Source organism: Canis lupus, chromosome 17 (genome assembly GCF_003254725.2).
Source record: "Canis lupus dingo isolate Sandy chromosome 17, ASM325472v2, whole genome shotgun sequence".
Taxonomy (NCBI): domain Eukaryota; kingdom Metazoa; phylum Chordata; class Mammalia; order Carnivora; family Canidae; genus Canis; species Canis lupus.
In genome coordinates, this window is record NC_064259.1 from 8,654,122 (window position 1) to 8,726,210 (window position 72,089).

Genomic DNA, 72,089 nt, shown 5'->3' on the forward strand with positions numbered 1-72,089 from the left:
TGGCTCAGATGACTGTACAGGTGAGGCTGGAAGAAGATGTCACTTGCACGGTTGGGTGATAGGCTTCAGGGCTCTGAGCTTTGGGTTGGGACCAAGCCAGATGCCAGGTCTGGGAAGGGAATGGACTTCCAGGAGCAATGAGGGTGGGGGACAAACCTGGGAGGTAGGTCTCAGGATCTGGGAAACCTCTGGAAGGGAGAGCTGGACTCAGCACATTTTTAGGTTACCTTTGGAGGACCAAAGAGTGTATGGAAGTGGGGCACAGAGGAGAACCAACACTGTCTCCCTCCAGGAGGATTCCAGCTCTGGGGTGGGCAAAAGGAGTCAGCCTTAGTCAGAATATCAGGAAATATAGACTTCTAGAAAGGCTTTTAATGAAACAATTGTTTTATGTTGTTCTCCTTAAAAATCGTAAGCACAAGTATTTTACAACCACGTATAAGAATGTGTTGCTGTGATGACAAGTAAAGGAGTCTGCAGTCAAAGGGTCAAGGTTCCCGGCACTGCTGTCTGGGTGAACTCAGGTCTCAGCTTTCTCATCTGCTTATTCAGAAGATCATTACTTTGTCAGGTCCCTATGAACATCACACGAGAGAGAGAGAAAGTGACTTTGCACGCACTGTACTGTCTGAGGTTAACTGTCATTACATTTGAAAATATACTTTGCCTCCCGAGAGATGAATAATGCATTTTTAACCTCTACCCACTGCTTTCCCTTTTAAAGTTCTTGGGTAGGTACTACCATCTGCCTCTCTCTCATTTCAGTGATTATAAGATAACCTGAGAAGCTAAAAGGCCTACCATTTCCCTAAATCAGACTTTTCTTGGTAATGCTTTGCCCTGTGAGCTGGGCATTTTAAATAGTCTTCCAGACATTGCTTTGCTTTTCTGTAGTGGTCCCTTTGAGGTAAGCCCATTTCTGGCTGTATTTGTCCTTCCTTTCCAGAGGCTCAGGGAGAGCGAGCAGCAACAGGTCCTGGGTACCATCCCGCGTGCTGTCTCATACACACTGACTAAATTGGCCAGAGGCTGACAGAAGAAGTGAGTGATACAAAGCTCAAGAACACAGTTTACCCTGATGGGAACCTCGCCATGCTGAGACTTGGTCCTTTGTCGCAGGAGCTCTCTTCCTCTCTGCTGTGGAGCCCCTGGCCTCAATGCTGGCAGCACTGCTCTCTCTGACCATTGTCTCCACCAAGCCCATTTCGGTGACACCCTGACTAGTAAAAAAGTGTTAGTCAAACATGTGTCTACACTGTGGCCTGAGCAGGACAGTGGTGGGAGGCTTAATGCTTTTACATTTGGGGCCACTGTTTGAAAATGAGTATGCATGTGTTTGCTAGGGCTCCTGAGACAGAGTACCTCAGGCCGGGTGCCTTAAGCAAGAGTTTACTTCCTCACAGTTCTGGAGGCTGGAAGTTAGAGATCAAGATGTCAGCAAGGTTGGTTTCTTCTGAGTCCTCTTTGCTTGGCTTGCAGACAGCCACCTTCCCTTCACATGGTCTTCCATGGATGTGTGTGTATGTGTGTGTCTGTGTCCCAATCTCTTCTTATCAATCCTGCTGGATTAGGGCCTACTCTAGTGACCTCATTTTAACTTACTTACATCTTTAAAGAGTTTGTTTCCAAATGCAGATCCATTCTGAGGCACTGGGGGGTGAATTCTGGTGAGGGGCATAATTCAGTTTATAGCAGAATACTAAGTTATGATTACAAATGAGGTTCCAGGCTCTGGAAGTGAGGGGCCCTGACACTTCAGCTTTCTTAGCTTCATGGTACATTTGCTTCTGAGTTGGCAGCTTCCCTGTAGCTATTACTGTGCTGGCAGCAGCAGAGAGGAAGGAGACAACCCTGCTCTGAGGAGGCTGGTGGAGGGGTGAGGGCAGCTGGTTCCCAAATGAATTACGTGTGGGGTTTGGGGTATTTGAGAGTGAGGAAGAGGTGCTGAGCTACTGCAAGACTGCCATGAGCAGACCTGGGGACACCCAAAGAGCATGAGTGGAAGATGATCGAGAAGGTAGGTTGATTTCCTGTGAGAATAAACCGATCCAAAACAATATGACCCAACAGCAGCAGCAACAGTAGTACACAGTAGTACACCGGTGAGTTTGACACTAGAGTATCCACCATGGGATATGTTTCTTCTTGATGGGCTGCACCACTGCCTTCCTATTCACAACATCATCTGAACCTTACAGCACGGTCATGTTCCACAGAAAATGCACACTCTCATGTCCACATCCCACTCATCCTCTGTGGTGGGCACTGGTGTTCACCTGTACCACCGAGGAAGCCCAGGGTCTGCAGGTGAAGATGACTTCTAGGAGATCCACAGTGAGCGAGAACCGGATCTTGTCCTCCAGCCAAGCATTTTTACTACATTTCTCTTTGTGTGCCAGAGGCAACATCTTTAAAAAATAAATATTCATGCCAACGGGACGCTCATGACAAGGCAGCAAACACTGGTGCCTTCGGGCCAGGATCCTGGCTATGGGATGGACCTCGAGGAGGAGAACGCACAGCCGAGAAGGGGACGGGAATGTCAGAGATCTGACCGGCCAGATGGAAGCTTTGGAAGCATCCTCCTAATTTGACATTTGCTCTGCGTAATGTCACACAGTACAGGAGGGTGTGGCCTTGTCAGATAATTCGAAACTTGTAGCAAACTGGGTGGGTCTGGCCTGGGAAGCCAACCAAGAGAAGACTAAGGGAAGCCAAAGTGGGGTAATAGGGTATGATTTCCTTCATGCCTGCTTGATTCATGTTCACTATACTTTGCAGTAATTACTCTAATTAGTGGTTTTGAGTACGATGAAAGAAAATAATTATAAGTATTTATAGCTGGTCAGTGGGTTACAGATTGGACAACGAAGGAAAGTAGACAATGAAGCATAGTTTAGCTGCATTTACTCCACGTTATAATTAAAATTCACTGCATTCTTCGTTACATTTATTTGGCAATAGTAGGGTGTGTAACATGAATTCGGGAGCCACATGAGAGCAGTTTTGAAGGCAGGGTCACTGGAGTGACTGGTCTGTGTCCCAGCATCTATGACAGGAGCCATACAGTAGGAGCTTCACAGACGTGGGTTGGTTGAGGGAATGATTGAATTCACATAAAGATCTGCCAAATTAAAAAATAAATAAATAAAAATAAAAAAGATTCACCATATTGCATCAAGAAAGAATGAGTGCCTTCTCCCCATATGTGAAGCCTACCTCTAAGCCTACCTCTAAGGCTCTAAGGCTCTGAGAACAAAACTAAATCCTGGAAATATATTATGCACTTGGCCTGAGGGCAACCTGGTCATTTCTCCTTCACGAGGCCTTGTAAAGACAGACTTCCAGGTGATGTACAGAAGTGGAATCATTTCCGGGGCATGCCCTGCCTGCTACCACCTCTTCTTCACGCCTTAACATTTATATGATTATACTTCCTCTCCAGCAAAATGGGATTAAAACTACCTACTTGATCACTCTGTCAGGATTAAATGTATGCACGCTGTCCAGCACTGGGCCAGAACATAGTAGACGCTTAGTAAACATCCTGTGGCCCTCTGCAGCATGCCTGCCCCATCCTTTTCTGCTCGTGCCAGGGCCCTGACAGCTTCCCCTTGTTCTCCACTCACCCACTCTGCCCTAACCCTTCCTGGTCTCTCCAACATGCGATCAGATCTTAATTCTTCACAATCTTGGAACGCTGTCTCATGCTTGGTACACTTGACCTGTCTCTAAGCTCTCTTGTGAGAGGCCAGTGATCACACCATCTCCTTCTCTTTCCTGTTTCTTTTTCACCCAAGTCTTAGAGGAGAAACACAATTAGTTAGATACGATTGGACCATTCTGATTCGGACACTTACTAGCCGTGTGGCTTTGAATCGCTTACTTCACCTCTTGAGCCACAGTTTTCTTGTCTGCAGAAAAACAGAGATGATGCTGTCTACCTTGTAGGTTATAGTGATTAAAAGGAGTGTTTTTTCAGTGCCTGGTATAGATTTTAGAACACAGGAGAGGCTCCACAAATAGTACACAGATGATGGAGATAATGATAGTGATGGTGACATATTGATAGTAGTAATAATCGATGTGTATTGAGCTCCTAGTCTATTCAGACACTTGCAAATGATGTTTCTTATCCACTGTCTTAACTGGGATGAATTCAGCTTTAAAGAATTCTGAACTTTGTGTAATAATCTTATGAGAAAGATGAGGGACTATGATAAAACCAAATCATATCTGAGCACTAACTGCACAGCCAGTGTGCCGGCTGTTTTACCAATGCATAAAAGTCAATCATTAAAGCTATAAAACCAGTGATAATAAATTATTCACTCAAGACTGCAGAACTAGAAAGGAGTGCAGAGCAGGATTTTAGTTCAGGTTTTCCTGACCTCAAAGTTTAAGTTCTTTCATTATCAGGCATGGCAACAAGGAGTGACTTTAGGAGAACAGGGTAGGCTTTGGTGACTGCTCTGAAGTGCAGGGTTAACAGCCCACTTGCTGTGTCTGAGGGCTTGAGGGATGTGGTCGACTTGGACTTGATTCAGGCTACCCTCAGTCTTTGGTGGACCTGGGGAATGGGGGCAGATCCTAGGAAGTTGAATTGATAACACAGGAATGTAAAAAGCTTGGGGTTCTAGGGATTTTATGCCTTGGTCCCCTTCAGGGCTTTGTAGATAAACCAGGCCTTGGACCAAACTTAACTCAAAAGAACAGGACACACAGGAAAGTACTGGAGGAAAATATATGGCCCATGGCTTGAGGTAAAGGATAAATGCCAGAGCTCTCTTTCTTAGTGAAATCCAGCTGCCAGGATGCCTGGGTGGCTCAGTGGATGAGTGTCTGCCTTTGGCTCAGGGTGTGATCCTGAGGTCCCAGGATCGAGTCCCACTTGGGGCTCCCTGCATGGAGCCTACTTCTCCCTCTGCCTATGTCTCTGCTTCTCTCTCTCTCTCTCTCTCTCTGTGTGTGTGTGTCTTGTGAATAAAAATATAAAATCTTAAAAAAAAAAAAAAAAAAAGAAAGCCAGCTGTCTTCTTCAGGATCTTCTTAGGAACTGATCAATCAGGCTTCCAGGGCATTGTCCTCAGACCTGAAGGTTATAGGGTGGGAGGTCACATAATTAGCACAGAAACTCTGGAAGGTAGTAGCATTGCTTAGTTCTTGGTTAACAGAAAAGACATCTGAGGACCACAGGGTGATATAATTTTCCTAAGGCTATACAGCTCATAAGTGCTGGAGTGGGGTTTGAACGAATGTTCTTTGCTTTTTTTGCTTTTGGTGTATGCCCTATTCTGAGATGGGAGAGAGAATTCCAGGAGACAGTATATGGGAAACCCAGGGAGCTGTAGGGAGGATGGTCACGATGTTTATTTGACACAATCAGGTGAGTGGATTGTTGGGTGGAAAGCTGAAAGGGAGGGCACCAAGCCTGATGTTGCTTAGGAACATCTCTAAGTGCTCTGAAACTGGAGGTTTATCTAGTCCTTTATGGTAAAACATGGGGCGTCTGGCCTTTCGTGTCTCCTCATTGAAAGTAATGGAGTTTAGGGAAAGGTTGGTCTTTGGGACCAGGGAAAATTGGTTCCAAACTCAAGTCCTTCATCTAGAATGGATATAATCAAGTCTACCTGGTAGTATCATTAAGTGGGTTGGGATCACTGTAAAGAAATTACCTTGCTCTTCTTGGTACCCATGAGATGGGAGGTGCCATTTCTACTGTCATGACCCTCTTAGGGTTCAGCGATCTGGAAGGTTGCTTTCAGCGAGGACTTTACAAGGAAAGAGAGATGGAGAGGAAAGAGGAGAGACAGAGAAGTAGAATAAAAAGGAGACAAGAGGAATTTGCTTTCTCTTCTCATTTGCATGCACGAAAAGATGAGCACCCCCAAGGGTTTCCACTGATCCCAGCTTGGCCTCCCTGCCTACCTGGCCTGTGGAGAGATTATCGGAGTGAGTTCAATGTCACAAAATGAGCTCCTTTTCCTTTGGACTGTTACAAAAGCTGTATGGGTGTGCTCTGCATGCACAAAGCGTGTTTTCAACTGAGATCTTCAATCAGCATCTCATACAAATTGAGAAGCAGCCGTCAGCCTCCTGCCAAGCTTGCAGTCCCTGGCGTTGAGTGACTTCAAGAGCTTGAGGGGACTCGTTGGAAAATGTTACTCCAGTGCTGGCTTGACACACAGCAGCTATGGCTCCAGGTTCACCTGGGGCACGGGGATCCATTAGGGTTGGTGGATCCACTTTCTCCAGGGAGAGAATTTCCCAGGACTCATCATCTACATACTTCACAGCTGGGGCTAGAGACTATGAGGATCATAATCTGCTGAGGAGTGAGTGGCCAAAAGCCTCCTCCACCTAGTATTCATTCAGGCATTTAGGGACATTTATTAAGCACCTGCTGGGTCCCAGGTCCTGAGCCAAGTAGTGAAGGTGTAAATACAGTGTTAATATAATTAGTACTGGTATAGTTGCTACTTATCGAGGCCGCAGCCAGGCCACGAGAATATAAAGTGAGAGGCAGCAACATCATGATAATGTGCAGTGTTTTGGCTCTATTTTAGGCTGGGTACTCATACTTCTGCTCCTGTGTTTACACCTTGTATAACAAAGATAGGATGACCTCCCAGTCCAAACTGATACATTTAAAAATTTTTTTTTAAATTTAAATTTTTATTTAAATTCAGTTAATGAACATAAAATGTATTATTAGTTTCAGAGATAGAGTTTAGTGATTCATCAGTTGCATATAACACCAGGGCTCATTGCATCAAGTGCCCTCCCTACTGCCCATGAACAGATACATTTTCTATCTCTTAAACATTTCATTGCTTTTTCATTTCCCCAAGAAAGAAAATCCTTAAAATTAAATATTTATTTCAAATGATAAGTATTCCTCAAGTGCCATGAATTTACTAGCATTTCTCTTCTGGGACGTCTCTTAGCTAAGAGAGATTTGAGCAATAGTCGGGGCTTCTCATGCCAATCTTGGTGTTGGCCATGCGTCCGTGAGGCAGAGGCAGATGGTTTTCCGGTCAGGTGTAACTGAAATGTATTTTCTCAACAAAGTCTGGCAGACAATCCCATCTCCACAAATGCATATCACATCTCATAAAGAAACCATGCATATTGCATGAGCCTCCAAATGTAGAAACAGATACTCATAAAATACAAGTCTCAAAATAAAACCGAAACATTTCAAAACAACAGCAGTTGCAAGGCCATTAATTTATTTATTTAATTTTTTTCCCATCAAGATCAAGGGGGAAAAAAAAAAAAAGAAACAATTCCCACAGTCCCTAAGCAGAACCTGAAAATCCCAGCAGCCATGGTGAGAGCTTGAGATGAGCCTTGAATGTAGGTGTGGACTGGCAAGAGACTGGCAGCTTCAGATAAGCAATTTCACTGAGCAAAAGTTCTTCTCTTGATCTGGAAGTCGGCAGAGGTGAGAGCAAAATCAAAAAGCAGTTTTTCAGAACAGACTTAGAAGATCTCATTTCTGAAGGATTTGAGGCCTCAGAACCTGGACAGTGTCTGGTCTAGTCCTTTTCACTCTTGCTTGTGTGGTGGTCCCAAGAGGTGCCGTGCAGTGCCCAAGACCGAGGGCTCTGTGGGCATCAGCTGGGGACCTTCCCCAGGTAACTAGTTTGGCTCTAATTCTACTTCTGTCTCACTTTGGAACAAAATTAGTATCTGTATGAGAGGGATGTGTTAGGGATAACCTTTAATACGCTCTAATTTATGAAAAAAGTGACATTTTAAAACTTGGTATTTTATTATTAGTGCCGTGGACATCTGCTGATTTCAGGTTTCTAGAATCCCTTTCTTCTTATGGTAATGACTGCATCTTTTCTTTTGGGAAATTGACCTTTCTTTCTTATTTCCTTGAGGTTCTGGGACTTCCTGTTGCTTTGCTGGTAGGTAGTTGGAATTAAAGGCAAAGATTGATTTGAGAAACATGTTGTAGAAAAAGTCAGCGGGACTTGTTAACCGCTTGGTTGTGAGGGGTGAGGTCAGGGCAAGGAGTGTGGAAGGACTCCCAGGTTTCTGCTTTGGGTGACTAGTGGAGCCAGAGAAATAGGGCGAGAAGCTAGTCATTGTGGGGACACTGAGTCTGAGGGGTCTGTGGACCACTCAGGGGAGCAGGTGCAGGCAGCTGAGCTTCTCTCCAGCACTGCACACCTTGCAGCCTGGTTTTGTTCAGGCCACCCTCTCACTCGGGCTCACCTTGTGAAGGCTCCCTTAATGCCCCAGAGAACATCAATTGCTTCTCTTTTTCATGTCCTCTGCATCCTACACAGATTTAGGCAGAGCTTCTAGAAGACTGTACTCATTGATTGGTTGGCTTACCTTTTTCTTCCCTTAGACCCTGTGGCTCACTGAGAGCAAGAATGGTGTGTGACTTACCTCTGAGATGCCAGCACCCAGTGCAGGATGTCTAGGGATAGTGGAGGTTCTGGGGGGAAGGCCTACTAATGTCATGCCTGAAAATTTTCCTGGGCAAGAGTGACACCAATGGCTTTCCTCTCACTACACAGTCACTTTGAGGGGGTTTCCCAGCTGTGGGCTGGGTCTGCATAAAGCCACCCTCACAGTCCCTTCTAAACCTCACTTATGCCAGCGGCTGATTCTGCAGTCCGTGGTCACCTCCTGGCTTCTATTCTAGAAGGCCCTGACACCTTGGCTTTCTGATCACAGGGCTGCAACCAGTGAAGTCAATATGTACAAGAACCCCGGTGGGGCCTGTGTCCCCCACCTTGGCCTCCCTGGTCCACTGGTGTCAGCAAAGGCCACATTTCAGCTAGCTTTGCTTGGGTACACAGAGGCCAGGAAAAAAAAATCTATCATATGGACATAAGGGCACACACACATGCGCGTGCACACACCCTTATATCCACTTCAGCAACCGACAAACATCAACTGTAGAAGAAAAGTAGGATCATTCCCTTCCTGTTTCCAGGTAAATGTGGTGTTTGACATTAGGACTGCCATCAGATTATTATTTTTTTCTCTTGTTGTGCTGTTTTGGGTGAGCGGGATGAGATGGGGAGAGGAGAGGGCTACACAAACGCTGCAAACCCTTTTTCTGTAGCACTGGGATAAAACAAACCCAGCAATCTTGTGGGTTGATAACACACCTGGCCACTGATCTTAACCGGCCCTCAGTTCTGAGTGTCACCCCTCCCAAGATGCATCTGCTCCCTCACAGGGATGTTTGGTGAATTGAAGAACTTTTGGATTGACACCAGTACAGCAACAATTAACAACTCTTTCCGCCTGCTTCAAAGCCCGCTACTTGGAAATAGCAATTAAAAGCTGTGGATACCTGTTAATACAGAATTTGCAGCCAGACAAATTACCCCTCGGGGCATTTGCTAGTTTGGATTGCATTCTAGGCCTTTCTTTCCTCAGAATCCAAACCAATAGCATGAGGGGGGGCGGGTAAAAGGTGGGGAAACAAGTTGTTTCTCATCTTGCCACAGTTTCTGTTCCACGTTCCTGTAACCTGCAAATACCTCCAGTGACAGCCTCTTACTCTTCTCCTGGGAAAACATTTAGTTTTGCTGCTGCTGCTGGTGGTTCTGGGATTGGTGCTTTGAGGGGACTGCCTGGCCCCAGAAATGCTGGAAGTCTGTCTGCATCTGCAGCCCAGAGCCCACCTCCCGCTACACACGCATCCTGCCTCTGCTACAGACATGTCGGTGCAGATGTGAATTCTCTCTGCAAATAAACTGAAGATTATTTCAAGAGTCAGTCTAATGAGTAGTGAATATGAGCTGATTACTGTATTTGCAAAGAGCCTTATTTTTTTCCCCTACGTGGTGCGAGAGAGAAGGCTTGTGTTTCTTCATGGGCTTATAAATATAAGTAATCAATGTGTTTATGTAAATATTTAATGGTGTCCACACTCATGTTTCTGAATCAATGCACGGTCATAATTGCTTTTGTGTGATCTGATAGACGCAAACATAAACAGGACCCGCAATATCTTAGAAGGCCTCCTGGTGGAGTTTAGAAAAATGGGGTGATCGAACAAACATGTATACCATGTGAAAAAGTCCTGAGGGGGGATTATGATGGAAGGAGTTACGCTTGGATACAATCAACTGTATATTTTTCTTTATTTGTAATGATTTCTGTGTGATTTAGATTTTTATTTATTTTTTAATTTTTTTTTGTGATTTAGATTTTTTAAAAAAATTGTGGTAAGAGCACTTAACATGAGATTCACCCTCTTAAGTTTTTAAGTGCACAATAGAGTATTATTACATTTCTAGAACTTATTCATCTTGCGTAAGTGTTACTGAAACTTTATACCCATTGAACGGCAACTTCCTGTTTTCTCCTCCCAGCGACAGAGGTTCTCAAATCTACTTTTGATCTTCTTGACTTTCTTTTTTTTTTTTTTTTTTTTTTTTTAATTTTATTTATTTATGATAGTCACATAGAGAGAGAGAGAGAGGCAGAGACACAGGCAGAGGGAGAAGCAGGCTCCATGCACCGGGAGCCCGATGTGGGATTCGATCCCGGGTCTCCAGGATCGCGCCCTGGGCCAAAGGCAGGCGCCAAACCGCTGCGCCACCCAGGGATCCCTCTTCTTGACTTTCTGATCCCACCAGGCACTAAATTATTTCCTTACACTTCCCAATTGTTCACAGAACAGACACTTCTTGATTTCTGGCTGGGAGCGTGGTTCAAAGTGGGGAGTCACTGACAGACACCTGGCTTTAGCTTTTGATGGTCTTGGGTTCAAATCAGAGGTTCTCTGTTTGTCAGTTGTTTGACTTTGGGCAGCAACTACTCTGAGATTCAGCTTCTTTATCAATACAATAGGAAAAAAAATTACCTGGCAGGGCTATTGTGAAGATTCAATGCTACATCCATTTTATAGCACCTAAAAGTTTCTGGCATATAGTAGGTGCTCAATGAATGGTCATTTCTTCCTAACGCACTTTCTCTATATGGAAGCCTGTCCTAGGCCAGCTATGGAAGAGAACCAGAAGAGCATTCTCTGAGATATTTCTGGCTTAAGTAGTTGGCAAAGCCAAGTAGTTTATGGAAATAAGAGGAGGGAACGCCGTGATATTTTTGGCATCTATGCCCAGTGTTTTTTAACACCTGGGCCAATTAATATTCCTTCAACCTGAAGTGCTTTTTCTGGCCTGTCCTTTCAAGTAGTCCATGTCCTGACCTAAGCTTTTCTTTAGGACTTTCCCCAGCCAGAGTTATGTATGAGCTCGTGCTCCTTTGAACTTGTATGCATCCCTCTCAGAACATCATGTCTGTCCTTGTACTCTTTTATAGCTGTTGTAGCTTTGGGTTATAGTCTCTGCTAAAGTTTACTGAGAGCAAAGCTACCTCTTCTTCATCATTGTGTATTGGGCACCAAGGGGACCTGGTACCATATACAAGACAAGCTGTATATGGTAAGTTGTGTGTGGTTAAGGCGAAGGTGTGAGTTTGGGGGTTGGAAAACCTGGGATCTGATTCCAGCTTTATTGTTTATTGGATGATGTCGGGTAAGTCCCACAGGCTTTCTTAGACTATGTTTCTCATTTATGAAATGGTTTTATATAGCACAATAATCCCATTGGTCTTCATTTTCTATAAATATTGCCACCCCATTCAAAAGGGGTGCAATACAAACAAGATGAATGAAATGGTTTCTGCTCTACCTTCATTGTGGGACTGATGGATAGCCATGGGAGATCACAGTTGCAGAAGTATTTAATGAACAATAAATGCAGTACACATGCTATTTAGGGGCATTAGGAGCTCATTAAATATTTCCTGAATCAATACTTAACGTAAATAAAAGATGCCTTCCCCCTCTGTCTTCTATGAGCCTGGGAAGGAGGATGGTGGCTTGATAACACACTTGAGGGAAAGAGAGAAGCATCTCTCACTGGAAGGAGACAGTTAAGGGAAGGAAGCAGTGCCTAACACTAAATAAATATGTTTTGGATATGGTTGGTAGAGTAAACATTATAGTAGTTAGGAAGTTATCTCCTAATACCAGAAAATGTTGAGGGATCAAAGGGAGCCAATGCAAGCATTGATTAGGCACTTTATCTGGCTCCAACATTTTCTATTGTGTTTCCATGGATCATCATTGTCATCGTAGTTGTCATCATCATCATCATCATCATTATGTTGTAAAGTACTTTACACCTATTGATTTGTTAATGTCTTCACGTGTTTATTTATTGATCTGATTAGTTAGTTTAATGTCTCTCTCTTCTTGCTAGATGACAAACTCTATGAGGCAGTTAATCTTGACTGTTTTGCTCACCCCTATATCCACAGTGTTTGGCACAGAGTAGGCGCTCCCTAGATTCTTGCCGAATGGATAAATGATGGATTTCGTTGTCTTCCTTAGGCAAGGAAGATATTCAAGAAACCTCTTTTTTTAGCCCAGAATTATTTTATTTTTTTTCCTGCACATGAGATGTGGTTGAAAGGGCAGGATGGGTTGCAGAGAAGGAGGTATGTGTTAATTCTCGTCACCTTCCTGCTATTATTTACTGCATCAAATTTCTGGTTTCCTACCTATTCCCATCTTGAATTATCTTGTTTATTTATTTGCTTATTTGTCATTTGTCCCTTCCAGTTAAAGCTGAGTAGAGACCTAAATCTATACTGCTTGGCGTTGGATTCTGGGGCCTCAATGACTAATTGTATGGTCCTGAATAACTTGCTTAACCCCTCAAAGCCTTCTCTTTCTCAGCTATAAAATGGGGATAATTCAGTATCTGTCTCCCACAGTTGTTTAATCTGTTAATACACATAGGGCACTTAGAATAGCATTAGGCACATAGTAAATGCTCAATGAAGTGCTGTTACTGTTAGAATATAAGTTACAAGAAGGCAGGGGCATATGTCTCTGATTTATTATGTTGTCTTCAGTGCCTGGTATTGATTAGTTGCTGAACATTGATGAAGAAGTGAGTACATCAAACAGCTAATCATAATATAGACATTTATCTTAATATCCTAGACATGAGGAATTTTATTGAATAGACATTTTTAGGGAGCTTCTAATTATATACCAGGCAGTGTAGGAGAAATCTGTCCATTTCTTTAACTAATGATTATTGATCGTGTGCTTTGTGCTAGGTGCTATTCTAGGTGCTCTGGTACAGTAGAGATGAGTCAGACACAGGCCTTGTCCCATGGAGCCCTCAGTGTGCAGAGCCACGGTACCAGAAGGCAAAGCTGGATTTCTGTCCCCAGGTGGCTTCTAGCTGAGCCTGGAGGGGATCAGGCCAGAATGCCGTTATACTTAGTGAAACTATACCAATGATTATGGACCCCAAATGGCTGGTTTTGGAGCAGTCAGGGACTGGAACTTATTGACCCAAGATGCTCAAAGTGTGGTGCCTGGAATCTCAGGCCTGACCCCAGACCTACTAAATCAGAAACTGATTTTAACAATATTGTCAATATGCATGCCTATTAAAGTTACTGACTATTCGGGAAAGGCATGAAGCTGATCTGGCAGGTCAAACACATGCATACGTCATTTTTGGGGACTACATAGGAAATCCTATAGATTGAACTAAGTGGAAGTTGATCTTGGTCAACTATGGAGCTGCAACAGACCTCATATTCTTATCTGCTTCTTTAAGGTGGGAGGATAGACTCAGCATAGTATCCTCTAGGTCCCTGAGTTTCCCTAGTCTAGCACAGTACTAATGCAAAATAGGCAACTGAATGATGCTTACTGAAATAATCTGAATAGGTATCTGAAATCAGGTACTCATACTATGAGCATGTCTGCATTACTATCTAGATGCATGCATCTCAAGTTTGCATCCATGACCTCAAAATCCCAAGGATTTACAGATTCTGATGAGAAATAGTGATTTGGACCAGTCTAGGATAGTGGCCCTTTGTTAATCCCCCGACAAGTATTTATTGAACCCTCCCTCATGCCAGGTTCTGATTGGGCTACAGGGATAAAAGTATGGGAAAAAGCCAACCCCTGTCTCGAAGAGCCCATGGCATGTGACACTGGCAGTCACAGTATGCTTGGCTGGGTGGGGGGAGGGGCAGGCTATGGAAGCACAGACTTGAGTGCACAGGGTTGAGATATAGCCTCCAGTGAAGTCCACCCAGGAAGCCTTAAGCGTAGACAATTCAGCCAATCCTCAGCAATGGTGGAATGCCACTCTGAATCAGTAAAAAGGAACTAATTGCAGGATTTTTAAAAGGTATATAATAATTTTGAACTCCCAGCTTTAGTGATCGTGCATGCTTTAAAAAGCAGATGAGTCATCTTAATTCAACAGGGACCAGAGTTCTTTAAACTATTTTTCTCAAATTGTTTTATAGTTTTAGCCTCTATTTCTTTTAATTCTATTCACATTTTTCATTGGCTGAATACATCCTTTCTTCAAAATCGTGAAAAGACATTTTTGGCTTGAAGATGATTATAAATTCAGAATTTATAGAATCCAAATTATTTATATTTTACCTGATGAGTAAGATTTGAGCCATCAGCCCTCAGAGAAGCCTTCCTTGAAGACCTCTCCCTCGTCATTAGTTGGATATCTTCTAAAAATATACTGTCATTGTATTCCTCATAAAGGGTTGTAATTATCTAGTTATCTGTTTTGTTACCCACTACTCTGAGCTCAGTGACTATACATTGAATTGAAATGAACCACATTCTCAGGTGTATTCATTTCCGAGGGCTGGTGTAACCAAGTACCATATGCTGGGTGGCTCAGAACAGTGTAATTTTATTGTCTCATTTCTGGAGGCCAGAAGTCCAAAGTCAAGGTGTTGGCAGGGCCATGGTCCCTCTAAGACTATGGATAGAATCCTTCCTTGCTTCTTTTTTTTTTTTTTTTAAGATTTTATTTATTTATTCATGAGAGACACAGAGAGAGAGATAGAAAGGCAGAGGGAGCAGCAGGCTCCATACAGGGAGCCTAATGTGGGACTCGATCCTGTGTCTCCAGGATCATGCCCTGGGCTGAAGGCAGTGCTAAACTGCTGAGCCACCCGGGCTACCCTCTTCCCTGCCTCTTTATAGCCTCTGACAATTTGCCAGCAATCTTTGGTGTTCTTTGGCTTATGGATGCATCACTCTAGCCATTTGCCTTGACACAGTTTTCTCCCTGTGTCTTCACATCGTCTTCCTTTTGTGCATGTCTATCCCTAAGTCCAAATTTCTTTTTATTGTAAGAACATCTGTCATTTGGACTAGGGTCCACCCTTAATGACCTCATCTTAACCTGGCCAAATCTGCAAAGACTCTATTTCCAAATAAGGTTACTGAGGTTCTGAGGTACTAAGGGTGAGGACTTCAACATATTTTAGGGGGCACAACTCAACTCATAACACCAGGCTAGGGAGCCAGATTGTTTATGGGATTAACAAGATGGTTGGCATTGCAGAAGGCTGCAATGGACATGGGCAGGGCTGGGCTCTTTACTCTAGAAGGGGAAGCTATGGAAGATAGTCTTTTACCAAGACTTGATCTCACTTTCCAATGTTCTCTTGAAAATATTCTGCCTCTAATCCTGCCAGAACATTGCTTTATAACTTCCAAGTCCAGCGTGCTAAATAGGACTATGACATCTGCCCAAAGGCTAGAGTCTGTTCCTGCCTTCCAGGTTCCACTCTCTGACTTCAAGTACTGGTCCTGCCTCCTTAGTGATCTGGATCCACTCAAACCAAGTCTGGGTTCACCTTGCTCCATGGGCCCCTTATAGCAGTAGATATAACTATATGGTTTCCTTTAGTTGAGAACCTCAGAGACCCCTCTCCTGAGGTACATCATCTCTGACTCTCATGACAGTTACACGGGGGTGCTGCACTGGGGTAGGGTGGACATTACCTCCTTGGAGTAAGGGAAATAATGGAAGCCCAGAGGGTTTGTATTGACTTCATGAGGCCATGCAACTAATATGTGGTGAACTAAGGGTTGGACTCTGGTGTGTCTGACTCCACAGTCTTTACGTTCCATCTCCTTTACTCCCCCTCTTCCCCAGCCAAAGGACCAGAGGACAGCCCTAGGAAAGTTTTCATACCTATTACCTTCTTTGAATCTTCTGTCCTCTCTTTCCTCAAGCCAGAAAGCAGGAGTGCACAAAACAGACAACCAGGTCATCGAACATTCTCCTCTGTTCATAACAACTCTCTGGGCTTTATGCCATCTGCTGCCTGCATAGGGCTCTGGAATGCTCATGTTCTCCATAGTTTGGCTTCAAGACTATGGGGAATCCATCATATTTCAAAGTAAGTGGAAGATTGACCTTCCAACCCCTGCCCCCAAGACTTAGCACTCCACCGCCTCCTATGACATCCCTGTCACAAACCGTGTTCTTACAGTTTCCAATGTTGAGCAACTAAAGAGAAACCAGAGCAGTGAGCTTTACAGACATGTGTTCTGACAGAGACTTCACTAGTGGCCAAGGTCCAAAGTCACTTTGGTGTTTCTAGTTCTTATCTTTTCTCTATGACTCCTCACCATAGACGCACAGAGGCATGTGGGCTGGGAGGGCATCTACCACGCTGGCTGTTTTTGTCAGCCAAGCCACAGAAGGGAACCACATGGCCCCAAGGTCAGCCTTGGCCAACCACAGGGGCCAGCTCTCAGGAGGGACCGTGGGGACAGCAGGATTTGGGTTTCCGCTTTCTCACAGGAAGACTCAGTTGACTGCCTCAGCACCACAGGAGCTGTGCTGCACAGGGGTGACTCAGCTTCCTTTGTGCACCACGCGGCCTTGCTGCAAAGAGGAGCCCTGACAATGCCTGTGGGCTGCCACTTTACTTCCTGTTCCAGAAAACCTCCAGAAATTATTCAAGTCTCTGTTTGTCTGAAGACTTATTGAATGAATAAACAGGTTTGCAGGCCAAATTTCTACAACATTTGACACTTTATAAGAGCATTCTTCACTCAGTGGTTTACCCAATGCGTGCATCAGTTCTGAGATTGTAGGGAGGCCATTGTCTTTGCTGTTACACAGATTAGGACAATGACATTCAGCCCAAGGCCACGTGGCTTGTTGATGGAGGGATTCTAGGATACTCATTCAGGACATTAGTACACTTTCTTGCATGGTCATGTGCTCACCACATATTACAAAAGTGTTTACAAAAGTGTTTGCTGATTGAGTGCCTGATTACAATTGTCATCCACTGTGAGGTGGATCATAAAGGCTCTGAGTGAGCTACGGTGGTAGTGGAGAGGACATAGGCTTTGGAGAGATAGTTCCGTTCAAGTTCCACTGAGACTCTTCTTAGCTGTGAGATTTTAGGTAAGGAGCAAGTTCTCTGAGCTTGAGTGTCTTCCAAATAAGGAAGATAATAATGCTGATTTTCAGGGCAGTTATAAAATTTAAATAAGATTAAGGTCAAGAGATAACATATTGCTTGCTACATTGAAGGAGTGCAATAGTTCAAGGCTCTTTTCAGAAACTCTTCAGAGTAAATCAATCAATCAATCAATCAATCAATATTGCAGATATTTTCTTTACACATGGAGCAAGGCCTTTGCTTGGTATCTTTGAAAAACTAGAGACATAAGTAGACACAGTAAATAAAGTATGGTCCTGGCTCACTTAGTCACTATCATCAAGAAATGAGCTATGACACATTTGTGAATTTCCTAGTTCAGCACCCCACATTCTGAGCACCAAGATTTTTTTTATCATTCTTTTTTGTTTTAGATTAAAAAATTATTTAATCATAAGAGACACAAAGAGAGAGGCAGAGACACAGGCAGAGGGAGAAGCAGGCTTCCTGAGGGGAGCCTGATGGGGGATTCGATCTCAGGACCCCAGGATCATGACCTGAACCAAAGGCAGATGCTCAACCACTGAGCTACCCAGGTGCCTCCATCATTTCTTTTGACCTAGTGCAGAGAGATAGCATTTCTAGCCTTTTTAACAGAATAGAGTAATCCTCTGCATCATGTATTCTCTGTATATGCATTTCTTACCCATCACTGACCATCTGACCTTCATTGCCCCTTGCTCTTGCTTACCTGTGAGAGGCCACAGACACACTCATCAAAGGGAGGACGTGCCATTGGTTCTAAAATTCTAGAGTAAGAAATAATAAATTTTGAGAAAATGCATAAGCAGTTAGGATACTCTTTCTTAAAAAAATACTCTGTCTTTATTCCACCAATTAGATGTTTCTTTCTTTGAAGTTGAATATATGTTCAGGAGAAGTTGACTCTATTGGTGTTCAAATCTCAGATTTCAAGTTCCATGGAGCTAGGAACTCTGTTATAGTCATCACCATAATACCCAGGGCTGGCTCACATTAGATTCTTGATGAGTGGGCTTTGAATGAGCAAGATCTGTGCATTCATTCATTCATTTAACAAAGATATATCATGAATATGGTATAGGCAGAGGAATTGTCTAGATGGATATGATGGCAGACTGCTTTAAGGAACCTGAGTTCAGGCATGTTACCTAAACAGAACCATGGAAGGATGCTGGGTCAGGGTCCGAGGCATCAGGTAGAGGGGAAATGTAGGGTACATTGTGCTTGAAGGGGACAACTGCAAATGAATTGAGTAAATCTCACTGGGTGTGGAATGTGTGACAAGTTAGATGGGCCTGCTACTTTGAACAGCCAAAGACAACTGAAGGAGTAAGTGGACCATGGAGAGGCTGGCAAGGTATTCTGGGAGAGAGGGCTGCTGGCAGGTGTGAGTGGTTCTGGGAAATCCAGACAGATCATTCAAGACAAATACAGTCTCACACTCCCATGTAGGATGGGGGCTGATGTGATTAGTTATCTGCAGAGGACCAGGGAATATTGTGACCCTATCTGCCAGTGGGGATTTTCAATGTTGATGCAGGCTTTACAGGACTGAACAGGACGAGTGTAAGCACTTCCAGGGAGGAGATGTTTACTTTGTGGTTTAATGACCTTTTTGAGGGCCTCCTTCACTCTTGTTTCTGATAAAGAGGATTTATATAAATCAAAATTATTGTATTTCTTCTTCTCAGAATTACACCATGAAGGGAGTTGGGAGAATGTGTTTGAGGTCATGCCCATGCCTTACACGGTGGTTTACTCTTCCTTCATCTAGTATGTTTTATTGAACACCAATCCTTTGTGGGGCTTGTGCTGAGCCCGGGAGTCCAAAGGTTGGTAAAGTCTGTCCTGGCATTTTTAGACACCATCAATCTAGTGCTGAATACAGAAGGGGAGAAAAATAGAAGAGGGCAGGAGAGGAAGTGTTTCTTTATGCTATTAGCAGTCAGAGAAACTTCACAGATGTGCTAGTTTTTTTTTTTTTTTTAAAGATTTTATTTATTTATTTGTGAGAGACACACAGAGAGAGGCAGAGACATAGGCAGAGGGAGAAGCAGGCTCCATGCACCAGGAGCCCGATGTGGGATTCAATCCCGGGTCTCCAGGATCGCGCCCTAGGCCAAAGGCAGGCGCTAAACCGCTGCGCCACCCAGGGATCCCTTAAAGGATGAATAGGAGTTTTCTAGTTGAGAAGGAGAAAGTAGCACTCTAGGTATTGGCAATGGCATGCATAATTGCACAAGGGTAGGCAAATGCCTTTGTTTGGGGAAATAATGAATAGATTAAAGCTACAGTAGCTTGCCAGATACAATATGGGAGACCCAGTAGATTTGAATTTCAGATAGATATTGAACATTTTTTAGCATCAGCATGTCCCACATATTGGATGAGACATATTTCTACTGAAAGCATTATTTGTTGTTTATCCAGAACTCAAATTTAACTGGGTATTTGTATTTTTATTTGCTAAATCTGGTGACCATAGACTAGAATACAAAGCAGGTAGACCATATCATTCAGGTCTTTGAAATTCACGCCAGAAAAATTTCCACACCGATGTTTGTGGGGTGGTCTTGAAAAGTCTTTTGACTAAGAAGTGATATAATTAGATTTCTGTTTCAGAAATATTACTCTGGCTCCATGGAGGATGATTTAGAAAGGGGGCAAGGACATTAATTTGAAAAAAGAGTAAAAAAGGGCCCTGAACTAGGACAGTAACTAAGAGATTTTCCAGCAACACACTCCAGAGGTATTTTGGAGTTAGAAGCAGGAGAACATACTGAGTGAATAGAAGGAGTAAGTACTTGTGTTGACAATTCTTTCTAATTAGGGACACAACGTATTTTCCTTGAAAGCTTATGACCTTTTGAGTGTTCACTCCCCCATAGACTTGGGAGAGGGGATTCTCTGGAGCCTGGAAATCCTTGCCTTTAACCACATGGGTCAGCTCTTTACTTCTTTAAAACATATACTCTGGCTAACCTCTGAGCCAATCACATCTTGATTAAGAGGCCAAGTCCATGCTGGGTACAGGTGGAAACACTTAGTGCCATAACTTTACAAGGGTCTATAAAAAGAGAATGTCTTCCATACTTTCTTAGGAGAGATTTATTTTTCTAAAGAAAGTGTGTATTTTGGAAGGGAGGGATGTTGTTTATTTCTGAGATTAAATATACCTCCAATGTTATAGAATATATTTGGGTTCTTCAGACTTGCAGAGAATTCACAGAATCGTATTAGAAGAAATGCCTTGGTCCCTCTCCTCCTGTTATAGCTGGAGAGTTGGGGCCTGGGAGAAGAGATAGGGCCTGTGCAGGATGGCAGATCTGAGGCTGGGGTAGAGGATTCATGACTCCAGCTAAAGTGTAAAATGGGATTTGCACAATTCCTAGGCTTTCTCTAAACACTGAATGTTTGGAAATATAGAGCCATTCTTTTTCTTTATAACTACCAAATTATAAAGAATTTCTCTCAGAGATTTTAAAATATGAATGTATTAATCCAAGTTGTTTTTAAGGGATTTCATGAAACTGTGTCATTTAAGAAAAACCACATCTTTATTCCTATTGACAGTCCTTTTGAAATAGATTGGCACAGCCTAATTCCTGAAGGTTTTTGGAGTTTTTGGAATTTGGAAAAAAGAATAGTTTACATAAATAGGAAATAATAGTTATTTGTTGAACGCGCTTTCTGTTGCCCGATTCTGACATTTTGGCAAAGGCAAGCTTTCCTTTCAACTTTCAGAGCCAAATTGCATTTAAAAAGAATAAAGTGAAAAGTACTGTATTTACATCTCAAGGATGAAATGTCTTTCCTTCTCAGACATCTTAGGAATGCTGCCTGGGACCACCGCACAGCCTGCCTGTGGTTCATTAATTCCTAGGAGATCTTCACTGCTAGAACATACCAATGCAACTCCCCATTCGAGTTTGAGGGATTTGCACCCAATAAAGAACGTCAAAATCCTCCCTCCTCTCCTAGGCAACGAGAAACTACAACCAAATGAATATTGAGCTATGAGTTACCTACTCCCCATTTTCAATCTTCAAGGACAATTTGATTTTATTTATAATATCCTGGTTCACTGAATACCCTTTCTTTTATATCTTCTAGGCAATGCCTTTAGGCCCTTCCTGGGACAGGGAGGTGGGGAGAGGTATGGAGCAGATGTTCTGGAGTGAGAGGACTGCTGGGGCTGCGTTCTTCACTGGCTTCCCTCCTAATCTGTCCTTCCCTCCACCTCTTCCTAACATGGCCCTGGGCCTTTCATGGGGATTTGCCACATTCGTTCCTCACTGTTAATGGAGATGAAGTGTTGTAAAGCCATAAATGCTAATCACCAAGTGAGGCATAAGAGAACAAGGACCCTCAGATGGCTCTTGGGGATGGTATAGAACATATCCTAAATAGGCCCGACCATGATCCACAGGTGTCTGCCAACCTCACCACACACATCTGCCTTGCCAGCTCCCTGTACTGTATGTACCCTATTATTTATTCAGCAGTACATCTGGAATATCTTCATGCACCAGACAGTGTTCAGGGCATCGGGGCATGGCCATGAACAGGCAGGCCTGCATCAGCCACGTTATTTCTCACACTTGGTCCTGTTAACTAACAGCCAGAGGCCCCAAGTTCCTGATATTGATGTGAATTCTAGGACAATTTTAAAAAATTTCCTTTTCCATTTGATGATAATCTAAAAATTAGCATAAAATATGATCCGGATTCATTGAAAGGTTGCCTTACAACAGTCTTGTGGCAGGATCTTGGTGTCTGGGTTTATGCTTGAGTCACTGAGGACATCAGAGCGGTGATTGTTAAAATGACAGTTAACCTTTCAGTGCACTGACTCTCTAGTTGGGGGCCGGTAGCCACATCCTTGAGTGCTTTCTTTCACATGCTTTTGTTTTTTATTTTTTTAAGATTTAATTTATTTATTCATGAGAGAGAGAGAGAGAGAGAGAGAGAGGCAGAGACACAGGCAGAGGGAGAAGCCTGCTCCATGCAGGGAGCCCGATATGGGACTCAATCCCGGGTCTTCAGGATCGCACCCTGGGCCGAAGGCAGGCGCCAAACCACTGAGCCACCCAGGGCTCCCCATTTTTAAAAAATATTTATTTATTTATTTGAGAGAGAAGGAGAGTGAGTGGAGGGAGGGGTCGAGGGAAGGGGAAAATCTCAAGCAGACTCCCTGCTGAGCATGGGGCCTCACATGGGGCAAGATCTTACAACCCTGAGATCATGACCTGAGCTGAAACCAGGAGTTGGATGCCCACCCTGCTGAGCCACTCAGGTGCCCCTCACATGTGTTTTACATATTTCTCAAATTTAAGAAGCACTCTCAAATTTATGAAACAGAGTGCTGTTTCCTGAAGCCTCCACACTATTCCCAAACTCTGATCACACTAGTTTTTTGGGAGGCAGGAAAATGCCCCCCCCCAAAGATGTCCACACCTTAAGACTTGTGAATATGTTACATCACATGTATACAGGTGAAATTAAAAGAGATTGTTCTGCATTTTCTGGGCAGCTCAATGAAATCCTATAGGCCCTTCAAAGTGGAAAAGGTGCATTCATCCCAAAGAATTAAAAACAGATATTCCAACAAATACGGATACATGTGAGTTCACACCTGCACTATTCATAATACTCAAAAGGTGGTGAAGACCAGCATCCATTAATGGGGTGCATGAACAAAGCACAGTATAAATACACAATGACATATTCGGTCACTGAATGGAATGAAGAAGTACTGACAAATGCTGCAGTGTGGCATTTTATTTCATTAGAACTTATTCCTATGAGGAGAGCAGAATTGACTTTGGTCACTGTGGCTGAAAGCATTTTCTCTGCTACCATGACCCCAATAAATGTAGAGGTTCTCTGCCCTTACTTCTACATCTGGCTTTGCAAGCAGGGCCTGCTAGGAAACTATCTTGGGGTTGAAGGTGAGAAGGGGTTTTGAAGGAGAGAATGACTGGCTGTCAGTGGCTCCAGGTGACCAAGTGTCTGGATCCGTGGGCAGGGTTTCTGGAAGAATGGTATTAAATGGTTTCCAAGTTTCACTTTGGGAACCTCTACACTTTCCTTACAAACCAAGAAGAAAGGACTAAAACATGTTGTAAGTTATTTTGTTCTAAAACTTCCTTTCTTTATATTTTCCTAACCTCTGTAAAAATAAAATAACGTTGACACGACAGTCATTTGTGAAAATATAAGCCAGTGAAACAGAATTTATAAACAGTAAGAGAAGTAAATGTTTGGATTATCTTGTTTCAATTAAGATGCCGTGCCTTTGGCCTTTCAAGAATAAGGGGACTCTGTTCTGTTCTGTATTTGAATGTACTGTGCCCTGAGATGAACTTCTGAACAAGCAGAAAATGGAAAGGAGGGGTAGAGAGTTGTAGTAGAACAAGCATAGGTTTCAAATCAGAGAAGTCCTGAATTCAGACCCTAACTCTGTGCTCACTAGCTGTGTGATGTTGGGTAACTTATTTAACCTCTCTGAGCTTCAGTTTCCTTATCAATAACATGAATATAGTTATACCACTAATTTGTTTTTAGGGATGATTAAATGGGATAATTTATGTAGCTTTGCCTGGCAAAGGAGTCCCTCAGTAAATACTTATTGAATGAATGAATGATAACTTTTGGCATATTACTATTTCTGACTTGTCCGTGGCTCACTCCTTAAGTCTACTGTACCTTTGAGATTGTATAATCACCTAGAGAGTGTCATTCCATTGTGGCCTCCTGGGCCTCATTTTTCAAGCCATCATTTTGAACTTCTTTAATTATACTGGCCCTTATCACAGGAATTGAGAGTAACCTGTCTCCTCTTCCTCCTTCTTTCCCTCATTCATCTGAAATGGATATTAAAATTCTATTATATGCAAGCTGGTGCAGCCCCTCTGGAAAGCAGTATGGAGTTTCCTTAAAAAGTTAAAAATAGAGCTGCCCTATGACCGAGCAATTACACTGCTTGGTATTTATCCAAAGAATACAAACATAGTGATTCAAAGGGGCACCTACACCCCATTGTTTATAGCAGCAATGTCCATAATAGAGGCCAGATGTCCATTGACAGATGAATGCAAAAAGAAGGTGTGTGTGTGTGTGTGTGTATATATATATGTATATATATATATATATATATATATATATATATATATATATATATATAATGGAGTATTACTCAGCTATCAAAAAGAATGAAACCTTGCCATTTGCAACAATGTGGATGGGTATTATGCAAAGCAAAATAAGTCATTCAGGGAAGATAAATACCATATGATTTCACTCACATGTGGAATTTAAGAAACAAAACAGATGGACATAGGGGAAGGGAAGGAAAAATAGAATAAGAGGATAATAGAGAGGGAGGCAAACCATAAGAGAGGGTGAACTCTAGGAAACAAACTGAGGGTCACCGGAGGGGAGGTGGGTGAGGGGATGGGGTAAGTGGGTGATAGGCATTATAGGAGGGCACGTGATGGAATGAGCACTGGATGTTACATGCAACTGGTGAATCACTAAACTCTACCCTGAAACTCTGAAATTATACAGCCTATGTTAATTCAATTGAATTTAAATTAAAAAAAAAATTCTATTATATTCTGAGTACTGGGTTAGAAGTAAAGGTTGTGATGTCACAAAGACTTGGTCTTGGCCCCTTGGAAGTTCACAATCATGTAAGAGACAGAAAACAGAGATCCAGGAGTTTTGTCTGGGTTGGGGAGGTGGGAGAGGAAGTATGCTCTCCCTGAAGTGATGTGTTATCGTGAAGACTGGAGGAGTAAGTAGAGAATTGAGTGGCGCCACTCCAAAGAACATAGGCCAGTGGCTGGAGCATGGTGCCAAGGGGCACAAGGAGGTGATAACGCAGGGATCAGGAAGACCAAACAATCACAGGCCTCTTACACCTGCTCCAGAGATTCAGAATTACTTCTGCTGGCAATGGGGAGGGGAGAAGGGTGCAAAACTGGCAACAGGCCAGTGTGATAATGTTGGGGGGGGGGGAAGATTTGCAGAGGGGGTGGTACCAGGTACATGGGTCAAGAACCTATTTTAAAATCCAGCTGAGCAACAGAGGGTGCAGGGGGACAGGAAGAAATGGGATTCAGGAGATGGTTGGGAACAGCTTCCACAAGGAGCGATGGAGGGGGTGTGCTGGGGAAGGGAGGCCGGGAGCAGTCCCAGGGCAGAACGGGACAGAAGGGGTAGCAGAGCCTCTCCTCACTCCCTTCAGAGCTATGGCTTCTCTTGGGGTAGTCATGACTGTCTCATCCCACGAATGACCTGGGAGATGGCTCCTCTTACAACTGAGCATTCCAGGTCCTCTGTAAACTCTTGATGAGTGAATAGATGCTGGATGTAGAATTCTGACAGAAACCAAAATGGCGCTGTCAGGCATTGGGAGCCAGTCTTATTGCTCATGGGCACTGAGTTGTATCCCTTGTCCCTCTGGGTCAGCCTGAGCATCTCCACCCTGGAACCTCTAGGCCCTGGCCATGAGCTAGGAGGAGGTAAACGTGGCCAGGTAGCTTTCTGTCTCCCTCCCACCAACGCTTCTGGTCTGCAGCAGCCTTGGTCTGCGTTCTGGTTATTTCGGTGTGGAATCCTGGCTGCCCAAGTACTGCATCAAGTCAGCAGGCTGGCCAGGACCCCAAGCCTGTTTCCACTGGAAATTTCAAGTCTTCCTTGCATAGTAGGATGATCCAAAGCTCCTTTCCTAGGCAGACCCAGGCCCAGCTGTGATGGTCTGTGGCCCCTTTGTGTCTGAGTAGATGGGAGGGCGCATCACGATTCCAAGTCCAAGTTGGGTTCTTTTGTTTTCACAACGCATGCACACACCATCACCAACTGAATGATTACTCTCTAATTGGCAGTTTGAAATTCATATATTCCAGTCCCTCATCCGCAACATCACACAGTGCCTGTCATAGAAGAAGCACAGTTTTCCAGCCTTGTGAAATCTGGGCTGGAATTCTAGCTCTGTCCCATATTATTAGTGGTGAGGCCTTGTATAGATCTCTTAAAGTCTCTATGCCTCAGTAAGGGCCTCAACAGCACAGGGTAACATGAGTGTTGCACAGACAACATGTTATGTGCCCTTTGTTGTGTTTGACTCGGTCCACACTCATGAGCAAAGGGGTATGTTAGGAATTTCTATTGCTGAGTATTATTAGTATCATGTGGATGTACACCATGAAATAATGTTTGTTTATCCATTCAAGAGCTGATGGGCATTTCAATCGTTTCCAACTTTTGGATGCTGTGAATAAAGTTCCTGTACACAGGTGTTGGCACCCAGGTTTTTGTGTGACTATATGTTTTCATTTCTCTTGGGAAAATGCATAGTTGTGGGACTGGTAGGCCTTATGACAAGTCTGTGTCTAAGTTTTTAAGAAACTGCCAAACTAGTTTTCAGAACGGCTATTTTAATGATCCATTGTCTTAAAAGCTAAACATTTACTTTGAGACAAGGCTAGATTTATATGTAGTTGAAAGAAATACTACAGAGCCTCCTTGAGAGACCATGTATCCTTGATGCCATTTTCCCCGGTGGTGCTAACATCTCACAAAACTGTAACACAATGTTATAACCAGGATTTTGATCTTACTATAGTCAAGATGCAGGCCATTCCCCTCCAATCCCAAGATTTCTTATAAGGTCTTTTTCCAGACCCTTTCTTTCCTCCCACCCCACCCCTTCCTTAATTTCTAGCAACTAGCAATGAGTTAACCAGTTGATATTTCAAGAATGTTAGATAAATGGAATCATACTCTATGCAACCTTGAGGGATTGGATTTTTTTTTTTCCCACTCACCGTGATTCTCTGGAGATTCACCCAGTTGGTTGGGTATATCAGTAGCTTCTTCCATTTTATATCTGAGTAGTATTCTGTGGCACGAGTGTGCCACACTGTTTACCCATTTGCCAGTTGAAGGACATCTGAGTTGTTTCCAGTTTCAGGCTACTATAATCAAGTTACTATAAACATTCGTGTACAGGCTTTTGTGTGAAAAAAAAAAAAAAAACTCTGGGATGCAATTGCTGGGTCATATGGTAGTTGCATATTTAGTTTTATAGGAAGCTGCAAATCGTTCTCCAGCCTGGCTGAATATATTCCCACCAGTTGAATGATTCATTTTCTTCACATCCCCACCAGCATTTATCTCTTCAGTTTCTTATAGAGATTTACTCCCCTTCGAAGGGCTCAATACTATGCCCCTGAATTTGTCATTTCTACAATTTGAAACTATTATGTCTGTTATCCTTCCCAATGTGTAGCTCACTATCCCTTAGGTAAAGTGTTGTCAGAAGTCAAAATGAATAAGGATAAAAGCTTGTGTTTCCTGTATACTGGTGTAGTTGATACCTAGAGCTATATATATATGGCACTCTACTTCTCTTTTCACTTTGGCTGCTGGGATGCTCAGTACCAAGTGTTATGATAATCTTCAGTGCCTCTCATTAGCTTCCTTTCATTCCTCATTGTGTCATCTTATTATGCTTGCTGTAAATAATCTATTTGTATAAGTCAGCTTGGGCATCCTTTCTCCATGCTCCCATAGATACTTGACTTACTTTACCATTGTGTTCATAAAAATGAATTATGATCATGCTCATGGATCTGTCTCATTCATTATATAAAGAGCTCCTTCAGAATAATGCCCCCTTCATTGTCCTATTTCCTCAAAGATGTCTTATATGTATTTATTTATTCACTCATCATGTATTTCAAATAACCTGCATGAATTTTGTATAGGTTTTGCTTCAAGGAGTCATAGTCTAGAATGGAACATTAAGCTATGAATTTGAATAACTATAAAAGCAGGCAAAATGCAATGAGTAATTTAAAAGAATTATGATGCTTGGGGAGTTCAAGGATGGGAGAGATTGTGTCTACAGAAGAGATATAAAGGCTTACTTTAGTATTCTTTAGTTTTATGACTTTAAAAAAATGAATATCTTTAGCTTCAGCTACTTAAATCTTTTCAGGAATTAGATGGAGTTTTGTTATCTTCTGTGACCAATAAGGAAGGTGCCATAGGGAGAGAAGCCTGTGGGTTATGTGGGGAAGGTGGAAGATGGGGCTACTGTTAGCAATGGTAGCAGTGAGGAGCTACCCAGGAGGGAAGGCAGCTAGGAAAAAGGAAAATCATTGCCTGTCTCAAGACAAACCAACTCATGTCTAGTACTGAGAGGACTATGATTATGAAAATAATGAAGGCACATCTTATCCATCTGAGACTACTCTAAAGGACCCACCATTCTTAGAAATCCCAAAAGTGGGAATAGGGAGGAGTTAATGGCTCTGGGGCATCACAATTGGAGTGTGGAGAACTGCCTGTTCTGGGGTCCTGAGACAGAAGGACACCTAGACTGGTGGGCTGCCTGACTGCAAAGTCTCTGCTCTGTCACAGAGGCTTCTCAAGTACAGTGAAGGCAACAATTGATGACCTCAGAGAAGCCCAGGGAACCCTGAAATCCACACATCTAGTGTCTGATGCCTGATCCAATAATTGTCATTGTTATTTTTTATGGCTAAACCCCTAAACCAAACAAATGCAGACATGAAAGAAGGGGCTTCTATGGAGCAAAGGCAGCCCAGGGCTCTAGCGGAAACAAAGTCCTTCTCATGATAAAGCTGTTGATCCACCATGGCTGTTTCCTTGTGGAATCATTTGGGTCAGTAACTTCTAAGCAAATTGACCCCTGTTGGCCAGGTTGCTTCCATACTGGGGACACTTGAGGGCACACTGTCCAGTGTTCACTGCATTATGACAACAGAGAAGTTCCTCTCTGAACTGTCATCTAGTTGTGCCTCTCTGGAGCACTTTAATCTTTTTGATTCTCCAATCATATTTCCCTTTTTGCATTGACTGCTAGAAATTCAGAGTTGAATTTGTGACCCAGATCTTGTATACTTTTGGACATAAATTTAATGAGCAAAGACCACTCAAGTTTTGCCTTTATTTTTGCCTTAATTTCACTTCTGCCTTCCTTTTTAACCTGTTGTAGGCTATTTTTCTTAAGACCTTTAAATCCCAATTTAAAAGATAAGGATATTGAGGCACAGAAGAGTTAAGTAACTTTCCCTAAGTCTCACAGCTGGCAAGAGACAGAGTCAGGATTTGAACCTAGAAAGACTAGTCTGTCTTAAAGAAATTTGTGTAGTTACCTACACATTAGCATAATAAAATCCCACAAAGCACAGAAATATAATACAGATTTGGATTCAGTCACCCCATGGTTGTGACCTTGTGTAAATTCCTTGACATCATTTGAAAATGGAGTCGATAGCATCTATTTCCCAGGTTGATCTGAGGATTAAATTTGATTATGTGGGTAAATTACGTAAAACAGTTGCAGTGCCATTGACACCGCTGGTCAAGTGATGGCAAACAGACATCTGGACAAAGGAAACATGGGTCTAGTCCCACCTCCGTTTCCTGTCAATAAGTTGGGGTGCTGACATTTTCATAAGTTCACATAGATCAGAGACGTGAAAAAGCTTTGCAAGTGACAAATGGCTGACCAATGTCAACAGTCATCAGTCTAAAGATGTTGGACCTATAGACCTCCAAAATGTTTCCCAAGCTGATTACAGGGGGAAGTACTTCTGCTAATTTTCCTCCTTTTTTTTTTTTTTTTTTTTCAAACTGAGAGTATAAGTTGCTACAGGTAAAATGGAATCGTTCTTGTCGTTGTTGGAATTCAACTTGGCCAAGATTCTACGCAGGATCCTTTATTTAAATCTTACTTTGATGAGAGGGTTTCTTTTCCTTTGAATGTCTTGCAGGCATCTCAGACTCAACAGCTGCACCTGAGCTCATTTTATCTGATTCTTCTCTGGAGTTTCCTCTCAATCAGTGGCATCATCTTCTACCATGTTGACCAGTGAGAAATCAAGAGTCATCCTTGGATTCAGCCTCTGCCTTACCTCTGTTCCTGGGTGTGTGCACACATCAGATCTGCTGAATTGGCCCTGTGCCTTTTCCTGCATGCCTTCCTATTTATCCAACCCCTCTCTCCATCAACCCAGTGCCCCACTCAGGAACTGGCTTCTCAAGCATGACTTCTAGTCTTGAAAAAATGGTTACTGTGGTCATGAACATCACCATCACCATCACCATGTCCAGCATTTATCAAACATGTGTGCCAGCACATTTATATATGTGTATATGTGTATATATATGAGTGTGTGAATATATATGTATATATGTACATATACTTAACTTACAAGACACATAACCCTTACTATGTGCCAAATACAACACTAAGGACATCATACACACCGATCCATTTGATTCTTACAATAAACCAAAGATGTGGTGGTATTCTTACCTTTGTTTCACAAATGACAAAACTGAGGAAGAAAGGGTAAGTAATTGGCTCAGGGTTACACAGATAGAAAATCACGGCCTTCAAACTCAAACCTAAGAAGTCTGGCTCCAGAGGCCCTCATACATAGTGAATAGTCATAATAATGGCTATTATTCTAAGTGGAGCATTTTACCTGGCTTTAGAGAAAATATAACGACTCTGGGAGGGAGGTATTATTATTCACATTTTACAGATAGGGATGCAGGCTTATGAACCATAAAGAAAGAGCCCCGTTCACATGACCAGGAGGTGAAAGCAGAGACAAGCCACCGGCTGGCTGCGTCTGGCAGCGTGGGAGTGGTGATGCCAGAGTGGGCTGTGGGTACAAGGTGCTGTTCTGCTTTGGTTACCAGATTTGGCCTCTGTATATTTTCATCTGAAAAACAAAACCAAAAAACAAGCTTACAGAATTCTAGGATGTCAGAGATGAAAGGGACCTATGGGGCCTCTTGTTGAGGACGTTTTCATACAGATGAAATGTCCTAAATCCACGGGGTTTAAGAAACTCTCCCAGACTCCCATATTCAGGAAATATGAGGGTCAGTTCTGATCCCCATGTCTTCCAAAATTAAACCCAAGAGGCACAATGGGTTTTTCTCTTTTTTTATGGCAAATTCCAAAGACATGAAAGAATAAGGAGATGTAATATATAATACAGGATAGCAGCAATCAGCAATCACTCTCCTCCATGTCTCTCTCCCCTCCTTTCTTTCTCTGTTTCTCTCTCTCCTCTCTTCATCTGTTTAGCCCAGAAATTCCTATAATCAGTTACAGATTCTCACATCACCTCTGCATTCTTATCAGGTTTTTGCAGTTAGGAGATAAAGACCCACGGTATCTTCAAATCAAGCAGGCAGTTGAAATGATGAATCTTTCCTTCCTAATTTCAGCTGAAACCACAAGGTGGGCCCCCCGTCGTAACCAGTGATGGGAAAGGGGAAGACCGGTTGCGGGGGGGGGGGGGGGGGGGCGTGGATGGCAGCGTTGCAGAGATGATGCGAGCATGTGAGTCTCTCACTCGGCCTCTGCGGCTCACCCAGGCCCGCCCCCCTGACCCACTTTCTCTGGCCACCAAAAGGAAGAGAGATGTTACACAGAGATGTTATAATGCGGGACCCGATAGCATCTAGCCTGTTCCCACCAGATAAGCATTCCCAAAGCTGCCTCATGTCTGTCAGTCAGTCACCATCGAGGAGGCCAAGGTGCTGCCACAATGAATTGAAACAATAGGCTACTATTAGCTGCAGAATGTCTGTGCTCCGTCTGTCCCCTGCATAGTTCAGGGTTTCTTGGTCTGGGTTGAAAGGCTGACATTCATGGTAATGAATAGGACATTTTTAATCACTGGTCTCTACCCCACAGCATTCTACCCAGGGACAATTGAGGAGGGCTAGAAGAATATAATAAGGGAACCCAAGACTTCATTCTCACAAACTAAGAATGCCGTTGGTGGTTATAGAAAAAACAATCTGACGTGTGCTTTTATTAATCCTCTGCCCATGCATCTGGGATGAGCACACAGATGCTCAAATTCAAGCCAGACTGCTCTGGTTCCCTTTGGAAAATGCTGGATCCCATCTTCAGAAATAACAGAGCACTAGTTTCTTTGTTTATTTTCCAGAGTAAAATACTAATTCATGCAAATGAATCACTGAACTAGGCCTGTTAGACAACTTCCCATTTTCTTAATGATTCCCATTTTCTGGAGACCCAAGAGCACGTTTTCTAAAGATGTTAATCATCCAGATTTTTCCACATGTATTTTATGCTAAATCTATACCACTTGTAATTCCCATAATGATTCTTATTCTTTCTTGCTTCTTTGTCTTTGAAACTCGATTTCCTTCTTTACCTGATCAATTCTTACCAATCTTTTAAGATTCACCATAAATATACATATTTTAAACCTGTCAAATTCAAGATTATTTCTGAAATGGGAAAATTTATATTCTCATGGGAGTTGGCAAGGTTTCCATTCTTTGATGAAATAAGAAGCCAGAACTTAATTTTTTAATTTGCTGTATAGCATACATGCAATAAACTACATAGAAAGCAATTATCTTAAGTAGAGCTTGATAAAATTTTATATACATCTGTGTAACCACCATACAGAGTAAATGGAGAGCACTCTAATGACCTATCTTTTCTGCCCCTTTATTATCAATTCTCCACCCCTGACAAAACTACATTTTGACTTTTATCACTGCCAGTTAAATGTTCCTACTCTTGAATTTCATATAAATGCAGCATGCACTTTTTTATGTCTGACTTCTTTTGCTTGAGGTAATGTTTTTTAGATTTATCTATGTATGTGTGATCAGTGGTTGGTTATTTTTTATTGTTATGTAGGGGTCTTTTATTTGATTATTACTATAATTTATGTTTGCAGTCTTCTATTGATAATTGTTTGAGTTGTTTCCAGCGTTTGGCAATTGTGAATAAACTCATTCATATTTTTGGTGGACAAATAAATTCCTTTCTCTTGGGGATGAAATGAGAAGTGAGATCGATGATTTATAGGATAGGCCTATGTTTACATAAACTAAAGTAGATAAAACCAAATATTCCCAATATTTGAGATTCCTAGTTGTACTACATTTTCACCAAGACTTAGTATTAAGCTTAGTATTTTTTGGTTCATTTTAGTTTATTTTCTTGGATGACTATTTGTGTCTTTCCATTTGCCTACTAGAAATCTGAGCGTCCAATTTTGTAAAATGCCTGTTCAAATTTCTTGCCTTTTTTAAAAATAGAATTAGTTGACTTTTTCTTATTGGAAGACTCATTGAACAAACATTGCACAGAAGAAGTTATGTAGGCCATGAGAAGATGGCCTTTTCTCTAATCAACCCCCAAAACAAAACAAAGGTCTGTCTTGAATAGGTCCTTCTAACAGATTGCCATTGGTCTTGTCCTGTGTTTACTAGTTTTACTGCTAAAATCCTTTCTGAGCTAGATTGACAGCTGGAGAATCAGTGGGTATGAACAAGTCCCAACTCAATTCCTGGCTTCTAGAAGACTTTCACTTGTCACTTTTCTGCTCCACCAAGTTGCAACTTCCTCTTAATCCTACTAATGGTTTTCCTGGTATTTAGAATGGTTACAAATCGTGATATGAATTGTCATTTTTAAGGATGCAGCATTCTGCTTTTCTCAAGTCCTACTTAGAGAGGTTCCTTGTACAATCAGGCAAAGAAAATCCTATCATTTTAACAGGAGACACCAGGATTCCCTTGTTTGGAAGAAATATTTTAACAAGTAGTTGGTGTAGGAGGGGTTGTATGTTGACAAGAGCTAAAATTTAAGGAGGTTTGCATGAGATCATGGAAGGAATTGCTTGGCTCCAAGACTGAGGAAGAAGAGGGGAAGCAAGGTGAGGCTGCTGAGCCCTTTGGGAATATTTCCAAAGCACTTTACGATGATAATACCCACTATCGCATTTAAAAATGCTGATGTGGTAGATGGTATTACTGATCATCTATGTTTGGTGCCACTTCCTGTGGGAGGATTTTACATCCCCACACTCTCAGAACTCAGGCGTGACCATGTGACTTGCTTTGGTCAATAAATCGTGAGTGAAATTGATGTGCGTCATTTTCCAAGCAAAAGCTTTAAGAGTCAATGAGTGATTCCCTCTTCAGTGAAGATTGGCTGTGTTCCAGGTAGCAAATGCTCTGTCAGCCTCTATCCACAAGAAAGAAATGGGAACAGAGCCAGGGCCAGCGGTGATGAACATGTAGGGTGAATAGACAATAAAACCGCATTATTAGAAGCCACTAAGATTTGGGGTCATTTGTTAATTTAGTCTTACCTGATTGAATCAGCTTGGTTCTGTTTTATAAATTCTCCTTTATTCTCTGTGCCTCCAACCGTGCAAATCTCTAGCAAATTATGCTCTGTTTATAAGTACGTTGCATGAATAATTTTTGTTGTTGAATCAAGACAGGAGATACATTTTGCATCTGGGTTGATGCATTGCCGAGGTAACGGATGGTGAGCCGGAAAAAAAAGGATATTTTAGAGAAGGTTAGCACCCCTGAAATGCACCAAAATGATAGCAGATACTTTAATATTCTCGGGTCATGGAGGGAGAGGTTGAGTCAATTCTAACCAGATATTAAAAAAGCTAAGGACTCCCACCTGACATCTGGGTAAATGTTGATAGAGCTAACTTTAAGACAACATGTGCCAGTGCTATTCCACATAATTTTCATCTGTAATTATTTTTCATGATCTAGACTCAGTTTAGGAGGTTAAAGCTGGTGAGAGCTTTCGTTGAAAGAAGTGCTTGCCACCTGACAGGTCAAGAAGAGAGATGACTGTATATGGTTTGGATAAACCTGGGGTCTCTGAATCAATAGGTGTTGCTGGGGATTCATGGAATGGCCTCAAACCTTTTAGATCATTACATTTTCATTTTGAGATGTGGAGGTTTACTGTTTATTGAATGAACTCTGGCAATTTTTTCCCCGAAAATTAATTTTAGGAGGAAAATTGCAGCCATCTTATGGCACTCAGCTATCCATTAGGCTGAGTCCCCAGTGAGCCCTGAATTCTCACCTTTTCCTTTGTCTTTGCTGGAATTTTTGTAGGGGTGGGAGTGGAAAGAGTGTATGAGAAGCTGCTACTGAGTATCATTTGAGCCGGGTTTCTGCAGAAAGGAAATCTTCTGTACTAGCACACTATGGGGGAAGTGACGGATGATCTTTTCTTCTCTGTTAAGAGCCCATGTTCCTGAATCTCAATGCCCAAGCAAGCTCCCTTAGGAGGACTGGGCTCCCACATCAAGTGGATCTTTTTCTTCTGCTTAGTGGAATGCAGCAATACAGAAGAGACTATAGTGATACTTCCTCTCTCGACACAATCTGGCTCTTCATTTATTTAAGGTGCAGAGTTTATGCCATTCTGAGGGAGCACAGTGGTGATATGACAGTGACCTCTCAGCTGCAGCTGATGGTGGCCATCTAGGCTGCCTCCCTTGCCCCAGGAGCTTCTTCTCTCTACCAGAGTCAGTGTGTCTTTGCAGTATTCACTGGTGCCAGCAGAGTACCTGGAGTGTCACTTGCAGAAGGTGACACAGGTGCCTTGGCATCTCTAATGACTTCTGTTTATATTTCTCTTCCTGGTTCCTCTAAGCTCCAGACTTAGAGATCCCACTGCTGACTTGGATCTGCTCTTTGAAGTCTAATTGGCATTCAACCTGACTTTTCCAAAATGGAGCTTGACTCCTACTGCCCTCCTCCACTGTAATCTGGAATCTGATTGTGTTCTGGTCTTTCCATTCTCCCTCATGTGAATGGCAGGCACCACATACCCTCCCACCTTCTTGAGAAAAAAGCCAATACCTTGAGTTCTGGGCGTTTTTGTATTTTTGGTTTTTTGTTTGTTTGTTTGTTTTGCATTCTCATCTACCAGAAAGATCTGTTAATTCTACTTCAAAAAATATATCCCAAATCAACCCATTATAGTTTCCATTACACATAAACGAATAGCCATTATCTCTAGCCTGGACTATTGAACTCTTACTGAATCCCGTATCTCTCCTCTCCTTTTTACCTTCAAATAGTCTATTCTACATACAGGTGCCAAATAATTCTTTTGACAGTTTAGATTGGGTCACTTTTCTCTTGAAGGACTACTTTTGGCACCGGAGTGCTCCCAGGACAGAACCACAATTCTGTACCATACCCACAAAGGCTCTGTGCAACCTTGCTCCAGCCTGTGTCGAGCTCCATCTTGTTCCATTCTCCCTCAAAGTCCTTATCCCCAGCCATGCTGGTCTTTCCCAGTGTGCCAAGTTCTCTCCCTCCCAGAGCCTTAGCATCAGGGTTCCTTCTGTCTGGAATTCTCCTCCCTGGCTTCCTCATCTCTGTATCCTCACAAAACCTAGGTCCCAAGCTTTAATGCCACCTCCTCAGAGGGGTCTACCACGGTCTCCCTGTAGAGAGGCACACTCTGTAATGGCACTCTGACCTCTTCCTCTACAGAATTTACCAATATTTAAATGATATTGGTTATATTTTTACTTGATTGGAGCCTGTTCCCCTTCAAATGAGAATAATAGGTTATTTGAGGACACAAACATTACCTTGCTTGTTGATTTAAGGCCAGCATTGAATAATGCTGGCAACTTAATAAATACTTCCAGAAAGAATACATTAATAGGTTGTGAAAGCATATTTTTTCTAGTGACATCAAGTGATAGCTGTATCCCATGCACTGAGGTCAGTCAGAGAGGCAGCCAGCAGCCTTAGAAGAGCTAACAACTATGGTAGACAGAATAATGGCTCTGCAAAATGTCCACAACCTGATCTCCAGAACTTATGAATTGAATATGTTACTTTACATGGCAAATGGACTTTGCACATGCTGATAAATTTAACTATCTTGGGATGAGGAATTTATCCCAGATTATGTGGTGGGCCCAGTGTGATCACAAGGGACCTCATGAGTGGGGGAAGAGAAGATCAGAGTGAGAGAAGATGGTGAAGCAGAGGGTTGCAGGTACACCCAGGAGCCAAGGAAGGTGACAGCTTCCACAAGACAGAAAAGGCAAGGAATGGATTGTTCCCTGGAGCCTCTAGAAGGAACTCAGTTCTACTGACATCATGGTCTTAACTGCATGAGACCCATTTCAGATTTCTGACCTCTGGAATGGTCAGATAATAAATATATGTTATTGTAAGCTGCTGAGTTTGTGGTAATTACAGTTACAATTGGAAATGAATACAGTGTTGTGGCCATCAGCAGTGTCTGAGATTTTCAGGGGACCAGACAGTGGCCCCACTGGAGGTGGAACAGGAGGGAAAGAAATGATAATACCCTGTGAGTGCTTCACAGATAGGCAGGGGCCCCCTCTGGTTTCTTCACCACTGCATTACTGTTGCCTGACACCGCACCATGTATGGCACACAGTAGGTGCTCAACAACTGGTTTCTGAACAAACACATGTAGTTTCTCTTGTAGGCTCGCTGAATATTTAGAAGACACTTTGAGGAGGACTTGGAATGCTTAAAGGAGCTGATGGGACAAATACAGTAGGTCCTCAACAGCTGGAGTGGGTCAATCCTGACAACATGATCAAATCTCTAAATTCACAAATAAGAAAATGGTGGGCTGGATTGTTGATTTATCCCAAATCACATTTCAGTCAACAAGCCCCTATGTTCTGTGCACATCTTCACATGAGAAATCTTTTACTTGTTATTAATGCCATTTTTTAAAAAATGTGAGAGCTGTTTTGCACACAGAAGCATTTCTCTTTCACAAAGTGTGTTGTGGACACAGGAATAGGTAGTGAATCAAACCATGTGAACAACAACAACAAAAAACCATGTGAACATGTGGCTGCTGGGCAGTAGCTCGATTCACTGCTACCTCAGTGACTTGGTCAATGCACAGTTTAGACGATGCTCAGCAAACTGCTAATGAATACTCATTATGAGTCTGTGGAATCTTTTGAGAATGGGAGAAATCATGGTGTTAAATCCTGAATCTATGTCTGTGATTTATTATTGTGTGCCTAGAACAATCTGGCCCTGAGAAACATAGATTAAAGTTTGGGGACTCCCTGAAGCATCAACAAATGGGTGGGGGTCACTTGTCTGACCCTGGGTGATGTCTTGGGGTAATGCCCGGGTGACACTGTCCTTAGACAGATGGAAAGAGATGGAGGACACTCTCATGGGTCACTGCTGGTTTTGGAGCTAGAGTGCCCAGTAGCAATTTTCAGTGGTTCATATTAAAACATACTTTTATTTTTACCCCCTACTTAGTGTTTTCCTAGGTTTCATTGCTCATTATTCCTTTCCATTATGGAACTAGGAATTTTGAAACCTTTCAAATTCAGACCAGTGGCTTTGCATCTGCCCTTTCCATCCCAAGTGAGTTCACTGAAGATTTAAGAGTTTGCAATTTTGGTCTGCAGTTATTGTTTTGTGATTTTTGTTTCATGTGGTCTGGAGAAAGTTCTCTCCTTCAGTTCTCTAATAGGTTCTGACAGCTCTAGATGCCAGGACCCTGGGAATTAGTCATACTGAGAAGGCAAGTGGCATTTGTATCCACTCACCTTTGGAGATTTGCTTGTGGGGTCCCCTGCAGAGAAATCAAGATTGGGATTCAAAGTCAGTGACTGCCTCATCCCCCAGGATCACTGAGTAGGAACAGGCTGTTCCCCCAAGACCATTTCCATTTCTATGGCAGGCTTTGAATAGAACTGATATATTTTGGAAATGCAAATGGATTTAATTTGAGCAAAGTGAGTGACAGGGTAAGCTAGATTCTTACTTTTTACCAGTTGCTTCCTGCCACAATATTTCAGGCAGATGTTTTGGACAAAGGGATAATGCTAGGTTCACATCATGATGATAAGGGTCACAATACTACTAAGGCCCCATTCCAAAGTTCCTTCAGCATAGTGTGAGAAGTGAATGATGCAAGGAGCATGCCCTACAGGCTGCCCAGGGTCAGTCTGCTCCCAATATAGTTATTAGCATAAGTGACAAAACTCAAAATTTTGAAGAAAACCAACATTAGTATAAACTTTTTACGCACTACACTGTGCCTCCATAGACATCATTTTATTTTGTTATCCTCTCTGTTTATCTCAGGAGTAAGAAGGCATGAAGGGTGAAGACCCAGGCAGTATCTGATCCCCCTGGCCCGCCTTCAGCAAGAGTCCTGCTGGTCAGTCTAGGAAAAATCTCCTCTACCCTCAAGGTCTCTTCTAACTAATTTTTCTATCCACTAATCTCCCAAACCTGCTCTTTGTCTATAAATCCTCACTTCTCCTTCTTGTACTTGGAGTTAAGCCCAGTTCAATCCTGATGTCTCTTTTCCCTGATTGCATCATTCCTGAATAAAATTTGTTTTTACTACTTTAACTACTGTCCACTTCTGTTTTTCATTAACAAGTGTCAATAGCAACGTTATTAATGATAGCTGACATCCATATGACACAGGACAGTGTGTGAAGCATTTCTGAAGCTGTCTAATTTGAACTACACAAGCATGCTGTAAGGCAGGGTTTAGAAAGCCCACTGTTCAGGGGCCCCTGGGTGGCTCAGTGGTTGAGCGTTTGCCTTTGGCTCAGGGTATGATCCTGGGGTCCTGGGATCCAGTCCTGCATTGGGCCCCCTGCAGGGAGCCTGCTTCTCCCTTTGTGCATGTCTCTGCCTCTTTCTCGGTGTCTCTCATGAATAAATAGATAAAATCTTGAAAAAAAAAAAAAGAAATCCCACTGTTCAGAAGAGTAGATACATGACTCTACGTCCATGTTGGCTTGCCTGCGGACATTCATGGTGGAAGGTATGGATGGAAGACCCAACCCAGGTCTCTCTGCAGTCGGTCTTTATCCTTTCAACTTGGACTCAAACAATGAGACTTTTTTTTTTTTTTTTTTTTAATCTTCTGAGCACTAGGGGCTTGGTCTCTGGAGATTTTGAGGGCAACGATGACAAAAATAAAAAAGACTAAGATCTTTGTAAGTGCTTTATAGTTCACAAAACCCTTTCACATACACACACTTATGTGTAATTCTGGGAAGGAATCAAGTCCTGCTCTTTTGCAAATGAAGAAACCAAGTCTGGGGAATTGAGTAACATACCCATGGTCACCAAGGTAATATGTAGCTCAGTCCTATGGCTTCAGAAATTGTGATCTATTAAACCATGCTCCTTTCAAAATAAATCAGTTGCCTTAGATTAGAATGGAGAGACAAAGTAAGTTTTAATAAATTAAAAACAACAACAACCCCAAACCAAACCAAAACGAAAAATGCAATAGTCTATACTGGGTAGAGCATCACTCAGAAACTTCTTGTACTCTCCGGTCGTCCTCCCTCAAAGGCCTCCAGTCTCATACTCATGTTGGCTTTCTTTGGAAGTTTTGGTTTCCATCACTTTATGTTAAAAGTGATCACCCTGTCCCTGGTGCTTTTTCTCTCACACTACCAGACATACAAGTTTTTCTGATTTCAGAATTTAATCATTACTTACATCCTCATATTGCGTTTTAGAATCAAGTTAGTTTTATTTCGACAATATCATGAGGCAAATATACTGAGGAATAAATTAATGTTTTCAAACAGTTTATACATGTTGTATCTGTCCAAAACCAATCGTCAGAGCAAAGCCTAATATGTGATGTACACACGTTTCTAAATAACTGAATGAATTGCTAGTATGTACAAAGAATATCCCCAATTTGCATTGATATATTTTATAAAATAGAAAAAGAACTATAATCAGAATATACTTGGAAGAATAAAGAGTAACACACACAAGCTAGTTTTCTCCAAATTGAAAGCCCTTTACTATTTTTCTTATTATTAAAGTATACCTACTAATGCATTAAAAAAATCAAACAATATAGAAATGTACAACAAACAAAACAGAAGCTTTCTATGATCTATTCCCCTGAGAGAACTACTGGTAATAGTTTGGTAAATATATTTTTAGCTTTTAGTTTTTTTATGTGTATAAGTATGTATATGTGAATATTATATTATTTTCAATAGAAGTGGAGTTATAAACACTAATGTGTATTTTTAAATTTAACAACTTGTCAGGAAGATCTCATCTCTATTTATGTATCTATCTATCTAACCATACACTTGTATATTCCTCTGTATTTATATCTATGTCTCTATATCCATATATTTCTGTGTCTATATATGTATCTTATCATTTTAGTTTATATATTATATTACATAACTAGATGTGCTATAATTTGTTGAACTGATCCCATATTGACAGATGGTTTGGACATTTCAGTGTTGCACTATTAAAAATAATGATGCAGGGATGCCTGACTGGCTCAGTCAGTAGAGCATGTGATTCTTAATCTCAGAGTTGTAAGTCCAGCCCCATGTTGGGGTGTAGAGATTGCTTAAAAAATAAGATCTTTAGAAAAATAATGATGCAATGAATATACTTCATATACACATTTGAACAATTATTCAGTTACTTCCTTAGGCAAAATTTTGCCGAAGTGGAGTCACTATTCTGACACATACTGCCGAATTGTTTTCTAGTAAAGTTTTGCCAATATACAACTTCTATCAGCAGGGTATGTGGGTTCCCTTCTCTACACCCCTGTGACAACACTAAGCATCATCAATCTTTGAAATCTTCCGAGGCAGATTTTTTAACTTAACATAATTCAACTCAAGCTCAAATATTTTCCCTTTGGAAGATAATCCAATTGAAAGTATAAAAAAATAAAGTCAGCCACAGCAATGAATCTAAATATAATGTCAATTAAAGCTATGCAGAGTGAGCTTGGTCAATGATGAATCATGAATAGCTGTTAGTAACATGCATAGATGAGCTTTCTGAAAAATCTTTCATTTGATTGAACAATGGCAGTGGTAGAAGAATCACAGAGACATCCGGCAACATGCAACATGGCATTCAGCATGACTTTTCAAATAAATAGGAAGGCATGGTGCTATTTGGAATAGTGTATAACATAAAGAATAGAAGAGGAACTCTATACTATATACAGTCTGCATTCTTCATCTGGTCCTAATTATGGTGCAGGTGTATGCCTCCTCATCAGTCTATCTGTGCATCCATCATTATTCCATCTATCTACACATCTACTTACGCATCTGTCCATTATTCAATAAACACTATTGTGTTCATTGTGTTTATTGACTTGACACTGTCAATTTCTGTGGCAGATGTCCTCAGGGTCCTGTGCCTCTGCCTTTCTCCACTCTGCATGTCTGTGTCTGGCTTCATTTTGTAAATGAGATCTGACTTCAGGGAGGCCAGGTGACTAACATCACCTTTTGGACTTACATCCTGTTATCTTAATATAACAGCCAAACATAAGATGCTTTTCTTTTTCATCTTCATATTCCAATCTCAGGGAAGGAACTGATTAGCTTTGCTTGGAATATGTCCCCCTTGTAGAATAATTCTCTATGGTGAAAGGATGGGATATTTTCATTGGCTAACCTGGGTCTTTTGGCATCCCTGCTCTGAGAAGGGTATGCGCTGTTGACATGATTAATAGAAAAAAGGGTATTGATAATTGGATTAGACAAAACTAGAGCTGCCATTGTTTTCCATGAGAGGGAAGTGGTGATAAAGTGTGGGTACCTCTGACTCCCGTGTTTGGTGCTGGGGAAACATTAGGAAGGGCATGTACGATGTGCAAAAAGGTAGGAGTGGAATTGAAGGCATAATAAAAAGCATGATGTGGTTGGGAAATAATGAGTAATTTTGTTGGGCTAGAGGATATGATCTGTGGTGGGAAATAGTGGGCTCTGAGGTGGGAGAGAAAGTCAGGGATGAGATGGCATGCTCAGAAGTTAGAATTTTATCTCCTTGGAAGAGTGACATGAGACAGTGTCCATTTTGGAGGGTGGCTTGAAGGACAGGGATTTGGGATGGAAAGAGGAAGGGACTGATGACAGCACCTGTTTAGAAGCTGCTGAAATTGTCCAGGTGACTGATGTAAGAAGGTAAGGAGGTAAGGAGTCTTCAAGAAGAAAAATGTTCATGAGGCCAGCAGTAAAAGAAATTTCCCATCTCCATGGGTAATTTCACATCCAGGGCTGGACCTCCAATATCACCAGCACTTTGCTGGCCATCCCCCCAGGAGTTTATGCTTGACTCTTTCTAGTTCAAGACCTCTTTCTTCCCAAGCCCACCTGCAGGAAAACTGTGGCCATTTCATGGCTAGGCCCACCTGCTTCTTTGTCCCTGGCCATGAACGAGCCTTCTACTCTACCCTGTTCTAGTTCATCCTCATGCTAGGCCTTTGCAGTCTCTACTTTGTGCTTGAATGAGCACCTTCTTCCTCATTATTCTCCAAGAAAAGGACTTCCCATTCTTCTTTCCTGTGTTTGCACGACTGTAATGGGACATATTAAAATAAGAAGACAATGGGGCATCCATAAGAATTCTGGGTGAAGAACCATGGTATGTTTGAATTGGTGCAAGAATCTTCTTCTAGTTCATTTGTTAAACATCCACCTGGGGACAGACACTCTGCTGTCACTTTACATATCTTATCTCATTAATTATCAAATAGTCTTGGAATCATTTATTTGCTCAGGCAGACAATAAATATGTTTTGAGTGCCCATTATATGCCGGGCACATAATTTTAGAGTAGTGGAAATAATATAAAGTACGTGAAATCAAGATCCTCACCTTATGAAGATTACAGTCTAGTGTGCAAAACAGACCATAAATAATCAAATACACGGATAAGTGATATAATTTGGGGTCATGGTGAGTGTTATGCATAAAAGTAAAGCAAAGTAAGAGCAAAGAGGGTGACAGGGAGGCAGAGACAGTGGGGGTGGTTATTTTAGATAAGTTCAGAAAAGGTCTTTCTAGAGAGGTGACCTTTGAGGGGAGATCTTACTGAAGGGAGAGATCAAGCCATATGTAGTCTGAGGGAAAAAGGCACAGAGAACAGCATGTGCAAAAGTCTTTAGGTAGAAAGAGTTCAGCTTGTTTGCAGAAGGGAAGACCAGTGTGTCTGAACCACAGCAAGTAAAGGGACAGTGGAGGGAGACGCGTTTGGAGGGAATGGGGCCTTGTAGCTACGCTCAGAATTCTGGATTTTGCTTTACCTGCACTAGGCCACAGGTGAGGTCTGAACAGAAGGGAGCCATTTATGCAATTTACAGATGTTTCAGCAGATTGTCCGGATCTCATGAGGAGTTGAGAGCGGAGTGAAAACAGAGAGCTATTAATAACTGCTGTTCAGGCAAGGGATGATGGTGGCTTTTATATAGTATCCATTTAACGGGGAAATTGCAGGTCTTAGGATTTGTACTATTGTCACAGCTTTTTTAGCCTTTGAAACAGTTCTGGGATCTCAATCGATCATTTTTTGAATCAAATAAAAATAAGAGTCTAAGTGATGGGCCCAAATGCAAAATGGGATTTAAGGGAAAGTTCTAGATTCAAAGTCCAGTCTGCCTGGTTCCAATACCAGGACACTTATATCAGTCCTAGAACTCCGTTCATAATAAAACACAGTCTGATTTCTAGGAATAATTGTCCATTAAAGATATAATTTTGATTGATAATATTAATCAAAAAAGAAAGAAGAGAATATTTTTTTCTCTCTTTTTTCCCATTGGCTAACTTATTACTTCATTTTCAGATACTGGAATTACAATAATCATTTTCCAGAAAATAATTAAGTGTAATAATCAGGAAAAGGCGCTTATAGGAATAACTGAGGCAATAACTAATATCCCTGATCAAGGAAGACTGAATCTCTAATTTTTAATATTAAGAGGACAATGATTTAATATCTAATATTTATTTAGTGCCCATTATGTTTCAGATACTATATGCTTTGCATGTTATAACTAATCCTTGATATGAAACTTTAAGCTGGTATTATTTTCCCCAATTTATTGGTAAAAAGAAAAAAAGTAAGGCACACAGAATTTACATAATTTGCCACCAATCCTAAGAGTGGTAAATGGCAAAATAGGAATTAAAACAAAACTCTGAACTCTCTCTGTGTGGAGGGGAAGGAGTTGGTTGTGGCATCCAGTGGTCTAGCCCCTTGGGGCTCCTTGACCCCCCACCATTACTCCACATCCATCAAATAGCAAGTCCAGGACAAAAGCCCCAGGGTTCAGTGTGGCCGGAGCTAGTAGCAGTCTTATGAAACCAGCACTCTAGGCTTAAAGTCAGGGGTGTTGAGTTGTGTATTCTTTTCTATGACTAAGAAATAGTTAGATCCCATCATGACAAAGGTTTGAATTGAAATAACCACAGTGGAAAATCAAATAGGCCAGTTTTTGAAAAATTCACACAGCAGGTAAAGAAGATAGATTTAAACAGGGCAAGTGGTGTGTGTGTGTGTATAAGTAAACAATTTTTATTCTCAGGTTCCCAGATGTAGATGAAAGAATTGAAATCATGAAAGGAAAAAAAAATATCCCCTTTGCACTATAAATTTTTCTCTTTCTAATTTTCCTTTTATTTCCTTCCTCCACCCTTGTTCAAATAATTCTGTTCTCCAATATCATTTTTGTTGTTTCTGATGTTATTGGTACTCCTGTGAATTACTGGGCTTCTCTGAGGGAGTGGAAACATTGTCTGGACTCTCACAGTTTAATACCTGGAAAGGATAGACTTTTTCTTCTCATCTATCATTCATGGTTTGCTGCTGTGAGTCCACAAAGCCAGGAGCTTTCCAAAAGTGGAAAATAATATTGGGGAATTAAGCAGAGGAAGAAAGCTAGCCTTCTTAAAGAGACTTCTAGCATCCTGCTGCCCATTCATATGACATGGCACAGTCATTCTCTTGGTGGGTAGAAAGCAGAAAATGAATAGATAATTGCACTTTCAAAGTTCTGTATTACCTCGTGTGAAGGACCAACACACAGTGCACTGACAGGCTTGCTTTTCTTAGCAACAGGAGGCCTTTACATCTGCAAAATACCAGAAAACAATCTAAAGAATGTCACTGGTTGGAACATCTCAGGGAACTTGGCACAGTCATGTCTGGTACATGGATCTAATATACTTAATCTCTCCTTCCAGTAAGTTGGTTTCAAAGCAAGTGAGGTGCCAGTAAGGAATATGTGTGGAAAATTATAAAATGTATACCTAGAGTGGGTAAACTTCCCATGATACTGAAATTAAATTGTTAATCCTCTGAGAGAGCCACAGCGCACGTGTATGACTTCTCTGTGAGCTTGGTGCCCACCTCCCATGATAACATGAGCATCTGGAATAGGTGTCCCCCGCCCCCCCCAAACTACAGGGCCTAGTTACTCTGATGCAATACATCAGTGCTCAATGCAATCAATTCTCTGGACCTAAGTTCTATTTTTTCTTGCCTCTTTTATGTCTTTACCATTTATCTCCCTGATTTTGACCATTTGGATTTGTCTTATTTGAACCTAGTGGCCTAGATTTCAACCTGAACCAATTGGTTCTCAACTTGTTCTGTGTTCAGCCTAGGCTGTGATTCTGGAAGTCTCTCAGCTTAGGCAGCTATGCTTTGCTCCATAGCTGCAAGTAACCCATGCCCTGTCCTTGGCCCTCAACCCCATCAGATCAGTAGAGGGGTAAAATCTAACTCTCAGAAGTGCCCCACAGATGAGAGTCTACATTTCTGTCTTGATCATAGTTTTTATATCCATACTTTTTTCTCCATATCAACCTCCTTCAGATATATCCTCACGATTCATTTTTTCATTCTTATCTTATTCTTCAGGCTAGACGTGTGTCCATGACTGGCTAGAAATGCTTTCCCTTATCAGCTATGATTTGTTTTTGGTTTGTTCTGGGAAACCTCCTTCCCAGTTCAGGTGAGCTTCTTGGACCCCATTCCTTGACCTTCTTTCCAAAGGCAATGCCAACAGTGAATTCACACTTGAGTGCAAAAAGAATATTGTCTTCTGTTCTTTGAGCACTCACATGAACAGCATCTAATAGACCTGGGAACATAATATGTAAGTGGACAAAAATCACAGGCCAAATGAGAAATTGTTTTATCACATATGGTCTCTCCTAGAGCCTACTAAATCCACAAGAAAAGTTTGCTTCGGGCAAGTAGACATATTTTTATTGATTATATGATATTGCTGCTATTGTGGCAATGTGGCCTTACAGTTAACTATTTATATATGGTGAATTTTTTTCTTCATTCTTTAAATCTCAGCTGAAATATAACTTTTCTATTACATCTTGTAGGGGTTGTCCTTCCTGCTGGAATTCATTGTTCCTTTCTCTTTCTTAGCTATGTTATTTATATCTCTCTTTAGCACTTTTTATTCTGCTTTATGTTTTTATTAGTTGTATACATATTAAACATCAGACTGTTTCTCATCTGTAAAAGGGAGGTAATAATAGCATCTTCTCCCCAATATTTTTTGGACCAGGACTACTGACATGATCTTCAGGGAGGAAACTCGCCTCATCAAAAATAAACAAATAATTGAAACCTACCATGGTAATTAAAGAGTTGTTCAGTAACCTATTGCTAACAGTTTTCTATCACAATATTATAAAGTTCATTTATTAGGCTATGGATTTAGGTCTCCCACTAATAAACCTACATTGTGACTTAGAAATGCATATTGAGCAAAATAAATATTTTTATGTATTAGTAACTTACTAAACTATGGGGATAATTTTGTACATTTTTACCTGTCTTAAGCATTTATTATATTTTGCGCAGTCTTTTTAATCCTTTATGAATCTTTACTAAGCCTTGTCAGGGACATTCATTTGGTTTCATTTGTGTAAATGTGTAGTTAGGCTCTCTCCATAAATCTACATCAGACATTACTTTCATGAAAACTTTAATTCAGACTTCAGAAGTCCTATCAAGTGATAGCAATATGATATTATGAGGTAGCCACACTTATATTCTTATTTGGTAGAAAATGGCTTAAAATAAAATAAGTTTGTAGTTTACTGTAGTGAAAACAAAAGAAGTAGAATGACAATAACTGATAAGTTTAAAGTTAAAATATATTTTAGTAAAAGGGCTTAACTAATGGACAGAGAATTTAAAAATAGATTTTAAAAATCACTGTGGAATGCTAAAAGATTATCCACATTTGAAGTTGTGATTCCCAGCATCTACTTTTGAAAATTTTTCAGTTAGACAAAAATTAGAAATGCCATACAATTTTTAGGAAAGTGTAATTTCGCATATGAAGATAAATTAGAAATAAAAAAGTAAAAGTGTGAAAAACGAGAATAAATTTGATAACAATATAAAAGATACATAGAATCATTGCAAAAGTAAAATCCATTCTAAGGAATCGATTAAAATGCTGAGAGATTTATAAAAAGTTTGACTACTTGCCCTATACAATACTGTGTACAAAAATCACCACTACGTGAAGATTTTGACTGAAGGAAACTTATCATTTTGGTTAATTTTTCTTTTTTTTTACAAATTTACTCTATAATTGTCATTAACTATCAGAAAAACATATGTGTCTTATCACAGAATTCAGCCCAGTAAATCACAAAGAGCATGATCACCTCTATGGGGTAGTAGACCAATAGGCCAGTGTAGATCCTCGTGTTATAAAGAGCCAGAGAGCCCACAGGGAAATTTCCATGACTTATCGGAGCTCTATTCCTTTTACATAAAGTGTGGAAAATTACATGAGCTGACATATTTAAAAATTATTTGTAAATGTAAAGCTTTGGAAAAATGTACAGGAACATTATAATACATTGTTATTATTATCACTACTATAACGATTGAATCATATTTCAATATTACCTTAAAATATGATTATTTTTTAGGTGCAAGAAGTACATTATAGCAGCTGGTAATGGATGCATAGATACATGTAGTAATGAAACTAATGTCTCTGTGTAGCTCAGGGTCTTGTCCTATTTAATTACCTATTCACTGGCATTGGGTCAGTCAACACCATCTGTGTATCATTCACTAAAGTACTTGATTAAATAGGCTCTTCAACTCATTCTTTGGTTCATTCATTGACTCATCCATTTATAGTTTTGTTAAACAAACATTTAGTGGATGCCCATATGTGTGCACCTAGACCTTGGGCTAGGTGCTGTGAATTTAGCTATAAAAGAAATGGTTCCTATCCTTAGGGAGCTCACAATGACTGAGGGTGACAATGAAGAAAGAGAGCAGTATGACGCAATGCAAGGGTGCCGTGCCCATAGCAGCGCATGGCCAGGAGGATGAGAGTGGTAGCATGAAATCCAGATGCAAGGATCAGAGGAAGACTCCTGGAGGAGGTGACAGATAGACGTCTGAGCTAGCTCTTAAAGAATAATAAAGCAATAGCTTGGGGATGAAGGAAGAGAGGGAGAGGAACATAAGATTTTTCTAATAAGCGACACCCCAAGTGGCTTGTGCTAGTTTCGTCTTAATGTTAGTTGAACTGAATTGAGCTGCCTTGAAGGCAGAAGTGTTTTTTTTAAAGTGTTTACAAGGTGATGCGTGGCATCTGAAGCATAGAAGAGAGCTCTTCAGTTAATCAATTCTCTTTCATGCTGCCCAGTTAATAATTGCATTCATTCTCAAAGCAGCTCATAAATATATTACCACTTCAGGCCCACGGTTTCAAAATGCATAAATGAAAAATGATCAGTGCTTCCTTCCTCACTGTGAATATTTTAAGTTCCAACATTAATATACTTATTTCTCTTTTATAAGTGTGAAAATGAGCATTGAAAATAATGGGTTTTGCTTTATTGATGTTAGAGAAACTACAGAAAAGTAGAAATATTGAGTTTTTTTTTTTAAACAACTAAGTAAAATAAATTCTTGCCTCCTGTGAAATGCTGTATGTTTATCTGAGCTAAACCATGGGATACTGACATTATATTTACTTATATTAAAAGGAGAAATTCACATGACATCTCTTCCAGGACTGGATGTGAGGGTACTGGCTCTTGGAGTGTGTTCAGGAATTGTTATTGATGAAAAAGCTGTGCAAAGGGTGATAGCAACTTTAGGAAGAATGCTGGCATTCGGAATGATGGCACCAAGACTGTCAGCATTGAGAAAAGAAGGCCAAGGGTGGGGGAATGAGAGCAAATATTTACTGAGCATTTGTTAAGTTTCTTAAGCTTCATGGGAGATACTGTTACTCATGTTTCACAGATGAGAAATCCAAGGGTCAAAAATGTGGAGGAACTTACCCGGGTTCACAGAGTTTGGACTAGTTGGTGCTGGAAGTCAGTCTTCTGTCCATCACTTCCCTGATCCTGGGCAGTTTTCATTATGCTGTTTCGTTGTATTAAAAGAAGACAGTAGAGTAGAAACAAATGTTTTGAGGAGGAGGAAGCAATAGGCATTTATACCAAATAGCCACAATCACTTTGGTTAAATGGGAAGCAGGTCCTGTTAAGGGTGAGGAGAGGGGACTTACGGGGACAAATCTACTGTTCTCCTGGGCATTAGGTGGACTAAGGTATGATGATCACTTGGATTCTATAAAACATTTACCTTACTAAAGAAAAATAAGGGAGGCTCAGCGGTTGAGCCTCTGCCTTTGGCTCAGGGTGTGATCCTGGAGTCCCGGGATCGAATACCACATCTGGCTCCTTGCATGGAACCTGCTTCTCCCTCTGCCTATGTCTCTGCCTCTCTCTGTGTGTCTCTCATGAATAAATAAATAAAATATTTTAAAAAGAAAAATAATAAAATGGAAAGTTCTTTTTAAGAACATGAGTTATGATTTTGGTTTGAAAAATGTGGCCACCATAGGACAACTCTTTTTGTGACAGGAAGTCATCAACAAATGGGTAATTCATCCAGTGCCTTCCTACTTGTGGTGATGTGTGTGTGTGTGTGTGTGTGTGCATGCATGTTTGCATATGTGTGTGTGTGTGCATGCATGTTTGCATATGTGCATGTGTGAGTGAGATTGTCTACTTTTTCTCAAACATGACACCTCAACAAAGCCTGAAGATAACTAATGCACTCTTTCCATAAGTCCTTGCCCTTTGCTACGAATAAAGCCTAACAGTCCACTGTTTTATTTCCTTTTATTCACCTAGCTTCTCTTGCAGAAGGTTAGTCATTACTTCCTAATAATATTGGATAATAGCCCATGAATTTGTTTCTCAAAGAAAATTATGTTTTACCTGCAAACTTCCAGGGGATCTAATATAAAGCTCTGAAATCTCAAATGGCCCAAACCAAAAGAAGGAAGCGCTAAATGAATGGGAGTAAAAAGAGCTGTTCTGGAAGCCCTTGCATTGCACCACAAAGGTAGAGATTAATACAAATAGGAAGAACTATTATAGCCAAGGCTCTCTTGTGTAGCCAACAATCTCTTCAATATCTGATAAAGCTCTGGGATTTCCACTATCAGAGACAAAATCTCTTGGACTCGAGTATTCAAGTGCTCTTCATGCTGGTGCTCCTTGGAATGAGGTTACATTTTAAGCCAATATTAGGGAAAATGTTATCATTCAGACAGGGAGGAAGGAAATGAGAGGGCCAAAGGGCTCCTATTTTCTGATTTTTCCCCAGGCCAGGTTTACACATAGACAGTGATTGAAACTTAGTCTGATCAATGGAACTCTGCCTTGTTATAGTAAGCAGTCTATTCAGATTTGATATCCAGTATGGGTTTCATCATCATTGGGGACTATCTTATTTGTTTCTTTGTGCCTATAAAAGATGGTCTTTAAAGTCTGTCTTATAAAGATAGTACGGTGTGGTGCACAGAGCATGGCCTTTGGAGACACAGGATTTGGTCTAATAATATGCTTTGCCACTTTCTGGCAGCTTGACTTTCATCCCCACTGTCCTTGCCCCATGGCCAAGCTCAAGCCTTATCACTCCTTTTTAAGAAGACTTCTACTGGTCCTCTTGCCTCTGGTCTCTTACGCTCTGGCTTAGTCAGTTGCTATTACTGAACAACCTATCCAGCTTACAGAGTTGGTCATTTCACTGCCCTGTTTAATTTTTAAAAAATGATTCCTCATCACCTAAAAAATGAAACATGAACTAGAAGGCCCTTTGTGATCTGCCTCATGCCTCCTTCTCCAAGTGGCCTCTCCCACCTTGCTCTATGGTGCCATGGATCAGGACATACGTAGTTTCCTGATAAGTAAGGGTAATAATACAGCCTCTGTGCTATATTTGCTTGATGGTCCTTCAGATGCGGCTTTAAAACTTATTGACTTTCCAGAACCCCTCTTGTTGCTCTCGATTTCAGTTATGTTAGTTCCTCTTTGGTTTTATATTGAATCTTGCACAGACCTCCACTGCTGTCAATCTTTTAAACACTAACTACACTGCAATGATCTATTTACTGGAGTGACTTGCTCCGCCAGGGGTCGTGAGCTCATGGATGGACAGACTAACATGTATTCTCTCAACGAAAGAACCAGGGACAGAATCTGGCATTGGGCTGCCAAACAGTATTTATTAAATGAATGGTATTACTTAAGGCTTCTTATCTTAAAATCTCTAACTTATAAAAATAAGAGGAATGATTACACCTGTCTCATGGAGGGTTGTGAGGATAAAATTTTTAAAAATGTGAAAAATAATGTTCCAGTTATAAAGATCATTATGCATCCTAGTTTTTCTTATTCTAATACAGGTCCTGGGAATAAAGCTCTGCCTTTATCTGATTGGCTTTATGACTCCACAGATTTCATTCAAAAGTCAGGAATTGGACTAAAGTCTAGGGATACAGGCCTAAGGATTCCTGTAATATACAATGTTTAGTGTAATTATTAAAATTTCTACCTGCAGATTAGGCACACACTGCTTTTTAATTATCTTAGCTTCAGGAAAAAAAAAAAAAGAGATCCATTAAGAAATGAAAGCTTCCTAACAGCTTGTTGTAGCATTATTTGTTCACAACTACTAGCAAATGTATTTTGCCGAATGCTTCAAATCCAGTTTTTAAAGACTGAGCCACATCTAGTAATCATTTCATAAATATTAATGGAGAACATGCAAGTGGAAAGTTAAATTAAAATGCTACCAAATGGCCAGCAGGCAGCAGAAAATGAGCAGGAATCTCTAATCAGTGGAATTCATGGTTGTATAACTTTTATCCTCCCATTAGAGTACAAAACAGAAGTTGATTTTTCTCCCACTTAAAATCGGTTCATGTTGAAGGGAAAATGCAAATCAGCTCAATTACTGAGAGATTTAGAAACAGCTATTCTTTATGGTAAGTCTCTTTTCCCTGGTCTTGGTTGGATGCAATTGGCTGGACTCATAGTTTTCATGCCTGACAGTGATCTTCTCATTAGGTTGCACGGGAAGACTTCATAAGATCCTGGGAAAGAAGGGGATAAGTAATATTTTACATTCATTTACTATTAGTTTATCATTTTTTGGGGTCTGAAGTTTTTATGAATCTATATTTCAACCAGCATGTTGAAAATAAGATTGTTATAAAGATTTCAAACTGAGATACAGAAAGAGTATAGAGTTCTGAACAGCTGGGTTAAGTGTCATAGTAACATTTAATTTTGATTACTTTTAGTATCAACATTAGACACCTTTATCCCGTAGTATATTCAACCATTCATTTATCTACTTAACCCATTCATTTATCTACCTAACATATATTCACTGAGTACCTACTATGGACCATGTCCTGTGGGAGACATTGGGATCGAGTAGTTGAAGAAGATACGTCATATGGTTTCTTCTCTCACAGATTTCATAGTCTAGTATAGCAATTATCTCAGATCCTTGTTTTGATATTGAAGAATTTATTAGAAGTAAAGCACTTAGAATAGTTTACACATGGTATTGACTTATAGTAAGCACTGTGTGGTGATAAGGGCAGAGCAATTGCAATAGTAGGGAATATATAGTGTGGAATGAAAATGGATACATCAGGAAGAATCAGACCATGATGTATTCATAATTCATGCATATTTTTCTTATGAGAAAAGAAGAATGATTGAAGAATAGAAAGCAGGAGAGTGAGGTTATTATCCATTTGTTCCATAAAGACCATTGTGATTGTTGTATGGAGGATGAAATTAAGCTGATGGAGGCTGGAGGGCTCAGGACTAGTTACAAGGCAATTAAATTAAAGGAGGAGAAAGAAGACAGAGAGCTGAACAAGAGAATAGCATGCAGGAGGTACGAAGAGGGAAATATTTGAGATTTCTAGGACGGGAATTGGTAAATGCTGGTAATTCATCAAAAAGGAAAGGCAATGGGGGAAGATGTGGATTCTTTGTGGATGCCTAGGTTTCCAGAAAAGGTGGCTGGTAGACAGCTGAGCCTTAAAAGAAAAAAGTGAAAGTAAAAGAGGGTGCGTTTTGGTGAAACAACTTTGAGTTCTCAGCTTTCCTAAGAATTGTATCACTAAATAGAGAATGCCTTTGGCTGGATTCAAACTCTGCCAAACTAGCAGTGTAATTCTTGGATGAGACACTTTATCTTTCTAGATTTCCATTCCCAAACTCACAATATGGGGTTAATGCTATCCTAATTTGAAAGGTTGTTGAAAAAGTGCATGATGATAATATAGATGAAAGTCCTTTACTTGGGATGACAGAACTTAATATGTACTAGTGGATCTGACTCTGAAGATTGGTGAAGATCTCACATTGAATGGTTTGTTATGTTTGGGAGATCTGCCCAAAGGATGAGAGTTATTCATATACTTGTTCATTCATGCACTCCATTATTCATTCATTTATTCACTCATCTATTTGGCAAGAGTTTATTGAATCCTCTCTGTGGATAGATAATATGTCAGGGGCTTTGACAGGGAAGTTTCACTTTAAAACCACTATCAGGTTACTTTGATCATATCTGTAAGTCTCCTCAATAGGATGAGAATGCAACAAAGATGTCCCTCAGGATTTCAAAGGACCCAACACTGACCTTTCACATAGCTACTATGACAGTGGAAATTAGCACTGAAAGGTTGCGAGTGAGTTAATATTTCTTTTCAATTTGAATGAAATTGATTGGTGGAAAAATTGTTATTAATAACAACAATACTACTAACAACTAAAGTCTATTGGGTATTTTCCAATGAATTATACTTACATCTACTGTCCCAATTAATAATTCTTCCCCCCCATCTCCTAGATTTTACAGATGAGGAAATTGGGGCTAAGAGAGGTTAAATATCTTGGCTAAAACCAGTTCGTAAGCAATAGAGCTGGGACTGGTACCTAGGTTTGTGTGAATGCAACTACTATTATACTAGCTTATAATGTATTATAATTGAGTAAAATATTAATGCAATATGTTTTCCATATTTCAATGTGTTTAGAAGGTAATATTATCTTGATATCCTTAGTCTGAGTCAATTTCCTCCTCTGTATATATATTTTGTACGTATCTCTTTTTAAGCATATAGCATACTGTTCTATAGTTTAATTGGTTTACTTCTCTGTATCCTTTCCTATAATATGAACTTCTTGGAGGCAGGGATCATGTCCCATCATCTTGTGCTTGGCAAACAATGAACAGTTGGAACATATTTGAGAAATGAATGTGTATATATATATATTAATTACAGATTAAAACAATTTCTCTAGCACTCATCAAAAGCTTTTTTGCCTTGGTACAACTAAGGATATATGCAGATCATTATATTTTAACTAATATAGAATTACTTATTTAGGTTTCAAAAATCTTTTCAAAAGCTATCTAGTCTGAAAAGCCTCTGATACTCAATTATTAGCTCTCTTCTTTATGTTACCACATCATTGTCTCTATTGCTGTCATATTTATTTTTAAAAAGTGTAGTTATTTATCAATTTCATTTCATATATCTTGATTTAGCTGCACTGATATTGACCTCAGATGACAGAACTATATGGAGACCATATTGTTGTGTTTCTGCAGGAACCAAAGATGTTGCATCCCTTCCAGTCAGTGTCCATCTTCAGGTGAAAATCTTTCCCCACTGAAGCCAGTCTTAAAAGGCTGGAAAAGGTGACAGCAGTGCAAAGCCATCAGAAAAGTGAAAAAATACAACACAAACCAAGGAACATAACAATTTTCAAGTAACTGATGCAAGGAAATGGAGATCCACAAATCACTTGAAAAAGAACTTAAAATAAATTTTAAGGGAGCTCAGTGAGATTCAAGAGAATGTGGACAGACATCTCAATGAACTTAGGAAAACTATACCCAAAGAAAATGAGAAGTTCAACAAAGCGATGCATATCATAACAAAGAACCAAACAGAAATTCTGGAGCTGAAGAATACAATAAATAAAATGAAAAAAAAAATACAGAGAGCTTCAATATCTAGCTCAATAAAGCAAAAGAAAGAATCTGTGAACCTGAAGATAGATCTTTTGATATCTATTCAGAGGAGAGAAGTAAAAATTAGAATGAAAAAGTGAAGAAAGTCTGTGAATATTATGGGATATCAGAAAGAGAAAAATATCTGCATTATGGGAGTCCCAGAAGGCAAAGAGGGAGAGAAAGGGACAGAGAACTTAAAGAAATAATGCTTGGGGGATGCCTGGGTGGCTCAGTTGGTTAAGGGGTCTGCCTTCAGCTTAAGTCATGATTGCAGGGTCCTGGGATTGAGCCCCATGTGGGGCTTTCTACTCAGTGGGGAGCCTGATTTTTCCTCTCCCTCTGCCTGCTGCTCCACCAACTTGTGCTCTCTCTTTGTGGTCAAATAAGTAAACAAAAAACTTTAAAAAAAGATATAATGCTTGAAAACTTCCCAAAATTGGGGAAAGATATGGCCATCCAGGCACATGAAGTTCAAAGATTCCCAAATAGATTTGCACCAAGACACATTATAATCAAGCTGTCAAAAATCAAAGACAAAGAAAATTTTGAAAGCAGCAAGGGAAAGAAGATTCATCACATACAAGGGAATATGAATAAGGCTATCAGCAATTTCTCAGCAGAAATATTGTAGGCCAGGAGAGAGTGGGATGATATATTCAAAGTGCTTAAAAAAAACAAAAAACAAAAACAACTAAAATACCCTGTCAATCAAAAATACTTTACTCAGAGCCCTTTAAAATTTTTATTTTATTTTGCCATTTGTTTTTCAGCCTAGCATCCTTGACGAAGTGTTTCAAATTCATTCTCTGTAACACTTTCCTCATCTCTTTCCAAAAGCATAGTGGTAAAAACTCTATTGAATCACGATGTTCAAGGACCAAAATTTGGTTCTTAAGTATCTGATATATTTAAACCTGCAAAATCAAAAGGAAGTTATCCAAAGTGTTCCTTGGAAAGACAGACAAGGTGAGTAAACACTGAAAAATTCTAATTCTTCTACCAAGGCCTGCGGCTTGGGGAGCATAGTCAGTGTGTCCTGTGAAGAGGATCAGGAGTGCAAAGCCCTGGACTTCAGCTGCTGTATTCAGTGGATATTCCCATTTCTCTCCTGGATTCTGTGAAACCTCTCTATGATCCTGATAACAGACCCAGATTTTTGTTTATGTTAGTGTGAATAAGTGTCTATCTCTTGAAATGGAAACAATCTCTGACTAGTGTATGCTCTTAGTCATTGTTCTTTCACCTGTAGAAATTATTACAATTGCAAAAAAATACTTTTGAAATGTACTAAATGAGATAACATGTGTAGATACCCACTGTAGGACTTGGCACATAGTATGCCCTCACTAGCTATTGCTTCCTTCCATCCTGAGAGAAGGTAGAGCTGGAAGGTCTTTAATATATCTACAAGTCCAAACTTCTACTGTATAAAGGGAAAACCGAAGACCACAGAAGTGAAATGACTAACAGATCTAGAACCGTTGCCTCAAGTTTTATAAATGTACACTCTTCACTTTTTCCAGGTGTCAATTTTCTTAGTCTAGAAAGTGAATTCTATAGTGGTAGTGGTAAATTTTTTTTTAAAAAATGATATAATAGAGACTTATACACTCAAGCCTCCTGCATAGATACCTTTACAATACAACTATTCATCAAATATTCACCAAGCCCCTGCTTTTTTAGGACATGGGGTATCCAAAAGTGTGAAGCATGGATCCTGCTTCCAATCTATAATGAAATTAAATAAGTAAATGACAACAATGTTTGCCAGTCACTTCTTATTTTATTTTTTAGTGTTTATGGCAGAGAGGAGAAGTATTTCTTTATATTATCATCATGACAACTTTATAGCATAGGTTGCATTAACCCATTTTATAGATGGAGAATTATGGTTTTTAATGAATTTAGGCAAAGTATATCTAAGAAGTGTCAGAGCTGAGGAGAAGGAGAGCAAGAGGAAAGTCTTTTTGATTCTGCCTCTTGAATTTGTGTCCACTACTTTCTACCTTAGAAAAGAGTCAGTAGGACTGGAATGGAAAAGCATTGTCTCAGATAACTTGCTCCTGAGTTAGAGTAAGATAACTTGCTCAGACAACCTGAGTGGCGCAACTAAGCTTTCTTCCCCTGTTTTTCCCCAAATGCCAACAGCCTCAAAATCTGCCCTTCCTACCCCGTAGCTCTGTGGGTCACCTTCATTAAATTCAAAGAATCCTTGAGCAGCTGTGCATCTGTACATTGAATTTTATTTTTCTTAAAGATCTTATTTATTTATTCATGAGAGACACAGAGAAACAGAGGCAGAGACATAGGCAGAGGGAGAAGCAGGCTCCCTGAAGGGACCCCAATGTGGGATTTGATCCCAGGGTCCTGGGATTATGCCCTGAGCTGAAGGCAGACACTTAACTGCTGAGCCACCCAGGCGTCCCAGTACATTGAATTTTAACACCCAAATGAGAGTGATTGGATACAGATACACCTATGCCAGATACAGGCCCTTGGTGTGTGATGAATGCCTGAAAGCTACAATTTGGTATGGAAATCCAAATCCACCTCTGGACTGCTTCTGCCACATCAGGAGATGGTGGGATCAAAGACTTCATTTAGGGCTGATGATTGAAATGAGTTATTAAAGATAATTCTTTGGAAAGCAGTAGTAATTATCTCAGCATTAACATTTCTAATTTAATTTAGCCCTGATTGAACTTTTTCTCTCAGAAGGAGGAAATTGAACAGTGTGAAACAGATATCAATTGGAAAGATGCTCTCTATAACTTATACGTAGAGCTAAGATATGCACGCTTTATAATGCACACCAGGTGAGAGCTGGAGAACAACCTCCACCTTAGCTGATCAGTTCTCACTCTAACATTCTTTCAAGAGGAGGATTTAAGGATGGGGCACCTGGGTGGCTCAGTTGGTTAAGCATCCAACTCTTGATTTCAGCTCAGGTCACTATCTCAGGGTCGTGAGATCAAGCCCCTCATTGGGCTCTGTGCCCTGTGGAGAGTCTGCTTGAGATTCTCTCTCTCCTTCCTCCTCTATGCCTGTCCCCCTGTGCACACACACACACACACACACACACACACACACACACACACACACTTTCTTTTCAATAATAAATAAATCTTAAAAAAGAGGGGGGATTTAAGGGATGTCAATATTGATTTTAATATCGTGTGATTTTTCCCTTAGCCTTCAGGCTGGACTTATTGTTGTTTCTTCCGTCTGTCCTTTGAAGTTGAAATTGTCTGGTTACCTGCATTTTTCCCTCACTAGTCACAGACCCTCAAGGACAGGGACGATGATGTAAGTACCTTTATATCCTCTGCAACAAACCTAATGCTTGGCACAGAGTAAAAACCCAATATATGTTTGACAAATGAAATAACTAAAGGCTGATTAATCTGAATAGCTTCTGTTTTCATTTACCCTCATCCCTACATCAATCCTTTACACTCCCAAATAATTTATTCATTTTTTAACCTGAGAGCAAAATGCTTTAGCAAAGCACTTGGGGTGGGGTGGAATGGAGGTTAAAGAAAAGAAAACAACCAGCTGAGAATAATAAAATGCAAACTTATATCTTCTGAATTTCAGAATGAAAGGTGGCGTTTCAGATCCCATTTCCCTTGTGAATTTTTGGCTTGCTTTTTCTAACAGTAAAGCTAAAAAAGGATCTTTTCACAAAAGAGGTATTTTTCTTCTTGGCCTGGAAAATCAATTTCGATGTTAATCTTGCTCCTTGGAATGTCCTCCCCCACCCTTTTCCACCTAGCAAAATACTCTTCGCTTTCACAGCCCAGCTCAAATGTCAGCTTTTCAAATAGTAATAATCATAGCTAATATCTAAAGAATATTAACTCCGGGATGGGGCTGTGCTAAGTGTTTTACAGAAATTATGTCCCTTGTTGTTCACAAATCTCCATCAAATCAGGACTATTATTTATCACAAATTTACAGAAGAGGAAGCTAAAGGCTATAGAGGTGATGTAATTGCTGAAGCTCCAACATTAAGTGGTTCATAGGGTAGAACACAGGAGGCTTGACTTCAGTGGGACTTTAACCATGAGGACACACTGCCTCCCTCTGAGGCCACCTGTGACTCTTGTCAGACAGAGCCAGCCCTTTTAAGACCCAGCACCTGCCCTGGCCAACTCTTAATCTGCACACCCTCCAGTGACTACCACAGCCTCTTCCCCATGGCATCAAGCTCAGAAGTTGCACTAACAACTTAAGTAACAATGCCAGGGCAATCTAGAAAAAAAAATCTCTGCTTCTCTCACTCCTTTGCCTTTGGGACACCCCCATGTTCGGTCACTGCCTTTGTAGTTTCTTTTGTTCCACCCTCTCTCTTCTCTGCCAATCCAACATCTTATTCATCCTCAGTTTTTACTTTTCTTCAACATGCTCTCCATCAAGAAAGGAGTACTCCGTCGTCTTGTGTTCTCTCTGCCTAGCAGAATGTCAGGCGTAGAACACATACACATGCAGCATTGTCCCAAAATCAGTGATGAGTGTATTTTATTTTTTATTAATTCTTTGCAAGGCATGATTGCAATATAGTATATTTCTGCAAACTGCCATAGCCCTGATAGAGCACCGCAGGGAATTAGAGCTCTTGTTCCAGGTATAATCTCCCCGCCCAACCTGACTTTTTCTGACAAGTGGTGCTTATCAATCCTGAAAGGCATTGCAGGTTCGTCTTCCTTTTCTCAAATCACCTTTCCTTCATAGATGAATCCTTTCATATATGATTTCACAATAGATACATCTGAGGTAGTCAAAGATAAAGGCATCAGTGTATAAATCACATCTGACCAAAGTGCTACCGGGGATACCCATGGGAAGGCTAAAGCCAGAAAGATATCATTCAGGGTTTTGTTTTGCTGTTTCCACTGAAGACAAATGTTAAGCTTCCCTGAAATTAGTGTAAACTCTCACCATATTGAGAATTAAATAATGAAATAGTACTCTTCTCCTCAGTAAAGATAAACGTATGCATATTTTCCTCCTATCTCAGATATATCACATAGGTTTGACTCTCTTTTTTCTGTATTTACTACTGCCATGGAAGACAATTCAGAGGATCCATGAAATAATGATTAAGAAAATGGGTAATCACTTGCCAGTTGGGCCTTTGAGCAGTGCCTAAACTCCCCATGCCTCAGTGTTTTCATTGGAAAAATGGGGTTAATAATAGTAACAACTATTTTATTGGATTGTTATACAGATTAAATGATTTAATGCATGTAATGTCTTATCATAACTAATAATACTAATAATTACCCAGTGGAGATAGCACTGTCTTAGGAGAAAGAAGACTTAATTCTCCTGTCTCTTAACCAGTCAAGTAGCCTGGGGTAAATCACTTAATCTCTTTTTTTTTTTTTTAATTTTTTTAATTTACTTATGATAGTCAGAGACAGAGAGAGAGAGAGAGAGAGAGAGGCAGAGACATAGGCAGAGGGAGAAGCAGGCTCCATGTACCAGGAGCCCGATGTGGGATTCGATCCCGGGTCTCCAGGATCATGCCCTGGGCCAAAGGCAGGCGCCAAACCGCTGCACCACCCAGGGATCTCAAATCACTTAATCTCACTGGACTTCAGAAAGCCTCCAATCCAGGCCTTGCCAGTAGGTACAGCTTCATGTAATGCTACTCTCTAGACCTCACTTGATTTTCCAGCAACTCGGGCTACCTATAGCCTATTGTGATTGCCTTTAGCCACAAATCCACTCTTCCTCTCCCTCCCACCAGGCTTGTACCATGTGGGCATGTGTGTATGCTTGAGCACACAAGCATCCCTCACCCCACCCCCAACAGTGTGGTCTCCCACTTCGTACCTATGCTCAGGCTGTCCTCTCTGCCTTGTCATTGTCTGGCTAACTCCTCTGCTTGGAAGGCCCTTCTCAGATGGGCTTGCTGACTTCACTTTATACAAGCTGGCATCATCATGGCCTGCTTTAATGTCTGTATCTTTCACAAGATGGGCACCAAAGTAGCAAAAAAATGGTATCTTACATATTTTTAAAAATTTTATTTTTACCATTATTTTTAAAGGTTGTATCTTTTTAAAGCATCTGATGTCCAGCACATCCTGAACACATAGTACGAGCTTCACAAATGTTTGTCAAAACACTGGCTGCATGGAAGAACCTTTGTTTTCTCATTTATCAAGAAAAAAAGAGGGGGAGGAATTGATGCTCCTGAGCTGGGGTGTGGGAGTGGTGACCCAACAATTCTTGAAAATAACCTATTGGGCTTCTAGTTCTACATGCCTGCCAACAGCCCTTGAGAAGCTCAGGCTTAGGTTCTGAATTCCACCTTTGTGTCCATGAGAGTCATATGGGGGTGGGGATGGTGGACAGAGAGGAGGACATTTATGAAGCATTTCTCACATTTCTGAAAGCTGGATGGAGTTGCTACACTTACCCATTAAGAATCTATCTACTATATGCACTGCCAAGTGAGCACTCATTAAAAATCTATCTAAATTAAATTGATTTCATGTCTCTTTGCTTTTATGTGGAATTGTGTTATTTCAAGGTGGTCTCCTTGGTTTTCATGTTGGCTGGATATTCTGATGGCAGTTAGTTTTGTCTTTGATTATTATAGAATGATAACAAAAATTAATTATTATTTCACAACACACTTGAAAAGGTAGGAAAAATTATCTGAAAACTGACCAAGAGCAGAAATAATTCAGTAAAGAATTTATTTGGAAGTTCAAAGTAGGGATACCTGCAGAAGAGATATTAGCCATCTTCTTCCTTTTCTGGCATTTCCAGAAGCTTGGTGTATTCATCTGCTAGGCCTTCTACAACAAAGCACCACACAGAGTAGTTTAGACAACATGAATTTATTGTCTCAGTTTTGGAAGCTGGAAGTCTGGGAGCAAGGTATCAGCAGGGTTGGTTCCTTTTGAGGTCTGGGAGGAAGGATTTATTCCACCCTCTCTTTTTCAGTTGTAGATGGCTATATTCTCCCTATATTTTTTCACATCAGCTTTTCTTTCGGGGTGTCTGTGTGTAAAAGTCCATTTTCATGAGACTACCAGCCATGTTGGATCAGAATCCTTCCTAATGGCCCCACTTTAACTTAAATGCTGCCGTAAAATCCCTACGTCCAAGTAGGGTCACATTCTGTGGTACCGGGGTTAAGACTGCATCATATGAATCTCAGGAGGGACACAATTCTACCCATAACACTTGGGGACTACTCAGATCTGGGGTCTTGAGACCCAAAATATTGACCATTTACCATGCACCTTCCACCCCAACTTCATTCCTCATGCATTTAGAGAGAAGCACATGGATAACATTTCCTGAATTCTAATTCCTCTTTTCGTGCTGCAAAGCTGTTATTCTCTTTGGTATCTCCTTTCATCAACCTGGCTGCCAACCAATGTCTAAAAAAAAAAAAAAAAAAAAAAAAAAAAATACCAGCACTGCAAGCTGAGTTCCTGCCTCGGGTCGATGTGGGTTTATTGATATTCCAGCATGGTTTGCTCCAAGATTTATGCTCTGCAGTTTGTGAACCACAGACCCAAGGGGAAAAGAGATAGTGAAAGAGGGGATTTTTCGATCACTTTATATGCAGTAAGTGAATCTCAATTTCCTGCTATGTTATTTCAGAGTCCTTAAATATCTTTTTTTCTGCCTGGACATTAGAAATTACAAAGGCTCTACATTCTTCAGGATGAAATATGAGTCCTGTAAGATCTATAGTCAGAGAAACCTCTTAATAATGAGAATGTAGCTATGGACATATGCATCCCTCTGATTTGGGGTGAGGGGAAGATGCCTGTGTTGAGATCTAAAATGTTAAGAACAGCCTTGGGTCTGTGAGAGGTCTTATTATTCCTGTGTCTTGCAGGCAGACACCATAACCCACATCTTCACTTCCCACCGTGTAGGCACAAAGTGAAGAACAGTGAAAGAAATGAGGATGGTTATTTAGAGATCTTTGCTCAGGAAAGGACTTCTGAACCTGTGCAAATCATGGTGGAGTAATGAGCTCTGCAGGCCAAGATTTAGAATAGGAGAAAGCACACATTGGCTGAGCTGCGGGAGAACTTAGATATTGTTTATATGAGAAAAAACAGAGACGCACACATCTCTTTCTTAATGTGTATTGGTTTCAAGTTAAGACAAAAACCCAGGCCATTATCTGGAAGAACAAACTAACTTCTAATATTCTATTTCAGGATGAGTGTAGAAATAATCATAGGTGACTTGCAGAAACATAGAGAAAGACAGAGAGGAACGGGACAGGTTGAAGGAGACATGGAGGGGAGAGGGCATGGAAGTTTCCATCCTGTGTTCACCAGCCCATTGGCCATACAAGCTTCCAAGTGGTTTGATTTAGTAACAAGAGCTTATGAGAAAGAAAATGTGAAGTTGCTGAAGAGTTCTGCTCCAGAAGCTACAGGAAGTCTATTTCTAAGCCTTGAGGCTTGCAGAGGAATAATGATTAACTGTGAGAAGTATTTCAGACCTACAGCTTGTTGGTGCACCTGTACCATTTGTTGGACTTTCAAGCAGTCCTCCGAGGTGGGGGTGGAAAGCCTTGCTGACAGGCCAACTTCTTTCTCTTGTAAAGAGCCCATGGTTGGGAATATGAGGTCCAGGTTCCATTCCTGTCCACCTCTGGCTGGTAGACCCTGAGTGGCCTAGTAAAGTACTCTGAGACAGGAATAGAACTTAGGTTTCTGTGGCAGCAGCCTAGCACTGTGTTCACGTCATCTTATCCTTTTTCTCCCGGCAGGATTATAGATTTTCTTAGGTCAGCTCTGCCCTGTGAATTCCTCCATTTTGGGAAGTCCGTCTTACCTGTGGTGGGTTTTGTGTGACTTACTGAAGAGATGACAGAGAAATTGCACAATTTGAAGGAATTACTATTTTTCAATCTGTTACCCTAAGGATGCTCTCATATTTGTAGCCCAAGTACAAAGACCAGGTTCTCCAAGTAATATCTGGATCAACTCAGCTGGATTATTCCAAAGGTAATCCTTTCTCTTCTTGGCTTTCTTCATTCCACATTTATTTACTAAGTGTCCATTAATGAGACGTAAACATTGCGCACTCCTGATGGTGGTCCATGCTATGAGTTTCAATCTGGTCTGCAGTGGCCCACCTAAATCCACCAAATCTAATTATGCCATAACCAAAACCCTTCATTGGATCCTCTGCCTAAAACTTAAAGCCCAACTTCCTGAAGCTGCTAAGAGGGATTTGGGTGGGGGCGAGGATGGGAGATGAAGCTGAAAAGAGACAGGGGTAGCCCATGGAGTACCATGTGTGTCTGGTTAAGGAACTTGGCCTTGGGAGAAAATGAATCTGTAGAGGAAGAGTTGAGCTAACGATCTCTAGTGCCCACTTTGCTCTACATTCTGGGATTCAATTCATACCATAAGCCCAGTGTCACTATACTCAGGGCACCACCGTGGGTTGTACTATTATTAAATGGCTCCTTTTTTGCAAGTATCAAATCAGTTACCCTGAATTACCCCCCTTCACTGTAATGGGTGTTGAAAACCACAAAAGTAATAGATGACATGGTTCCTGTCTTCTAGTAATGTACAATTGTGGAAATTATAAGACTTGTTATAGTTGCTCTTCATATTTATTTACTGGGAACATGTTTAGTGAATGCTATAGCTCTAGATTAGGATCATATGATCATGGATTCTAGAATCAGACAGTATTGGATTCAAACCCTGATTATCACTTACTGTGTGACCATAGGCAAGTCACTTAAACTCCTGTTTTCTCATCTATAAAGTGGGGTTAGTAATTACCCATTAGCTTTGTGGTGAGGATTAAAAGAGGTAATGCTGCTGTAGTGTGTAGACCCTTCCCTAGTACTTGGGAAACTATCTCGCAGTATTCTGTTACAGCATGTGGCACTGGAGACATGGTAACATACCAGACATGCATGTCTGGATGCATGTGGAGACACGCATCACACCATCAAGGGATGGTGAATGATAAATGAGTAAAAAAAGTAATTGCTATTGAAATTAGCACTGTAAGAGAAATAGGAACAATGCTATCAGAGAGACAAGGAAGATTCTACTTTGGAAGGAGTGTCTCGAAAAGCATCTCTGGAAAGGTGACATTTAAACCCCCATTTGACATATGAGAAGAGTCATTCATTGAAAATGCCAGGGAGCGTGAGTCCCAGCTGAGGGACAAGCAAGCATAAAGCCTTTGCAGCAAAACGTAGCTTGGCAAACTCTGGGAACTAATAGAGAGCTGAGTGTCCTGCAGCTCGGTGAGCAGAGAGGTGGGGTGGCAGGAGCTGCAGCTGGAGAGGGTGGAGGGACTGATCCTGCTGGGTTTTGCAGGCCCTACTCCTGAGTTTGGATGTCATTCCAAATGTAAGAGACAAAGCAGCAAAGTGACATGATGTGATTTTTGTGGCTTTGCTTCATATGTACAAATGGTTGAGCTAATGTCTTCCAGGCCCTCTGAATCAAGTAGTGAGTGCAGATTTTAAAAGGCAGGTGCCCAAAATGCAAGCTCTGGCAGCAGATTGGGATGTACTACTGGGAATGAAAATGTTCTTCATTTCTGGAAATATTGTAGGGAGACAGGAGCCTTCCCTCAGAGGCACCTGACAGTGCAATTCCACTTTTGAAGGGCAGATACATAGCCATGGTTGGTTGCATTTGGCAGAGTGTGAATTAATTCTAAGTGCATGTATTGGGAGAATTCAGTTGCTATTTAGTATGCCAGGCCCTGTGCTTGGCTAAGGACACAAAGATAAATCAGACACACAGGGTTACTGGCTCCTGAAGAGCTCCCCCTCTGCTGCTGGAGGCCAGCTTATGGCAGATTGTCCCCCGGCCCCTGCCGTATGTGAAGTGCAATGGAGGAAGGAACTTGCTGGCAGACTCCACACTGGCACAGAAAGGGGGGATTTCTGCTCTCTGGGGAGCACAGGAAAGATGTGACAAAGGAAGTAAGGAGGGGAGGTCACCTTTGCTGGATGTCCCTCACCTCCATCTATTTCAGCCAAATGGATTTGCCCTCAATTTCATTTGCTTGGAGTCTAGGTTTCTCCCAAGGTGAGGAAGTGCTAATTTGAGATCCTGACCCATGTGATAAGGAAGACTGTGTTCTGAGAGTGTCATGTGTTCTCCCGCACAGAGGGAATATTTCGGTCTGGACTGGGGTTACTAAGTGAATCTTTACCTAAAGATCCCCAATTTTTATTTTTGAGACTTTTGAACCTACAGGTAATAGTCAAGAGATGAGAGGATTATGAGAAGTTAGAGGACATGAATAGTACTTACAAATATTGTTTTTGCATTCAAGTAGCATAGTTTATCAGGCATATGTTTATTAATCTCATCACCCATTAATTCTCACCATCATTTATTGAGCACCTGTATATCAGGCATTGTGCTAAGTTCTGGGGATTCCACATGAACCAGGCACTATCCCCATCCTTAAGGACCTCACGGTTTCATAGAGAATAACATAAATAAATTTGCCTATGTTGAAATGCAAGCTGGCATTTTCTATATGACCCAAAAGGGTGAAACTAAGACCAGTAGATGCATATTACCAGCAGACGGGTTTCAGTTCGATATTCAGAACAATTTTCTAATGGCTGAGGTGGTCAGGGGCGAGTAGAGTTTCCTGCTCCCATACAGGAGCCTTTCCTCCAAGATGGCGGGCACAAGGCAAATGTTAGTGCTGCAGATGGACCATGTGGAGGAACTGTACGGTTCACCTTCAAGTCCAGCTATGCTTAGACCAAGCCTTAGTTTAGATAATAAAGAGACTTCTTGCAGGTTAGCAAGTGGGGTTGAGAAACCCTTAAGGGACAAATGGGCTAGGATCTAGAGCCTTGCCACAGGATTTGCTGGCAACTTTGGCCTTTCACTCATGGGTCAGGTGCACTCACAGGCTCATGGGATCCTTTAAAGATCTGATAACGGGTAAACCCAGCAAGAAGCCACAGGACTCATAATTATTCCTCACACATGAGAATAAAGTGAGCACAGAACACTGATACCCCTGAGTTTTTGGCTTAGAATCTTTCAGGAGCTCTTAATATCCTTCAAGAGAAAGCCTGGGCCCTTATTATAAATCAGATTTCTCATGATCAGTTCCTACTTCCCTGCACCCATTCCTGCAGCTCCTACCTCATCCTTCATGCCTTCCATATGGACATGCTGTCTTGTCTCCAGCTTCCATTTGTCCCAGAAGCCATGGGCTCCTCCAGGCCAGGGAACAAGTTAATGCTTCTTTGCTCCTACAGTGCCTAGAACAGTGATTAACAAAGTACCAACAGTGTTTTCCTACCGAAACTTAAGAAGGGCGAGGTCAGATCTCACCCTGTTATTCAGTCTTGGATAGGGCTGTGATGGCAAATGCATTTCTCTCTGAAGTAGACATTGTTGGTTTTTTTACCATTGAGGTTTGCTCTGTTACAATTGAGATGACCCAGATTTCTTCTCAATGGGCTCAGGGCTATTTAGTAGAGCTTGGCTTTTTTCTCTAATGGGGAACAAGATAAGAACCACCATTTACTGCAGGTGCGGTTCTGAGAGCCCCAAGTGCCTATGCCATCTCCATGATGACAGGGTCACTCACAGGCTCCTTGAGAAAAGTTTCCAGAATCTAAGACCTCAGGGACAGGGCTGGTGGGGGTGGATTTCAGGAGGACCTTACCTGGAGTGGACAGGACAACAGTTTCCGTTGTTTTTGTTGTTGTTGTTGTTGGTGGTGGTGGTGGTGGTGGTGTGTGTGTGTGTTTTCCTGGAAGTCATGCTGAGATAACATCCAAATTAATGTATTGGCCACACATCTGGACTTATTAAGGTTCTGTTTTCAAAAATTGTTAAGAGAAGACGGTAGTATACAAAATCTTGAGTTGCACTGCTGTAGAGGATGCTTCAGAAGGGCTGTCCAGACCCGATCACATAATGACAAGGTTCAAAAAACATTTGGTTTAGGGTGCTTAGTAGCTGTGCCGTTTGGGGAGATGCCTGTGCTTTGTGATCTGTCACATGGAATGAAGAGCCCTTGGTGCAAGAAGTGGAGGTGAGGCCTCAGTGACAGGGCATGCACGGTGTCCAACAAGGGCTGTGGGTCACAGCCAGTGCTCCGAGTGCTGCCTCCTTTACTTTCCCTGTTCCTTGCATGCACTCCACCAAGTAGGTCCAAAAGAAAGCTTATTTTCTGAAGTTCCTTTTTTAAAATTTTTTATTCTTATCTTATTTAAATTCAATTAATTAACATTAGTATACCATTAATTTCAGAGGTAGAGGTCAGTGATTCATCAGTTTTGTTTAACACCCAGTGCTTGTTACATCATGTGCCCTCCTTCATGCCCATCCCCCAGTTACCCCATCACCCCACCTACTTCCTCTCCAGCAACCCTCAGTTTGTTTCCTAAGTTGAGAGTCTCTTACAGTTTATCTCCCTCTCTGATTTCATCTTATTTTATTTTTCCCTCTCTTCCCCTATAATCTTCCCCTATGTTTCTTAAATTCCACATGAGTGAGATCATATGATAGTTGTCTTTCTCTGGCTGACTTATTTCACTTAGCATAATACCCTCCAGTTGCATCCACATTGTTGCAAATGATAAGATTTCATCCTCTTTTGATGGTCGAGTAATATTCCATTGTATATTTCAATGAGGATTATTCATGATAATTTAAGTTATTTTTCAACAGGTGAGAAGTCCTTGCATTCTTAGCAACTGTCGCTTTCATGTGTGCTCTACAGATGACGTACGAGGTACTTTGCCTGGTTCTCAACTGGTTTATCCTTGATGGCAACTCTGTGGGAAAGGCACATTGGAGGGGGGTGGCAGGGGCAGATGCTCATGAAGATGAAGTGACTCTTACACTGATGTAGGGAGGTATCTCCAGCCTTGGAAACGCCTGTGGCAAAAGCCAGCTTTGGAATTAGGGAGTCTCTGCTCAAGTCCTTGGCTCAAATGCTCCTACCTGGACACTGCTGGGAATCTACACATCCCAGCCAGTCAGCTGTGAAATTACTGTATGTGAGGACAGGAAAACAATGTGTCAATTCATTTCTAACTCTGATGGGTTCCAGAGAAATGGAATCATGCATAGACAGCATAGATACACAGCACATGGTGGTCCTCAGTACATGATGGTACTCAGTACATGATAGCTGTTCAAACTTTTACCTTTATGGAGCCCCTAGAAGTTTTGGAATCCCTGCTTTACATGTGAGATCTGCTCAGTAAATGGTTATGTCCCCATTTTACAGAAAAGAGAAAGATGGTGACCGGAGCACTACACAGCTAGTAAGTAACAGATGTGATTTGAACCAAATAATGACTTTTCCCTCATGTTCAAAAGTTGCTTATTGGTAAAAATTTAATTTGGAATTGGAAACAATTTTTGACAATATCTAATCCACCCTCCCCATACTGGTAGGGAAACTGAGTCCCAGGAAAGAGGCTTGTGCAGGGTCATACGGTATGTCAACAGAGGACAGAAACTGGAACCTAGATCGTGTGACTTTTTCCCACTGGTCTCCTCAAAGATGTGTGCCTCTGCCCCCATAACACTTGCTGTCATATGCTCTTCTGGGTCTTTGTCAAAGTCCTATCCAAACCCTTAAAGTTGTATAGGTTAGATATGCAAGCAGCATGTTCCATGGATATGCATATCCTATATTAGCCATAAATTATTTATTGTATTTAATTAGTCTATACCAAAGGCAGTCCAGGTTATATCTGGGGCAGGAAAAGCAAAAGCTCCAATGCATTTTGAAACTTTTCACAAGGTATGTGTTCATCTGGCTGCAGTTTTAATAAGTATCATAAGTAAAAGTATTAGAAAAAATTCAATCCTCTAAGACATTTCATGTGTAGGTTGCTAACCGATAGATGAAGGTGAAGGTCCCAGCTGGCCTCCCTGCTCGGGGGATGGCTCCTGTGTTTTTTGGGTGGGCACAGGGACACCAGTGAGTAGTCCAGGGTACCTCTCCAGACTGAGGGAGCAGAGCTATGTATGTAGACTGCTGCTTAGATTTGCTTTGTTTGAACCAGAGGGGAATGTAAGTCTGAGTCAAGCTTAGGGTCACTAAGGATTAGGAAGATATTAGAGTCAAGTCCTTTAGATTTGTCCTGATGTTTTTCAAATATGCTTTTTGAATAATATAATCGCTTTGCCTCTTTGACCTTTATAAATCTTACAGATACAATCTCTTGGAAGGAAGGGGATCATTTCCACTGGTGACATAAGAAAGTTGAAATCTAAAGCACTACTTTGCAACTCTGGCTGCATATTCTAATTACCTGGGAAGCTTTTTATAAATACTTCTGGTATCTGAGCCCTATAGAAACTATTTGGATATAATTGGTCAGAGGTGGGGCCTTAATTTTGTGTGTGTGTGCTTTTCAGTCTATAATGTGAGTCCATCAGGGGTCGGGGACCATGCTCTATGACAAGGTAAGAATAAGCCAGATGCAAGACAAAGGGGTGCCCTGGAGGGGAAGGATGCTGTTTATAGGAAGAAAACTGCCAAGGTCATGACCCATGGCTCCCTTCCAGTTCTTGAGTTAGAACTCAAGCTCTTGATGTGGCCTTCAAAGCTCTCCACAGCTGGTTACCACCTGCACTCTACCTCACCTCCCACCAGTGACTCCTCATATCTTGTGATTCAATTAAGTAGGACAATTCAGTGCACCCCAA